The sequence below is a fragment of the Polyodon spathula genome, chromosome 18 (assembly GCF_017654505.1).
Source record: "Polyodon spathula isolate WHYD16114869_AA chromosome 18, ASM1765450v1, whole genome shotgun sequence".
NCBI lineage: Eukaryota > Metazoa > Chordata > Actinopteri > Acipenseriformes > Polyodontidae > Polyodon > Polyodon spathula.
In genome coordinates, this window is record NC_054551.1 from 17,827,631 (window position 1) to 17,899,719 (window position 72,089).

Genomic DNA, 72,089 nt, shown 5'->3' on the forward strand with positions numbered 1-72,089 from the left:
CATTGTTATTAACACTGTTTTTGAATGCAAACATATTTTGATGAACTCAGTTTAGTACAGTTTATTTACATTTGACACTTACCTCAGCACCAAAGTTTACCTCGGCACCAAAAAATATGGAACTTTGGACACCTTACCTAATTTGCAGAATATACTTCTCTGATTAATGTTTACTCTGGGAATAGTAACACATCTGTAAATCCACTCTGGTGCAACCCAGTTTTACTCTCGGAATAGCTACTTCTGGAGTCCATGTAGAAATAACTAATCCACTTTTATGCCTGGTGGATCTGCTGATGCATTACACGTCTCTCACAGGTATTCTCAATGAACCACAGTATTGTTAGGAATACATCCTGTCAATAAGAAGTCTATGGCAGACCTGTCAAACAGATGGTTCTTGAGCCATATATGACTCATTGAGCTCCACAATAAGGCTCCTTTGAAGTATCTATTTTAATGTGTTTGAAAATACTGTAGTCTTAGGTAGCAGTAAGTATAGTCACAATCATGTGGTTTAACATGTGACACAATTTCTGGCCTGAAATGGGCAAATTACATTTTATGTTCAATATAATGTCATCAAATGTTACATGTCGGTCACAAGAATGCAGGATCCAAATACCAAATGGGTGGTACATAGGCCCACCAAGAGAAAGGACTAGGTGTTGTAATAGATTCATCGCTGTCAGCAACCACACAGTGCTAGACGCAACCAAAAAGTAAAACAGAATGTTTGGGTACAACCAAGCTAAAACGGTGGGATGTTTTGGTTGTATCTATGTATCATTTTAAAGAATGATTTTAAAGAATGATATTTGGTATTACACTAGGTTATATACACCTCTGTTTGCAAACCATGCTTTCAGTCATGTATTATCATGGTAATTTCACCAGGAGACTGAAATTGTCTCCATCCATTCAAGTTCTTCTTTCCTGTCAGCAACCAATCAACTGCTTCCCCTAATGACTGACATACTTTGCAGCCATTAAGATGCTTGAACCCAAAGGCAGTGCTGAGGTGAAATGAGCAAGAAGTGCAAGTGTAGCAGATTTCCTGGAAAGCAACGCAGGCAACCAAAGAACCTAATTGAATCTAACGTATTACCAGATGTCATGTTTTAAAATGAAAATATATCTTTGCAATACCATATTTTCTTTCTAAACTGCACATTTGACAGCTGTATAGTGAATAGGAGTGCACATGGGTAGAGTTTATGAATGCTTTAGCAGTGTTGAAAATATACAACTAACAGATTTTAAAACAAAACAAGATTCTAGAAAAATAAAATAATTGATACCTCTTGTCCTTTGTTTCCACGAACACCGGTCATTCCAAGGTTCCCAGAATCCCCCTTGACAAAAACATAAAATATAAATGTTAATTACACAGGCCTCTGCAAATCAATATACTGTCCATACTACAATTGTGAATGTGACAAGCTTTTCATATCAAATCCTCGAAAACTGTATCACAGTTATTAAAGTCTTCTTACTGTTGAGAATCACAATGTATCATTTCTTCAGTCGTCAGTTTACTCTTCAGTGCTCTAAACTACAGTTTTAAAAAGCCACCAGGATGTGATGACTGAAAATGACACAAAGCAAATCTAAAAAAACAAGTAGATATTTGTAGCAATGTTGCCCGCCCCTGTGTGTATTTCAGTGTTATATGTTGCGTGTTGTGTGTTAATGTTGGTGTATAGCCATTGGTACACGAGATATAAATGGGTTTGTGGAACAAGTGTTATTTAAAATGTATATTTGTATTTAGGCACGAGGATTGCACAGCACTTCATGTGCAGGTAAAATGTAATAATATGCGAGCACGGGGAATTGCACTTATTAATTCATGTGCAGTTGTACCAAGACTCCAATTGAACGATTGATTACCAATTGAGTCTTGGCACAGCTGCACAAAAGCAGCATGTTTTCACTCACTCGGGGTTGTGTGTTCGGTGAGTGGAGAACGGGATTGGGGACGGAGGTAATAAGCATAAATAATAGTTAAAATATCAGCTGACTGTGTTTGTCTGTGAGGTCCATTTTGTTTGTCTCTTTATTTTGGCGAAAGTGCCGTGTCCTGTGTTTTGTTTGTCTTTTACAACCTTTTATTTTCTGTCTGTTTCGTTATTAAATACTGAGCGAGAACAATCGCTCAGCTTCATCAAACCCCACCTCTCTGTTGTTTATTTCTTGGTTCCTGGTTTCTGGTCTGACGTCACCCACTGCAGCCGTCTTTGTGACAATATGTTATGCCTATACCAAGGTGCTCTTGAATGTACAGCAGTATCACTGCATTTCATGTTACCCTTCGTGGAATGAATTACATTACATATTTCCTTGCTTGTGTACAAGCATTTTAACCATAGTTGATAGGCCTCCTAGTTTAAATCAAGGACAATTTAGTAAAACTATAAAGTCACAGGTAAAAGGTGACTATTGAGAAGAGAAAAACTGCAGTGCGAAGGCTGAATTTGTCCCCACTGTAGAAAAGGTTGTACCTTTTTTCCTTGATGTCCATCCTTCCCAGCAGGCCCACGCTTTCCACTCAGACCCTGCAATTCAGAGCAGAGTCAGGAGGCTGGGAATGTCTGCTTATCTCCACTCTGTTCTGGAGAACAGGCAATTCCCCTTCCCAGTGTTGTATGAGCAACTCACAGCTGGGGTCTCTCTCTCTCTCTTTCTCTCTCTCTCTCTCTCTCTCTCTATGGTTGATGGGACTAAGCCTGTACATATGCTTGTTCTGTGCAGTCTATCTGCATGTTAGTCTGCTGAGCTATACTGGTCTGTATACCAGTATTAGTGTAAGCTGGCTCTGGTATGATGTTAGATGTGTGGTAGAGGCCTCATGTACACATTAGACAGGATTGCAGTGACTCACTGTTTTTCCTGGTGAACCCACCCGGCCGGCTGGCCCTGGTCTCCCCACTTCTCCCTGAAACACACAGATTCATCTGATAGCATCAGATCAACAGTCTGCTGCACCCGCTCTGCCCATTATCTTAACACAGTCGCAAACACTGTATGCACCACTAACATATATGAATAATGTACATATCTCTACTACTTGTATTATCTCTGGTACATGACTAATTTAACTTTCCTTCTCAGCACTGTATCAACTTGCTACTTTCATTGTGTTTTTAACATCTCTGCATTCCTTTATGCAGCCTCTCAAAGTGGACAGGTAGCAATGAAACATCTTCGTTTGATCGGTGTATTTTATTAATTAATAGTATGAAAAAATATAATTTAAACAATACATGTTAACATGACCATATTTTACACAGGAAAATATGAGAGCTAATAGTCTGACACTAGTAAATGTTTGGTAAGAGTTGAAGTTGTCTTGTGTTTTCAGGGGGTGCAATGTAAGAATGCATGGTCAGTGTGAATGCTCTGGTACTCACAGTCCTGCCTGGGGCGCCACGCTCCCCCTTGCTCCCGCTCCTCCCTGGTTTCCCCACAGTGCCGTACCTCCCTGCCTGTCCCGTGGAGCCTCTCTGGCCAGCATTGCCCTGCAGGAGGCACAGAGTCACAGGCACATTTCAGAGACACCTGCAGGCATGGTGTGCACATGGTGATGAGAATTTTCAGAGGATACAATCTGAGACAGAGTGGAGGATGTTATAATGTATGAGGGAAACTACCTCCACATACTCTCAAGGACTCCTAGTTGGAGATATAGGAGAAGTGCTTTGTGTTTCTTGTTTTTAACAAAGAAGTCAGTTAAGTGTTTCAGCTCAGATTTTGACTGCAGCTGAATCATAGGGCTCGGTGACAGGCTGGCGCTGCTGTTGTGTCACTGGCCTCTGTTAACATTTGTTTATCCAAACTGTATTGAGTCCTTTAGAATCCCAATAAAAGTGAACAGCACAGAGATTCCACTTTTCCTACACTGCATTGCATGTATGCAGGTTTGGATGTTATGTGCTTGTTTTTTACCATGACTAATAATAAACTAGATCAATATCGTAAAAATGAAAGTACAGCCAATTACCATGTACAAATCAAAGTGTCACTTCTGTACACAGACACGCGCCTCTTTATACCCCCAAGCTGTGACACTCTCTATAACTCACACTACAGACAGTCGTCACAAAGCATCAACACAATTAGATATGTGATCTTCTCGCTATGTGCAAAAATTGAAGCTCCGTCCAGGCTACTCCACTGCCGACTGTGGACGTGAGTTCCCAGGGGGCACCGCACCATTGCCAGGGTGTCCTCGGCTCACTGCGCACCAGCGACCCATGCAGACTGGCTGGGCGCCTGCGGGCTGGCCTGTATATTGCCCAGACCTGTGTGGTCCTCTGATGCTGTAGCTCTGAGGTGGCTGCATGGCAGGTCTGCAGAGTGAAAAGAAGCGGATGGCTGACTGCACACTTTTCGGATGTGTCTTTGTCTCTCCAGAGTCAGCACAGGGGAGGCAGCGGTGAGCTGGCTTGAAATAAAAAAAATTATTGGACTTTCCAAATCGGGGAGAAAATGAGAAAAAAGAATTGGCGATTCTAAACTAAAAAAAAGAAAAATGAAAGCTCTGTGTGTGTTCACTATAATCCTGTCACACATGTGGGTATGGGTGTGTTATAGTCCTGTCACATGTGGGTATGGGTGTGTGATATTCCTGTCACACATGTGGGTATGGGTGTGTGATATTCCTGTCACATGTGGGTATGGGTGTGTGATATTCCTGTCACACGTGGGTATGGGTGTTATATTCCTGTCACACGTGGGTATGGGTGTATGATATTCCTGTCACACATGTGGGTATGGGTGTGTGATATTCCTGTCACACATGTGGTATGGGTAAATTCACTATATTCTTGTCACCGGTTTACTAACGAAAAACAATATTGATTTTGCCAGGACCTATACAGTATTTATCAATCCAACGCACACAAGTATTCCCTTCTGAACCCTGCGTGCTCACATTCAAACAAAGTTTGCGTGAGAATGTTTGTAGAATCACGCACCCTGGACCAGAACGATCGTTTCTTTGTGTTAGAATGCTGGTGCTACAAGAGCAAACTCCTATTAAATCGGCTAAATCAATCAGTGTAACATGTAAAATGAAAACATTCACATTAGGTTGATGTTATTGGATTATTGCTGAAATTGCAATGTTTGTCACATATAATTCTTTCATAAATTATTGCTTATAAATTATAATAATATTTAGGCAGTAGTATGATATAAATGTTGGTTTCCACCACCATGATTGTTACTCAATAAGCAGAAGGTCATGTTTTTGTGACTCCCTTGTTTTAGCTGTGCTGGTAATTACAGAAGACATTAGTATGATAAGTTGTAGCTAGTGTGTAGGCTATTAAGAAACAACATTTTTCTATAAATTTGCATACGGTAATACGTCAAAACATAATTTGAAAATGGCTGATCTTGCACTTCTGGAAGACTTTGCTAACAGTGCTTTTCGGTAAGAGATGGTATTTCTGGTTCGATATGACATTCACAGCAAGTACAGAAGAACTTTTCACAAGATACGGCTTTCCAGAGGCAGTCCTGATGTAATGGAATTGTGGGAGATGTTGGGTCCTAGGTTGCACAGACCCACCAAGCGCACACTCCCTATTCCTGCACATATTCAAGTTCTGTCTGCTACTATTGGCTTCTTGGTCACTGGTAGCTTTCAAAAGCAGATCAGAGACATTACTGACAATTCACAAGCTTCTTTTAGTTTTAGCATTATGGAAGCACAGGTTTTTTGTCCTGATCATTTCACTCGGTCCTCAGTACTTTCCTAGCAGGGAGGAACAGCAGGTTGATTGCTATAGACTGTACTCATGGAGCAATTAAAACACTAAAAGTGAATGAATGTAACAGTTACATTCCCATCTCTGTCTACTAATGTTATGGCTAAATAGCCAGACGGAACCCACGATTAATTTATTCTTCAAAACAGCAATGTGGGCACTCACTTGGAAATGCAAATTTCCACGTGCGAACAACTTTAGTGACATTGACATTCATTAACACATATTACTTACAAATGTGAGTGAACCAGGATTTCATTATTATTAGTTTATTTGGCAGATGCCTTTACCCAAGGCATGTGTGCGACAATTCTAAACTTTATGTGTACAAACAAATCATGCCATTTACTCAGGCACAAATAACAAATATAGGCCCTGGTATGAGAAAATGCCTTTCATTGCAGCAGGAATTTCCTATGACAAGAGCTGTTTTTTTGGGCAGAATTATTTTCCTTTTGAGAAAGAAAAGTTTTTTTAGTACAAGATATTTTCAACTTTTGAAATAAACATAACTCATAACTCGGAATTATAAAGCCAACACAAACCCACTACAGAACAATTCTCATTTAGAGAATACTTATGATACAAATACTGTGCTACTATTATTTAGGGTAAATGATTTTCATGTATATACTGTACATACAACATTAGGTTAAAAAACCTGAATATGTGTTTATTAGTCAGGAATAATCATTGTATCCAAGCGCTCACTTTGAGACCAGGCAGGCCATGCTTCCCCCTCTCCCCCACTGCCCCAGTGAAGCCCTGGAACACACAAGAAAACACAAACACTCATCTTTATAACTAATCAGTGTTATTGTTTTATAACTGTGTTTTATAAGGAAGGCACTCGGCAAAATGTCTGTCTGCTTGACTTTCTTATAAGTTTCTAGTTAGTGTCAAGATATTATACCCCGGAGTGTATCAAATCAGGATGTCACTGTGCTTACAAACCACTGAACTAAATAACCACTAATAAATACAAATGCTAATAAACAGTCTACTGGTTTTTACACCTTATAAGATAGATCTGGAAGCCATATTCAGTATTTTCATATAAATGTGTGTAGATAACATTTTTCATATAATTTAAAAAACAGTTCCAAGTTTCTTGATCTTTATCGACATTGAGAACATAAATACCAAGATGACCTGTAATATAGTTTCTTTGTAGGATGATGAATTCCACACACAAACTGAACTCCATGTTGGTTGGGTCAGGAGAAACAAACTGATCTGTTACCCAGAGACCATTGTGATATTATCCTTAATACTACTACTATGATTACTACTACTACTACTAATAACAACATTATCCTTTTTGTAGCCAAATTTAGTGTACCTTCTCCATAATATCCCACGTCATTCAGTATCATTGCCCCCATTTTGAAAATAAGACAGTAAAGGAAAAAGGGGGAAAGAGATTTTATTTTTATTTTACAACCATAAACAGAAACTCAGAAACGTGAGCTCCTGTGCTGAGTCCCCACACAAGTGAACGCAGGAGAGATTTGGACAATGATACTGGAAATGATGTCAGGTTTTAAGGAGGATATACACAGACTTTGGTGCCAAAAAAGGATTCTGTCACAATGATCTCTGGGTAAGAGATCAGTTTGTTTCTCCTGACCAAGCAACGTGGAGACTGGTAGTTCACTTTGCTTGTGGGGTTCATTATAAGAGGGAAGAAGCAATTTGTCTGTTCTTTAATCTCTTTTTAAGATGTACTGCCCACCTCTTTCCCTGGCGGTCCTGAATGTCCCAGCTCCCCTTGGTTTCCTCTTTCTCCTACATTGCCCTTTGACCCCTCTGGACCTGGCAACCCTCGATGCCCTTTGTCTCCCTGGCAAAAAAGGAAGTGACATCGGCTTCCTGTTAGAACACTGACAGCCAGGCTGGCAATCAGCAGGAGCTCAGGGCGACAAAAAGATCCTCGTTACCCTGGGCAACCGGGCTGAAAACTAGTGAAACAAGTATGTCAGTAACATCCATCCCAGCTGTGACTGAACATTCAAACTCATAGATGTTAGTATAATGAAAGGTTGATGGCTATGAGGCATATCAGCAGTATGTACAGAATAGTATAGAAGTGGCATTGAACTGTTTAATCACAATTTGAAAATATGTTCTGCAGATATACTGTATGCAGATATACTGTAGGCATACAGATGAATGGATGTGCAGACGGATAGCCCCTCCCCCCGCCATCCTCAGAATCTGATAGTCTCAATAACCTAACATACATAATGTTAATACCAAGTTTCATGTATGTGTGATTGTAACACACACCACCTTCACTGTATGCGTGATTGTAACACACACTACCTTCACTGTGTGATTGTAACACACACCTTCACTGTATGTGTGATTGTAACACACACCACCTTCACTGTATGTGATTGTAACACACAACACCTTCACTGTATGTAATTGTAACACACAACACCTTCACTGTATGCCGTTCGTAAGGGATTTAATTCCCAGTGAGAAATAATTAGTGGCGCTAGATTCAGTTCAGTTTCTGAAATGTTTAATCTTCTCAATTTTAACACTTTCAGCACTAAATATGTTTGTAAAAAGTCAACCCTATAACTAATTCTATGGATTCTTTGTGTCTTATTTGACTTTTTGTAAGTGCCCCAAATAGCTTGTGGGTTTTGCTCACGGCCGCTGTTGTGTAGGTTACAGTGAAACAAGGAATTAATCAAAAACTGTCACTTGAGTTACACACTTAAAATATGATATTGATATTGCTCTGAAAAAACTAGGGAGGTGTGATGCTCAGAAAGTTTCAAACCTGAACTGGGGAAACTAGGCTGTTATCTGGTTATAGGTTTGCAGAGGTGAAAGAGTTAATATACTTTATTTGGTGTTGTTTCACAACATCTGAGGGTAAAATTGGGTAATATGTATATTTGTTTTATCAGACATTGAAATATCTTTAAAGCTGGTTTATCTTTTCAGTAGGAGAACAACCTGTGTTTATCAGATTTTACCGTTGAAATTCATGCCCTCAACATAAACAGCGTTGATATTTTAGGGAGAAGCTGAAACACATACTTACAGGTTGTCCCTTCCGTCCTGCTGGCCCAGGAGGTCCCATTGGTCCAGTTTGGCCCTGAAACACAACAAACTGCCTGAAGAGCACGCCACAACACTCAGTGGCTTTCTGCATTGCTAGCAAACGGAGTTGGGGAACTTATGAGAATGCTGCATTCATAGTAGACCAAAAAAAAAGACCAAAGCTGTCGCAGAGACCACCTCTGGAGCAGGACAGTTTTAAGAAGGCTGGACCTGGGACATCTGCTTTTACACTTAAAGAAAAAGGACTAAACCGTCTCAGAGTCGATTTAAAAGTGGCTAGTGTAAATGGGGTATTAGTGTAATCCACATCACAAAACAAACACCACAAAAAATGTATTCTTTCTTTACATTCTTGCAGCTTCCCTGCTGCTTCCTGTTACCTGATCACTTCCTGTTCTTCCTGACAATCCACCAACAATCCAAAATGGTGTTTTAAAGACTTGGTTAAATGGGGACCTGTGACCATTTGCTAGTGCTAATAACAGGCAAGATAACTGATTTAAAGAAACCTGGATTAGCACTTTTTAAAGGGGTAATGCTGCTAGTGCTAACAGGCGGTAAGGAAATTGATCTGAATGCCTAGGTTAGCACTCCTTTAAAAGGAGACCAGTGATAATGTTGGTACACATAGTACTGAGAGGTAAGGCAATAGATTTTAAAGCTATGTTATCACTTCTATAATGTGATAAGAAATGCAGGCAGTTTTTGTTTTTCTCTCTTTGAGTGTATAGCTAGCCCAGTGTAACCCACCCCCCGTCCCCACTCTGGATTGTTGGTGGGTATTAGTTTATCAGTAGTGGTGGCTGCCGTTGGCCAGGCTGGCTTCCAGTAGGAACAGTGCATTGGGAGCAGTTGCTAATGTAATAGTGTATAATCAATATACCTCCTCACCATCGAGACCAGCAGCTCCCTTCTCTCCGATGGACCCTCTCACTCCCTGCACACAGACAGAGACATACTTGTATTCAATATCAGGCAACACAAGAAAACGCATATGTGGTTGTGCAGAGCGGTGCTCATATACAAGAGAAAATAGGTGGGTGGAGTCAACACTGAGGCTGACAATCAACTAATCCATGTTTACAGGGTTTTCAGTGGGAGTGTTACAGGTTCAATACAGTCTGCGTTGCCTTTTATTCACACCGTTCAGTTAAGGTACACAGTGCTAACAAAATAATTCCAGTCAATCTTCCTTAATGCTGCATACTTGCCAACATTTGGAAACTGTTCAGCAGGACGCTTGTCTCCGGGGAGGGGGGTCATACGCATCATATACATGGAAGAAGTCATACTCATTATCATATAATAGATGTATCCCCCCAGCTCAACACGACACGAACATCATGACCGTAAAAACAGACATAATGAAGCATTCTTACCTTTGTATAAGGTAGTGATCAGCAGATGTGTCAGCCGCACGAAGAGCACAGCGTGTGGTTTTCACTAACTCTACTGTGCAGAATAAATGATTTTTTTTCTATGGGTAAATATCAGGACTTTCTTCCTATGCATCAGGATGCGGGGCATTTGCTAGGAAATATAGGGACTGTTGGCATGTATGATACTGTATGCACTGCCTTCATTTCATAGATCTCACATGTTACTCTATGAAAATACAAACATTATGGGAAAAGTGAATTTGATTTTTTAATGGTCATGTATTTCTCAGCTCCTACCATAATTAGTTAGTGAAGAAAATACATCAATCACTACTTACAGATACTTCACTGCTACACTTTTGTTCAACTTTGAGAGGCTGCATGTAGGAACTTGACATTGAGAACATGACAGATAAGAAAAAAAAAAAAAAAACCTGAAACACTCTATAAGAACTCGATCTCCCAGAAGCAAGTGGCCTGTGTCAGCTGGTTCCTTCAACAGGAAGTGCCGCAAGAAAGAGGGCAAAGGACATTCACCAGGTTTTTTTTTTTGTTTATAAATACAATGAAAAAAAAATACCTTTCAAAATAAAATACACAATTTTATAATTAAAACCACATTTTCTGTCGCTTTTTTAAATTCAGTTTTACTAAATTGTGTATTATACTGTTGTTTTTTGTATAATTTTTTTTTTTTGTATGAAGCTTTTTGGGATCCTTGGGATGTTAAACACTATATAAATGGGAATTGTACTGTATTGTATATGACAAAAAATGTGTTGGTAATATTAAACCAGTTTGCTGGAAGTGACTTTGGCATATATAGAGTTGCTAAGGTAATGACCCACTTTGCCTAAGGCTTACAATGATAAGGGGAGGCAGGTGTGGAAAAGGAAGCATGGCAAACAATTAACCACAGTAACCCTGTAAAAGAGAGCAGTCAATGGTTGGTTGCACTTGAATGGAGTAACAGCTGAAGAACTAATTTCTATTATAATGAGTCAGAGAACAGAAACAAAATGTAGTCACACATGTTCTGAGCTACTACAGTATAAATACCAGGCTAGAGATGACACAGACAAAGAAGCTGTTAATGCTTCCACATCATCGTGGTTTATCAACGTAGCATTGGAGGCTATCTCTCCAGCGGTGAGGTAATCAATCAATTGCCTATCTCCGTTAATACTAGTGGCACGTGTTGTATTTACACAATAACGTTTAATGTAGAATGTAATGTGGGTATTTGGAAATAATAAATGGAAAATGGTTTGGTCTTTCATAAACCCAAAGGGAAAAGTTATGGTTTCAACTTTGTTTCCATGTTAAATTTTTAACCATTAATATACAAGTCATTTCAGCAAAAGTTCTATTTTAGTGTCATTTGACCAGAGAATTTTGTTGAAGAATGCTTCAGATTCCAGTTCATATGTCTTGGCAAAGTTTAGACAGTTTGTTTTATGAATCTTTGGTTTGCAGCGAGGTCTACATGCATACAGATCTTCTGTGTTCAGCTGCCTTTGTACAGTTCTATTGTGCACTGTTATGCCTGATGCTTCTAAATCTTTCTTTAAATCCTTTGCTATTAATCTTGAAATTTTTTGAGCAGCTTGTATGATTCTCATACTTGCTGTACCCATAATTTTCTTTGTACGTTGAATTTGTTCTGTAGTAACCCTTGATTATTGGTCTGATTGTGGTATTCCATATTTCTTTAGTACATGGTAGGGTATCTCTTGTTTCACTCAGGCTGTAGTCACAGTCTTCCTGTAGTTGAGTGGTAGCACCTCTGGGATTTCGATGGTTGAGGGTGATGTGCTACTTTTAGGAGTCTTTGATGCACTTCCCATATAAGGCAATAACTCCTGTCATGATGATGCTTTTGTAATTATAACGGCCTTCCTTAGATGTAGTTTGTTTGTGCTGAAGTCCTTAGCAGAGTTTCAAAAAGGAGAAGGCCTGTTCCATTCTAATCTTTGTTGCTACAACTTTGCTTTCTGGACGTTTCCTGACTGCTGTTGTTCTTTCCTGTGGACCTCTTTACTTGCAGCAAACAACATTTGAATGGTGCACTATTAACACGTGTGTTGCCCTTAATTTTACATTTATTCATTTATATTTTATTCAAGTAGTCAGATTGTTGTCAATAATTGATCAGTTTACTGGGAATGCCTCCTACAAAACAAACATAAAGGTGTCTCCCCTGGGGAGAAGTGTAAATGGGAATGTACTGATGCTAATGAGTTTGAAACCACCCTTAATAAAACACATTAACAACACTCAACATCAGGGGAATTGTGAAAGTGAATATTTTCACTGCTCTCATCAGCGTTTAGTGGATTTTTTCCCTTGTTAAAGGTGTTGTTGCTTAATTAAATTTTCTTACGTCACCCCTTACTTAATTTAACTGTCAATTTTTTGACTTTTGTGGCTTCAAGCTTAAACCATAACTATGTTTTAACAAAGGCTTTTTGTAATGAATCACAATGCGTATCAATGGTAACAAGTGATGTTTCTTTTTCTCCACAGCTGGTTGATACCATGATACATCACACACGCTGTTTAGCCAGACCGGCTGTATTGTTATGTAGTGCTCAGACACTCTCCGGTGTCAGTAATATTACCTTCTCTCCTTTCTCTCCCCTCGACCCTGCATATCCAGACTGGCCATCTTTACCCTGAGTAAAAAAGAAGGAGAACTATTCAAACTAAACTTTCATCCCTGTTAGAAATTGATTTTTGCACTGGGGGTCACTTCTAAGTTGGAGGGCCTTCTTAAATTGTAATGTAGCGTCAAATACAATCACTACTATTAATTATATGTACCAATTATATTCCGCAATGTTCAGCAGTTTTGGGGGAAATTTCTGAAAATCTTGTAACAATTTAGGTCATTGATTTGAATGGGATTTATCCTGGATTACGTCACTGCCAGAGGACCACAAGACAGACTCACCGGATATCCTGGTGGCCCCCGCAGCCCTCTCTGCCCCATTGCCCCCTTGCTTCCTGGGGCCCCCAGAGGCCCCTGGTCCCCTCCTTGGCCTTGATTCCCCTGGGGACCCTGTGCAAACACACATTCAGAGTGTTATTGATTTACCATCAAAATATCAGTCTAGCTATTTCTAAGGCAAAGGAGAAACTGTCAACATGAAGTAGTCAATAATGAAGGAATTTCTATGAAGAGTAGAATGCATATTAGACTAAACTGACCAAATGAAAACTAGTCATGTATGCTTTTTCAAATGCCCGTTATTCAGATCAAGTTGTCCGATATGATTTTTGAAATACGGATACTTAAAACACGCAAGATAATGGCAGAGACCAGGTTCAAACAAAGGAAGCAGGCAATTTAATACCAGATGCATAGTACCAGTTGTATTGAGCAAATAGTATATGTCCATAGCACTGAACTGGGGAGAGCGAGAGAGAGAGAGTTCTGAAATTTGGTAGCTAGAACTGCCACATGATGATGCTCCACACTGTCACGATTTCTCCTGTAGCTACTCTGTACAATCCAGGGCAGTATACACAGTACTGTGACTCATTGTGCATTGTCCAGCATTAAAGGGACACTTTACATGTACATTTCTGCAGGGTTTCAGAGAGAGACTTCTTACAGTCACAGCACCCCTTCACACTCATGAGCTGCTGATTTCACCAGGAGGTCTCCAATCTCAATACAGACCAGCCCCAACATTGCTGAGCTGCTTTCACCAGGATGTCCTCCATCTCAATACAGACCAGCCCCAATCTTGCTGAGCTGCTGACCAGACCAGGCTTGACTCTGCACTTTTCATTTGGGCCCCTGTACAACAGATTAACTCACAGGGATTCCTTGGAAACCTTTAGCTCCAGGCATGCCTCGTCTGCCCTGAAAAGCAACGAAACACAACTCAGGTTTAAGTGCAGCGCCAAGGAGAAAATGTGCAGGAATTAGCTTATCGAAAAATAATGTTGGCCACGGCTGTGATTAAATATGTTTGGCAAAAAAAAAAAAAATTTTATTCATGATGCTTCCAAATGAACCAAGAATGGTAGCTACAGTATCTAAAACATTATTGGCATAGTATAAATTACATTTTTCTAATACCCAAATAGTCATTTTACCTTTATTTTATGTACAGAAACACAATAATGGAACATGCACTAGTGGATGATTGACTTTCATGAACCTGGTACACAAACGGTGCTATTTAATAGTCTAAAAAGTGTCTGCATTTAGATCTGTCGTCTATAATTGTTCGGAAGTCATAAAGTATGTTATTATTTTCTATTATTATTATTATTTAAAGGTATTGTTTGTTGTTTAAAAACACATTTTGTTTTGTTATTGTTTTATAGCATGGATGGGGTTAAAAGCTAACACTCATGCACAATGTGGCCATCTCCCAATTAATCAAGTAATTACCAATTGGGAGATGGTCACATAGATATAAAAGCGAAGCAGCCGCCCCAGGAGGGTTGATGAGAGTTGGAGTTTGAAGAAAGGAGACAGTGATAGTAAGAGCTTTAAAATAACAATGGCTACTCGTGCTGGCTTTAAACCAGCATGATACTTGTTTTAATTACGGCCTGTTTTCTTTTGGCCACCGCGCCTTTTTTCTTTCATGAAAAGTGTTTTGTTTTGTTCAAATCTTTTATTTGTTATTAAAAACGAGCACATTTGCGACTCACCCCTGCAGTCCTTGTGTGTGCTTGTATTTCTCGGTGTGACCCACAAGGCATCCTTGCCACTGCTAAGTTTATGTTTTGATTCTTTTTTAGTTTGTTTGGTTTAAATGTGCATAGAGAACCACTTACCCGGCTCCCAGGCTTCCCATCTGCTCCGGGTGGGCCCTTCTCTCCCTGTGGACACAAAAGGGTCAATACCAAACCCTCAAATATTCTCCTTTTATAGCCTCTATAAAGCACGGTGTCACCAAGCTACTGGACCCTGGAGACGAGGCCCAGTCTGGGAAGTCTCTGTCTGGCCAATAGGGGTTCCAGAATGTGCTTGTTCCGGTGATTTACCTCCCTAACCTGCAGGAGCACACAAGCCAATACAACACTGTCCTAGGGTCCCCGGCCATGATCGTCAACTCTGCGTTGGAACCATGCTTGCATGACTCAGTCTGCAATCCACATATGGATCCACACGCACTTCACTAAAAAGAATTTCTCAAAATTAAAAAGCTTCATATAAGGAACTATTTTCAACTTGCCCCATCCCATATATTGATGATTTCTTGGTTCTTTTTTTTTTTTTTTTTTTTTTTTTTTAGTCATAGCCATGGTTTTTACTCCAGTTTTCTCCCCAGTTTGGAATGCACAATTATTATTTCTCTGTACACCACTGCAACTCCCAGCAACTCGGGGAACGGAGGCTGAAACACACGTCCTACAAAACGTGCTCCTGCCAATCCATCATTTTACACACTGTGGATCCACAGCGAAGCCACCAGACCTATAGTACCAGTGGACAACACAGATCTGAATGGCTCCACTGCAGACCTGCAGGCGCCCAATCAGCCACGGGGATCGCTGGTGCTCAGTGAACCGTGGATTGCCCTGCCGACCTAAGCCCTCCCTACCCGGGCGGCGCTTGGCCAATTGTGCGCCAATTGTGCAATGACAGCCTGGATCTCCAGGCTATGGGGCGCATCCTGCACTCCACGCGGAGTGCATTTACTGGATGCACCACTCGGGATCCCTGATGATTTCCTGGTTCTGTAATCATGAGAGAATGACAGAAACAAAGGAATCATAAGAGACGGGTTAGACCAACAAAGCCTTTTACTACAAATAATTTTTAGCACATTTAAAAAAAAAAAAGGAAAAACATAAATTAAAATACTTAAACTAACATGAAAAATTGTCTGCCTACTTCCAAGCACCTTAAGGTATATTTCTGATTTGTGCTAATGAGCTTTGAGTATCTACTGTGGTGTAGCGGCAGGTGGTCAAGGCTGGTCATCGGCAGGAATAGCAAACCCAGACTCAGAAACTGCAGTTTAAATACTTAATAATTCACAAACAAACAAACCCCAAAACACCCAAACTACAGCTATCCTGGTGGGATCAGTTTCAATTAATAAACAACTACAGTATAAAACACAGCCAAACACTTTCTCTAGCACTGTTTCATTTTTAATTTTTTTTTTTTTTTTTTACCTCAATAACACTGTTGAAGACATTAGTAAAATTTTACCTTTGCACCAGGATTCGCAGGAAATCCACTCAGACCAGCTTTACCTTTGAGTCCCTGGAAATTGACAAGAAAATGCAACTCTATCCAGTCTTGTAAACAGATTATCAGACATGTGCTGTTAATGATGACTCTTACTATTCCAATTACTGTATCTGCACACAGGTTGTCTTCCTTTTTACCAGGTGCTTATCACAAATTAGATTGTTTTGTTGACTTTCACAAACTCATTTTACTACGGAACATTTTTTTATAGTACTTTAGCTGCAGCAATACCAAATCTAGCAGCTGAAAGGGTTGGAGTGACAATTGAAATAGTGGTTTGTGGTGCTTGCAATGCAAATGAGTTCCCTGATCGGTCACATCCTGTTGCTTTGCATTGGCAGTAAATATATAACAATTTATGGGACACCTTTATTATTTAAACCTAAAGAGGGGACAGATATTTAGTATCTGAGGGGGAGGGGAACGGCGACTAAGGCACAGTGCAGAGCATTCATTTAAAATCACTAAACTCACCTTCGCGCCTGTCTTTCCTAAAGGACCCCGGATCCCTCTGCTTCCAGAGGCACCCTGATGAGAAATGAAATCCACTGTGAACCTCCGCCCTGTCCTGAACATGCTGGTTAGCAGTAGCAGCCTCTGGAATTGCTCTTACCTGAATCCCAACACGTCCCTGCCGCCCTGGCAGTCCCACCTTCCCAGCAAAACCCTAAAGGGCAAACACAAACGCGAGCGCATCATAGTACACAGACTATGTTTTAAGAATAGGTCCCTGTGAACTGACTGCATTATCCTAGCCTAAAAGCTACAGGACGATGCATTTGCTTTGGATACCAAAGCATCAAAATATCTGTACCTCTTATTAGCATTAGTACCATCATTACTGATAGAGAATAATTAGTTTCTTTGCTTGTTTCTTCTACTTACATTTACTATATGAGATTTTACATAGTGTTGTACTGTAGACAATGGCCTGCAGGTCACGTGATCTGTGCAGCAAAACCATTAGAGTGAGACTAACCTACAGCACAGGAAGTTATTAAGTACATAGGAATAGCAGTACCTTTGACTCTTAAAGCTGTATTGCTTCTTTTTTCTTCCCTATCAATGCAGATCTGCTTAGGAAGAGGGCTCTCTCTGATGAAGGAGTGCCTATATATTTACAATACAGTGATTCTTTGATAAATAAATGACTTGCCTTTGGTCCTTGAGGTCCAGGATTGCCAACAGGTCCTGTCTTACCAGGAGGGCCCTAGAACAAAGAAAACGACTCGGTTACTTCCACCAGATTGCTTACATACAGATTATCTAAAGCAGCTACACAGGGCATCCTACCAATTCAATCATAATCTCAATTTCAATTCGCTTTTCATTGTTTTCACAAGTTTATTGAAACCCCTTAAAGACTAAAGTCTTATTAGTTATATACAAAGCTTCACCTGAAAAAAAAATATAGATGAAAGTATGAACAACCCAAAAATGTACTTTTTTGTTTGTATGATAAATATGCTATCAGATTTTACCTATATTTCCCAGCCAATTTGAAATTCCTAATTTGAATGCTTACTTTTGCAACCCACTTACTGATCAGGCGGACTGAAGATCCCTAGATGGCGCTGTCAAGTCAATCACCTCTTTTCACTACTGAACCAAGGGAACTGGTGTTACCAAGCTACTGAACCCTGGAGACGAGGTCAGCTTGGGACATCTCTTCCTGACCAGTAGGGGGTCAATAAAGCGCAATGATTGGGTGAAATATTATTTTGCCCAAGCAGTTTTCCAAGTAAAAAGAAACTTAAAGAATGTTTTGTTGAGAAGTCCTTTTCAATGTCTTTGTGTGTTTTGTACAAAAATGTATTTTGCTTACAGTATGTGACCAAACAACACATGTCAATAACACAAATGCCCTTACCATGGCTGTAGATTAAAAATTAGAGCTATCTGTATGATAAAAAATGAGATGACCATGAAGCACAGAATAGTAATTTCTCCTACAAAGCACACATTGTAACAGATCAAGAAGTCTCATGGAAACCTCAGGTATACTCACTGGAGCTCCGTGTGTCCCGTCTAACCCACGAGGACCAGGGAGACCTCTCGACCCCTGGAGTAAGAGAGGAAGGTCAACACACAGAACACACCCAGCAGCCAGCCACGATTCAACATTTTGAAAACTGAGATAAACGAATAACCCCTCACTAAAACATGAACTACAAACTCTATTTAACCAAAATGGACAGCCTTTAACAAAACATTCCTTAAAACAACCCTTAAAACAGTCCTAAAGTGAATAGTTACCTTTTATTAAGTTTATTTTTTCAAATTGCTAAAGCCAAGGTCTTCCTCTCAGCAGAACACTATCATTTAGTTCTTTATTTTCACTTGGACCCAGGCCATGTCAATTCATCCTGCCACCACATTACTGATTCACTTCTTGTGCAGCAGGTGAGTCACATGTTTAGCCTCACACTCACAGTATGCAGGGTCTTGAGCCACAGTTCCATTACTTCATTACACCACTCGATAAAAATCTATCTCAACTTGTTCTAATATCAAAACTCTCACAGCATTCATGTTCATGTTACATAGATTTTTTTCTACAGTCAGAGATTTAAAACCTGCTGTTTCTCGCAATATACATTGCCCTGCCATATTAAAATGAGCAGTCTTGAAACAGAGGTGACATGGGACAGGGCTGTGCAGTCATGGAATCAATGAGATTCTGTATTACACTCTGGTCCAGATTTTGCCAGTTTGGTGTTCCAGACATGTTCGATAGGGTTCATGTCGGGACTCTGAGGAGTCCAGGGAAGAAGCTGCAGCCCCTCTTGTCTCTTCCAGGCAGTGATGACTACTGATGTATGGCATGGTGTGATGCAGACTGCAAAACTCCTGGGCAGATGTAATGTGCTGAATTGAGACATCACTCAATAAACAACAACTCGGTCTTTCCACTGAACCAAATCGCAACCCAGACCACGACGATGCTGCCACCATGCTTTACCGTTCAGCAACCATTCCGCAGTTCATCCCCAGCTCTCCTCCATTCCCAAATGCGCCTATTCAAATTTAATTGTTTGAAGTCGGACTCATCTGATATTAGAATGGTCTATAGAGTGCTGTCTGCGCTGTACATCTGCATGGGCGAGCAGCGGTTTCTGTCAGGCACTCTCACTGTAGCCCAGTCTATGCAGAACCCGTTGTGCTGTACTTTGGCTCATGTTCGCGAAGCTGGCGATGCCTGCATGGCTTTGTCATGCAAGTGCTCATTGTGCTTGGTTTGTGACTGTCAATAGCCAACATCATGCAGCTAGCAGACGTTCCTGTTAACATGTCACAATAATGTTATGCACACACCCATTTGAAAGTCCAACATCTGAATTCCGCGATATTGTGTAAAAGGTAAAATATCACACACACCTACTCTCTGAAGCATATTGCACTCCTTCTGAGCTCCACAATGCAGACGGCTGATATTTTACCATGGCAGCGGAGGTATTGTGGGAATTCTGGATGACACCACAATTTTTGGGGGCACACATTTTAATATGGCGAGGCACTGTATTCTTTAGGCAACTACCACTCTCAAGTGATGGAAATGAACAAGTCTGGTTTCAAACTGTTTTCAGTTTAATCCCAGTGGCTGAAACGTAGCACACATCTAGAGTTTGGCAAGATGTGGGTTTGACCAGAGTCACTGGAAATCAGACTGGGGAAAAAAAAGCTGTAGTCCCTCACCTTGACCCCCCGTAGTCCTGTCACCCCTGGTCTCCCTGCCCTGCCCTGTGGGAAACAAACATGGGGCTTTAGTCTGGAGAGAATACACTAAAACCTGGCTTAATATCAATATCACCTCATCTGGAGTATCATAGGTTCTAGTACTGTGTAGGAATGACCTTACTCACCCAGCTAGAGTGGGAGGTTTAAAGTGTAATAGAGAGAAAGCATCACTGTAGTCCCCTGGAAGTATTTTCTCTGTTTCTGTACCAATGATCTAATTTGTTGGTAATGGTTTACTCTAGAGTGTACGTTATGGCTCTAGTTGTTTTTCTGATGATCTATAAAGCCTTGTGTATTGTTACCACTTTAAGCCAGACTTGATATTTAACTCACTAACACTTAACCCTGCATACCCAGACCCAGCAGTAAATTAATGAAAATCTGAAGTACACAGGAACCTTAATACCAGGGGCTCCTTGCAGACCAGGTGCTCCAGGCTTTCCCACTTCCCCCTGCAGATCAAAGATACAGTGACAACATTAGAAGGCTTTTCCTCCTATCAATCCCTTGCATAATATAATAATGTGTTTATCTTTATATAGCACCTTTCAAAGTGGACCACCATCACAAAGCACTTTACAGAGGTAGGTTGTGAACTGTGCATTATATGCACTTACAATAGGACATTGATTTAACATCTCATCCGCAGGATGGAGCACAAGGAGGTTAAGAGACTTGCTCAGGGTCACACAATGAGTCAGTCACTGTCAGATGTGGGGTTTGAACTGGTGACCTTACAAGCCCCTAAACTTTAACCACTGGACCACACTGCATACAAATACAATAGGACTAAAGAGGCTTCATATTACTGTCATTGTTTTTTTTCCTAATGTCATCTTAACCTTTTTTTTTTAGATATTTACAATTACTGAAATGTAATGGCTCTAATTGCAATTTTACTTTTAAAAAATGGATATATGGTAAATTGTGTTAAGTACTTCAGTTCAGGAGAGGCTCTTCAATTCAGTTGCTGGCTATAGACATATGGATGAATGTAGTCTAGATCTGCCACAGTGGCAGTAGTAATACTAAACTTGATCCAAAGTGGCAGATCACTGGTATTGGCTTTTACTTCTATAGAGACACTTTGCTGGTCCAGCCTCTGTTACACATGGCAATGGCAGGCAACTGGAACAGAAAAGCAGCTCCTGGATTCCTTTACACAATAAACACAACAACATCTGAGTGACTGCAATGAGAACCACTCCAAATGACTGTTGAAATAATGAAGATTATAGATTAAGAGAAATAGGAAGTCAGGCGGTGAGGGGAATATTTTGCTTGCAGAAGAAGCAAACGTATAGGAAGTGTTTTTCCGTAGCCCTTTTTTTTTTTTTTAACGATTTCCCCATTTTTAGATGTTTGAATGTGACACTGGGTCACTAGGGGCACAATGAGTATCTCAAGTTAGGGCTGTGATGTCATCTTTATTAGGAATGCATGGAGTTGGGGGAAGAGAGGGGCCAGCACAGTCTTACCATCATTCCTGGCAGCCCAGAAAAGCCTCTACGCCCCATCCGGCTGAGATGAAAACATTTATACTGTATGTAGTTACATTTATACTGTATGTATATATATATATATATATATATATATATATATATATATATAATATATATATATATACACACACACACACACACACACACACACACACACACACACAGGGGGACAAAACATACAATATGCAGCACACACATGTGTGAAAATGCCCCTGTTAAGCATAACATTGCTGACATTTATTCTGTTATATTCCTAGTTTCTGTCATTTAAAGGCTGGTTATCCTGGAGGGAAGGTCCTGTATCCCTATAGAACAAACACCTTGCAGACTGACTGTCATGTCCAATCAGTGCTGTCTTGGCTGCCTTAACCTCACACTGGTACTGCAGTTTCTGTGCTGTAAAAAGTCATGCTCTCAAAGTGATGCTACAAAAACCTGATGTGTTTTTTGGAAAGAGGGGATCATGTTTGCATCAGTGAAATGTATCACAGCATATTATCACAGCTACATTAATGTAATAGCTGTACCCGTGTATAATTGCTCAGGCCTGAATGGACTGATCAAACTTTCTGTGCACCTGGTCATGCTACTAAGCTCTACAACAAACATCATCTCTGCTGTAAATTTGTCCTAATGAGTGTTGACTGTTTAAAACCATACGTTCATTTCCTAAGAGAATTGTAACTTACAGGAAACATGTAATGCTCAATAGTGGTAATAAAACAGCATATTACCTTCTCTCCCCGAGGTCCAGGCAATCCTTTCACCCCAGTAGGACCTCTAAAGCCCTGCAGAAAAGGAAGACATTTTGTGTGAATCCCCCACTGCTGTAATAGGCAGAGCCAGGTAATGTTTCACAACTGTGAGGGGGCACTAATACGTGCGGACCAACATGGAGGAGAGTTGAAATGCACCTCTGATTAGCGTGAGCACCCTTATCATTGCAGTGAAAACCTTTGTTTTTGTTTGCTTTTTCCCCTTAAAGAGCCAGTATCACATTCTGATATATCAACACCTGCAAGATGTATTGGACCTTGCTGTGCTGTTTGTTCCCAGATCACTTAAAATAATGTTCAGTCTTTTTTTGGCATTATGAACTGCTTTGGGCAACTCTGAACTATCCTGAAGATTTGTGGTATGTTTACATTTTGAGTGGATGCACTGATTATTCTCAGACTGTAGCTGCTCAGGTTGCTAGGATACGGTCTGCCTGGCAGCACGTGCAGCAGTGTCACATAGGATAAATGAACACAATGGCCTATGAGTTTAAGACATGTTCTATTTTTGCCATTAAAATGTTATTTTAAACTTTTCATAAAATGCCAACTGCAACAGTTTTTGTAATTAGTAAATTAAAAACCAGTACATGTCCTTTGTGTTGGGTATTTAGTAATTATTATTCATTAATGTTCTCTATATTGTGGCAGCAAGAAATAAAATGGAACAGCACTTCACTTTTCTTTTTTTATTCATAAATGTACTCTATATTGTTAGGACTATTAATTTTATTACTATTAAATTAAATTATTATTACTAAGAGCTACATTTTAATAACTATCTTTTATTATTTTGCCCATATTATACCATACTATAAAAAGCTGACTCAAGTGTTGTCTTCCTCTACTGACAAGGTGGCAGTATTTGAACGACAGGTTATTTCTATTTCAGTGAGCAGGTACATCTTAATTCCTGCAGTCTGTTTAAAACAACTCTGTTATTTCAAAGAGCACTTCGATGACTGGAATTGTGGTCTGACTACAGCTGGACCACTGGAGTGAAACTGAACTGTAGCCCAGGAATTAACTAAGAGCCAGGGAGCAAATAAAAATATTAAAAGAAAAGCAGGAACATAGAAATGAAGAAGGAAGCCACTAACCTTGGGACCATCTCTACCCAGTTTGCCAGGTTCTCCCATTGCGCCTTCATAACCCTGAGCAAATATAGACAGAGCTCAGACCAATGCATTTGTATTGTTTCCACTGTCTGGTGCTACAGGCTTTGGCTGCCCATGGCTAGCCGCTGAAATCAAACAAGTGCTTCAGTGCTTTATTCCAAACCTGACCAATCTCAGAAATTCAAAGGGCACTGGGGAAGTGTGCTTTGTTTTAAAGACCCTGCCGGTAATCCTGTGTTCAGAGCAAAGCAGTCTGAGCAATGGAAGCTGAAACTGAAAGAATGTTCATTGTTATTTTCATTACGGCACTACACACCATTGTAGACAACCTTCTCAAGACCCAACTGAATGAACCTCTAAAAGAAGATGGATGGAAAGTGAAACGTAAAACAATAACATCATAAAGAAATGCCTTAATAACACAGAACATCTCCTGGCATGTAGGGCTAACGTCGCTGTGACAGAGAGTGAAGGTGTGTAAAAGAGGTGAAGTTTGGCCTCCTGACAGACAGGGATGCAAACAAGACCAATCTATCTACACTTATCAAGATGGAGCTACACAGGTGCTCCAGGATTTCTCATCATCAAGTCCATGGCTAAGCAATTAACCAATTGGTTAAGGAATGGCTAAGAGAGGATCTATGTCGTGGAGCCTGGAGTATATAGAGAGCTGTGGTAGGCACTTTTTAACATTTGAGGTCAGGTGAACTGGAAGTGGGTGGGCATTTGTGTGTACAGAAACAGCGCATGACTTGTTGGACATACTGAATGGGAAGATTAAAGAGCTCAGCAGTTGTCTCTCATTTATCTTTTGTTTTGTATTTTCACCTTTTGGTTTTGTTAAATTTCACTCTCCACTAGGAGAGAAACTTGTAAATAAATACATAGTGAACTTATACCTGGACTCTGTGCTGGCTTTTTCCAGTCACTCAGCATTGCCACCCGTGTCACCTACAGTCGCTTAGATTTAATAAATCAAGTTCCACATGTTTCATCATAGCCATAAACAAAGAAGTCCAGTTTATCATGGCAGAGATTTATGAAATTGAATCGTTTTTTGTTTTGGGCAGCACAACAATCGTTGAAGTAATGAACTGTCCTCAGATGGGGAAGTTTTTCCTTCACTGGGGCGAGGAGTTTGGATTGAAAGAATTCCTGGCACCTATTATACTCAATGGGAAGTTCTAAAATTCAGAAGTGAGTTCAAAACCTTGATTAACATCTTCCATACTTTACTTCATTACTATGATAGCAGTGCGAGTAATATATCCATGTCACATAAAAGTCATTGTTCACCTAGAATGAAAGATGCTGACTTTTTTTTTTTTTTTTAATACAGACGAAGCTGACACCTTAAACTTTTCTTTGTAATTTTTTTTATTTTTGGGGTTTCACCCAAGGTCAAAGGTCAAAAACACTGTAAGATGTAACTTCCTTTTGTTTTATTCAAATGTATGTTTGAATTTGCCATGTGATTTCCAATAAAATGACACCTCACACAAGTAAAAGGTTGGTTAACGTTAAGGGGGGCAGGGGTCCTCTCTATAACTTTTGACCCATTGACCTGATCAGTCTAAAAATGTATATTTTATCTTGTTTGCCTGTAACAACCCTAAGAACCAAGTCTGGTGTAATTCGGAGACGGTACGGTTTAAAACCCAACTTTTTTTTTTTTTTTTAATCATGGAATGACCCATTAGATATTTGTAGGCACATAAGCAACTCCAGAAACAACCACTCCTGAATCAATAGGCTTAAACAAAGACTTGAATAGATAAATGTGAAGTTGTAATTGTATAGAGGTCCACCAGGGGGCAGTGTTTAATAAACTCACCGGTATCCCTGGGAGGCCTGGGGCACCATTCACTCCCATAACTCCAGGAAAGCCTGAAGGGCCGGTCCTTCCTTTGAACCCCTTCCTGCCCCGTGGCCCTGGAGGGCCCTGCAACGAAACAAAGAGCCAACATCGAAACAAGGGTAACAACTCAGGTAAGATAGCCATTAAATATATTTATCTAAATGCTAAAAGTATCAAAATGTTAGAACTTGAAGTTACTGCACTAACAAGTAACTACAATGTGATAGGTGTTACGGAAACTTGGTTATCTGAGAGTGAGGGGGACGAATATAATATTAGTAGGTATATACTGTATAGGAAAGACAGGCAGGACAAAAGAGGTGGAGGGGTAGCGCTATACATCAAAAATAGTCTTGAAGCCCAGGTGTTAAATCTGGAATTAAAAAACAACGCTGAAATATGGGTAAGAATAATGGACACAAATTCAAAGGGCATAATAATAGGGGCATACTATAGACCGCCAAATTCAGACACCGAGCAAAATAATCTGTTATACAATGATTTCAGAAATGCATGCAGCAAAGGAGAAGCCATATTATATGGGGGATTTCAACATTCCCCATATAAAATGGGAAAACCCAGTGGGGAGCACGACAGACGAAACTGAAATGGTGGCAATAATAAATGACTGCTTCCTAATGCAATTTGTCAAGGCACCGACAAGAGGGGAGGCATGCCTTGATTTCGTCTTTTCAAGTAACAAAGACAGAATAACTAAACCAGGTCAGAGAATCATTGACAAACACAGAACACTACACGGTCTCATTTGAAGTGTTTTTTAAAACCACAAAAGTAATGACTAAAGCTAAAGTTTACAACTTTAGGGGCAAACTATGAAGGAACGAAACAGAGACTAACAGAAGTAGATTGGAGTAAAATAGAGAAAAGATCCACAGAAAAAGGATGGCTGTATACTAGAGGCGCAAAACAGTTCCATCCCAAAAGTAGACAAATTTAAATTTAAAACAAAATAGACAATAGATCAATTTAATAGATCAGTTAAAAAATATATTATGTGAAAAAAGGCACTTTACAGAATGTTCAAAAGGGACAAAAAACAAAGTACACAGAAAAAGAACTTCGAACTGCAAATGCAAGTCAAAAAGAAAGTTAGAAAGCTCAAGAGAGAGATAGAAATTAACATTGCTAAGGGGGCGAAAACCAATTCCAAAAATAGGAGGTTAAATGTCTAACAGATAAAAAAATAGCAAATATATTAAGTAGAATGGCTCTCAAAAGTATTCAACCCCTTGGACTTTTCCACATTTTATTGTGTCACAAGATGGAATCAGAATGGATTTATTTATGAGTTTATGCCACTGATCAACACAAAGTCCATATGTCAAAGTGAAAAATAAAATCTACAAATTGTTCTAAATTAATTACAAATACAAAACAGAAAATAACTGATTGCATAAGTATTCACCCCCTTGAGTCAATATTTGGTAGAGGCACCTTTGGCAGCAATTATAGCCATGAGTCTATTTAGATAAGTCTCAAACAGCTTTGCACATCAGGACACTACAATTTTTGCCCATTCTTCTTTGCAAAATTGCTCAAGCTCCGTTGGATGGGGACCTTTGGTGAACAGCAATTTTCAAGTCTTTCCACATATTCTCAATTGGATTGAGGTCCGTGCTTTGACTGGGCCTTTTTATTTTTAAGCCACTCCAGTGTATCTTTGGCTGTATGTTTGGGGTCATTGTCCTGCTGGAAGATGAATTTTCTCCCAAGTCCCAGGTCTCTTGTAGACTTCAGCAGGTTTACCTCCAGGATTTCTCTGTACTTTGCTGCATCCATTTTGCCCTCTATCTTCACAAGCTTTCCAGGCCCTGATGCAGAGAAGCATTCCCATAACATGATGCTGCCACCACCCTGCTTCACGGTAGGTATGGTGTTCTCAGGATGATGGGCGGTGTTAGGCTTGCGCCAAACATAGCGCTGAGCGTTGAGGCCATAAAGTTCTATTTTGGTCTCATCAGACCATAGAATCTTCTTCCACTTGGTCTCAGAGTCTCCCACATGCCTTCTGGCAAACTCTAGCCATGATCTGATGTGAGTTATTTTCAACAATGACTTTCTTTTTGCCACTCTCCTATAAAGGCCAGTTTTGTGAAGCTATTGTTGCCACATGCACAGTGTCTCCCAGCTCAGCCGTGGAAGATTGTAATTCCTTTAGAGTTGCCATAGGCCTCTTGGTGGCCTCCCTGACTAGTGCCCTTCTTGCCCGGATTCTCAGTTTTTGAGGACGGCCTGTTCTAGACAGATTCACAGTTGTGCCATATTCTCTCCATTTCTTAATAATGGACTTTACTGTGCTCCGGGGGATATTCAGTGCCTTGGAAATGTTCTTATATCCTAACCCTGATTGGTGCTTTTGAAGAACCTTATTCCGGATTTGCTTTGAATGTTCCTTCATCTTCATGATGTACTTTTCGTTAGGAAATGTACTAACCAACTGTGGGACCTCCCAGAGACAGGTGTATTTAACCTGAAATCATGTGAAACACCTTAATTGAACTCCATTCAACTAACTATGTGACTTCTAAAGACAATTGGTTGCACCAGAGCTTATTTAGGTGTGTCATAGCGAAGGGGATGAATACTTATGCAACAATTATTTTCTGTTTTATATTTGTAATTAATTTAGAACAATTTCTAGATTTTATTTTTCATTTTGACATTATGGACTCTTTTTGAGTTGATCAGTGGCAAAAACTCCTAATTAAATCCACTTTGATTCCATGTTGTAACACAATATAATGTGGAAAAGTCCAAGGGGGGTGAATACGTGTTTCTATCCTGTTTTAAATAACTTTAGCATAACTGAGGCAGACATGCTAAAAGGACTAGGAGCTTAAAATAAACAAATCCCCTCGGCTGGATGAGATCCTCCCAACAGTACTCAAAGAAATTAAAGAAGTTATTTACAAACCGCTAACCAAGATCATGCAACAGTCTCTTGACGCAGGAGTTGTACCGACAGACTGGAAAATTGCAAACGTAATACCGATCCACAAAAAGGGAAACAAAACTGAACCAGGTAACTATAGACCAATAAGTCTGACTTCTATTATACGTAAACTTATGGAAACTATAATAAGATCCAAAACGGAAAATTACCTATATGGTAACAGTATCCTAGGAGACAGTCAGAATGGTTTTAGGATGGGGAGATCGTGTCTAACTAACTAACTAATCTGCTTGATTGAACCATTCAAAATCCTAAAAGGTATTGACAATGTCGACCCAAGGGACTTTTTCAACGTAAAAAAAGAGACAAGAACCAGGGGTCACAAATGGAGATTAGATAAAGGGGCATTCAGAACAGAAAATAGGAGGCACTTTTTTACACAGAGAATCGTGGGAATCTGGAACCAACTCCCCAGTAATGCTGTTGAAGCTGACACCCTGGGATCTTTCAAGAAGCTGCTTGATGAGATTCTGAGATCAATAAGCTACTAACAACCAAATGAGCAACAGTCACACTGGCCAGCTCAAAACACTGCCCTAACATTGAATCCACAGTGTTACAGAAAAGACCACAGAATTACATTTTAATCATGCCGTTGCTAGCATTGCAGCGGCTTTTAAAAAGTACCGAAAAACTAAAACTATGATAATAAATTATTTAAAGCTAGCATTGCGTTCTATGGGGAAAAAAACTAAACATCAGTTATTTTTTTTATCACCATTGTTGTTTTGGTACTTTCATAAAGATGGCAGTACCATAATTAAAATTCTAGAGTAAATAACACAAATAACATAATAACTTAACATAATAGAAAAGGTAATATCGAAGTACATATGTTACATGCTTATTAATTCCATGTAAGTATGTGTTCTAATGACATTAGTCACTTGACTTGGTTAAGATTGAATGTTTTAAGTAATGGATGAATTATCTTCAGTGTCAAGATACACTCATCACAGGCTACCTGCTATACATAATATTGTAGTAATCCTGGGGGTAGCTTCTAAATAACTACTTGGGTCATTTTTGTACTCAGTACTCAGCACACTAATTGTATCCCTGAATAGATAAACATCTGCTATTTTTAATGTCTAATCATTATTTTATGAGACAGGCATCTCACAAGAACAGTGGTACTGGGTTTCTGCAATAGTACTGGCTTCTGCAGTGGTTCTTGGTTTCTGCAGTGGTTCTTGTTTTCTGCAGTGGTTCTTGGTTTCTGCAGTGGTTCTTGGTTTCTGCAGTGGTTCTTGGTTTCTGCAGTGGTTCTTGGTTTCTGCAGTGGTACTGGGTTTCTGCAGTGGTTCTTGGTTTCTGCAGTGGTTCTTGGTTTCTGCAGTGGTTCTTGGTTTCTGCAGTGGTACTGGGTTTATCAGTACCACTTGGTTTCTGCAGTGATTCTTGGTTTATCAGTACCATTTGGTTTCTGCAGCGGTTCTTGGTTTCTGCAGGTGGTTCTTGGTTTCTGCAGTGGTACTGGGTTTCTGCAGTGGTACTGGGTTTCTGCAGTACCACTTGGTTTCTGCAGTGGTGGTACTTTTCTGGTTTCTGCAGTAGTACTGGGTTTCTGCAGTGTTACTTGGTTTCTCCAGTGGCTCTTGGTTTCTCCAGTGGTACTGAGTTTCTGCAGTGGTTCTTGGTTTCTACTGTGGTACTGGGTTTCTGCAGTGGCTCTTTGTTTCTGCAGTCATAACTGCCAAGTGTGATTCCAGTTCTTGTCAGTTACCATTCGGACAAACCCATTCATTGTTAGAAAATGGACACATTAAAATAATTTTCATATATCTGAAAAGGGGGTGATTATCTATATAAACCATAACACTAAGACAGGCTTCACTGTATAAACCATGACACCAAGACAGGCTTCACTATATAAACCATGACCCAAGACAGGCTTCACTGTATAAACCATGACCCAAGACAGGCTTCAATGTATAAACCATGACACCAACACATGCTTCAATGTATAAACCATGCCCCAAGACAGGCTTCACCATGTAAACCACGAGACCAAGACAGGTTTCACTATATAAACCATGACACCAAGACAGGCTTCACCATGTAAACCATGAGACCAAGACAGGCTTCACTGTATAAACCATGACCCAAGACAGGCTTCACTGTATAAACCATGACACCAACATAGGCTTCACTGTATAAACCATGCCCCAAGACAGGCTTCACCATGTAAACCATGACACCAAGACAGGCTTCACTGTATAAACCATGACCCAAGACAGGCTTCACTATATAAACCATGCTGATTCACATGCACTGTTCTCATGTTTCCTGTTACTTACTGGGTCTCCCTTGAATCCTGGATCTCCTTTCTCCCCTTTTGATGCTTTCAGCCCCTGAAACAGAAGGACACGCACAGACACACTCATGGCTTCTTGTTAATACAGAGGACAGCAACGTGTGCTGGAAACAAAAAATGTAGTCATTCCATACAGCATTCCTTTGGATCATTTTTATGTTGGATTAATAATAAAGTTTGGTTTCCAAATTCCAAATTCTCTCCCCATTGTGGTGAGATTGTGACACAGCAGCATACATATCACACACATTTTATAAGAAGTGCACGGCCAAACCATGGTACAGCTTCAAATGGGGGGTAAATCACTACTAGTTAACATTTACAAGGAGGTTAGAGATTTAGAAAATAAAAACCGAAAAGTTCAAGCCCTACTTTTGTTCAAGGATCAGAATTACTGTAGCTCTATGTATAATAAGTTTATAATAAATACATATGCAGTCAAAAATGTTTAGCAAATAATACAAGGTTAGTACACAATGCTTTCCTATGGAATGTTTTTTTAATTTTATTGATTTTCATATGTGTGTAACACTATGTCTGGGTTTTTGTTTTGTTTCCCTTGCTTTCTTAATTGTATTATTATTTTGGTGACCAGGTGGGCTGGTCTGAACCTGCGGTTCTTCAAAATGACCTAAAAGTTTCTTGTAAATCCAGTAAAAGCATTTACAGTGCAGGCTATGTATTTATAATAACTGCCAAATACAAAGTGAATATGTGTGTTTCCAAAGAGATTACCAAATACTGACCTTTGATTCTGTGCATACAAAGAGACTTGTAAATTAAAGAGCTGAATAATTACTATTTGGTATTATATCCAGCAGTTTCTCAGTTCCAAACGGTTGTGACATAAATTAGATATTAAATAAACAGGATTTTTTTTTTTTAAATCAAGGGTATCAGGTGCATTCTGTTAATGGCAGGTGCAGCATGGAAAAGACTGCAGTTTTATTAAAATTGACACACAGCTTTAAAATCAAATACACGTTTAACATAATAGGTGCATCTTTCATATTGAAAATGTGAGCTCTACAAAGTGATGATAATACATACTAGATACGATTTACTGGAATTATTTTGTTGGCTCTGTGTAACTTAAAACGCTTTAAAATGCATGCTCCTGTCTTATGAACATTACTATAACTGGTACCTTTTTCCGTAGTGAGTTTGAACTACAAATCAAGATGTGATTGGAAACTTTTAATCTATAAGGTTGTATCTGAAATACCCACGTATCCAAAGTTAACAAACTGAATGACAAATGTTTCCACTGGAAGTATTTTTCAATAGCTTTAAAAACACATTGAATACGTTTTTTGTTTTTCAGGCAATTTGTCCACTTGAACTATAAAAAATAAGCAAAACATCTTCAACGCATAAAAAAACAAGAGAGCGCTGGTTTGCAACAGGTAAGAATTGCAAATAGGGGCAAAACAAATGAGAGGACCTAAAGTTACAGGGACAAACAGCCCCAAAAACCACGTCCGTTTAGTACAGTCCTGCTGAAGCATGCGTTGCAACAAATTATCAAGCAGCGATGAAGGAATTGCATTTAGGAATCTTACTGGATCACCTGATGGACCAGTCTTTCCAGCTTTTCCGGGGGTGCCCTGTAAGAGAAACAGACAAGATTACAGTTGGCACTGACTACAGAAGAGGTGCCTTCTACTCTGTGCACATACAAACAGGTCATCTCAATTTAAACTCAAGCTACTAAGATTCCAATCAGTCTATAGATGGTGGTAGTAAAACATTTAAACACAGCTCACCATGCTCTTGTTTACTGAAACACAAGACTGAAGACTCACCTTTTCAAGCCACTAGCGGGCAATGTGAGAGCATTTCTGAGGTCTATATAGAAAATATATTGTTTTGCTTTATTGCATTCTGTACTGTATTATGTTGTGTCTTTAAAAGACAAACTAACACCTGTTGCATCACATCATTGTGCTGAAACATCGTAAAGCATTCAAAACAATACACTACTGCTATGGATTAACACATTTAAGACTAGTGCTCCCACTACATTCCCCATGAGATTGTAAATATGGGGTTCTCCTAGACATAAGATTGCGTTTCATTTCCTATTAGATCACACATACATTTCAAAATATCACCAGCTAGAACAACTTTCCAATGTTCTTGTCATCACACCTGTGCAGCAACTACAGTGCTGAGAAAAAGTTTGTGAACCCCTTAGGATTTTCACATCTTTCACATATTTCAAACCTAAAATTTTATTAGATCTTAATCTAAGTCCTAATAATAACCTGATTAAACAAATTACACAAAAACATGGTACTTCTTCAACATTTATTTATCCACAAATGATTCAACATTCAATATCCATGTGTGAAAAAGTATGTGAACCTTTAGATTCAGTAACCAGTGGCACCCCCCCTTAAGCAGCAATGACTTCAACTAAGCTTTTCCTGTAACTGTGGGTCAGTCTCTCACATCGGTTTTGAGGGATTTTGGCCCATTCCTCCTTACAAAACTGCTTCAACTCTGTGACATTTGAGGGCTTCCTTATATGGACATCTCGCTTCAGGTCCTGCCACAACATTTCAATGGGGTTTAGGTCTGGACTTTGACTAGGCCATTCTAAAACACAGCATTTCTTCTTCTGCAGTCATTCTATTGTAGATCTGCTTGTATGTTTAGGATCATTGTCTTGCTGCATGACCCACTTTCGGTTCAGCTTCAGCTCATGGACGGATGGCCTGACAATCTCCTCTCACAATGCAGAATTCATGGTTGTGTCAATGATGGCAAGCCATCCAGGTCCTGAGGCAGTAAAGGTGCCCCAAACTATCACACTCCCACCACCATGCTTGACGGTTGGGATGAGGTTCTTCTGTTTGAACGCAGTGTTTGGTTTTCGCCAAACATAACATTTCTCATTGAGGCCAAAAAGTTCTACCTTTGACTCATCTGTCCAGAGAACATTGCTCCAGAAGTCTTGTGGATCATCTATGTGCTCTTTTGCGAACTTCAGATGGGTAGCAATGTTCTTTTTAGAGAGCAGTGGTTTCCTCCTGGCTATCCTTCTTGTTCAGTCTTTTTCTGATAGTTGAGTCATGAACACTCACATTAGTGGCGAGAGTGGCCTGCAGATCCTTGGATGTTACTCTGGGGTTCTTTGTGACTTCCTTGATGATTTTCCGGTTTGCTCTTGGAGAGATTTTGGTAGGACGACCGCTCCTGGGTAGAGTGTCTGTGGTCTTGAACTTTCTACATTTGTAGACTATCTGTCTGACAGTGGATTGGTGGAGCCCCAAATACTTAGAAATGGTTTTGTAACCCATTCTAGACTAAAGAGCATCAATAACGGTCCTCAGAGATTTATTTTGATTGTGGCATGACATGTTTCCACACACCTGTATGGTGAAGACCAAACTCACAAAGTTTCTGATCTTTATATAGGGTGGGGCCTCCCAAACTCACCCCTGAAGATCTACCTAATTATTTAAACATCTGATCCTAATTAGCCTCTTCATTGAGCTGATAAAACCAGGGGTTCACTTACTTTTTCACATGAAAAATCTTAATCTTAATTACTCATTGTTTGTCTAATTCATTTTTCTCGGAACTGTATTACCTAATACACTGCACATGAAGGAAGACAAACCTGTACCCAACACAGTGCTCTAATCAATCAATCAATCAATCAATCAATGACGAAGACAGACAGATAGATAGACAGCAGACACAGAGTGAGCGAGCGAGGGAGCATGCTCCTTACCGTGGCTCCACTACCTCCAGGGTCCCCAATCACACCAGCTTCCCCGGGCTCTCCCTGCGATTTACAAGAGAACACATCATGTGATCATACCTTCATCGTTTGAAGCAGCTCATTCAATTCAGATGCAATTAGCATCAGTGTACCCATGATCTACATAAGTGTTATCGCATACCACCAGATTCTCTCAAGAAATTTTCACCACATTTAGGTAAATGTGCTTCTATAGCCACAGATCTTGATGCTCTGAGCAGAATCTTTTTAGCAAGTTTTTTTTAATCACAATTGGATAAAAGGTTCTCTAGATATACAGTATGGAAAATGTACATACAGGTGGCACTGGTAAAGTAATTGGATAAGAGGTGCTAGTACTGGCCAACAATTATTAATTATTAGGTTCCTGAAATTATGTTTGTTACACAGTAATAACTGTTAATAATGATTTGGTTAAGATTAGGGTTAAGTTTGACATACAGACAGATGGACAACTACCTCCTCCATATCCCCCAGATTATGATCCTCTCAATAACTTGTTTTAAGAAATGTCCTTAACAAGTTTGATTACTATTAGACAGACAGGCAGGCAGACTTCCTGTACCCCGAGATTATTATTATGTTATGCATGATAATAAAACAATGGTAATATCGTATGACAGTGAAAATTACTGGTAATTATTAACAGGTTAATATAAACTGTTTTTGTACATAGCTTTAGATTTTAATGCAAGGTCTATGGCAACAGGCTTTAGTCAGCTTTTCCAACATCTATGATGTTTTTTAATTGACTTGACTGTCTTGTAGGAACTGCTGTACTTACTGTGTCCCCCTTCTGCCCCCGGGGGCCCTCCCTCCCTGGTTTCCCCTGCAGAGAAACACAGGCATGTCAGAAGCACACACATCCCCTCCCCATGCTGCATGTTATTTAGTTTCCCCATTCTTATCATCACAGCATTGTTTGTTTTTTGTAAGTTTAAGCTCAAAAGGGATCACAGCCACACACCCAGCTTGTGAAGACTATTCCAGATAGGCTGGGTTCAGTATCCCACAAGGGCTTTTTACATCAAGTGACACTAAAGGTTTAAGCTCAGCAAGGTCCATATCCTAAAGTGATACAGTTTGGTGTCTTTATTAATATTAACTACAGCAGTTTAAGTATAAATAATTATACCTCGACAGCCAACAATACTGCCTTTTATGATAGCTCTTTTCTTTTGTAAAATATCTCTATTTTGTAGTCTCCTGTATTAATTAAATTAAATATATTGTATTAATTAAATATAGTTGTAATACGTACAATAGTGCATTCCAACAGCCTCTGTTACACATACTGTGGCTACATTATTGGTATCTCCCTGCAAATTTAATAACACTTGTTTGTTTATGTCAGGAGCAGTAGTAATTTAGAGCCCATAAAAATAAATAATTATTTCATATTCATTTATAGTAAAACATCCAGTGCCATCTTTTATCATCTTGTTCACATATTTGTTATTGGGGCCTGTTTTTGACATGTTTTCTTTTTGTTTGTTTTGTTTTTAATAAAACTTTAGATTGACCAATTATTTATTTTTTTAAATTAATTTTCTCCCCAGTTTGGAAAGTCCAATTGTGTTTTTTATCCTCACCACAGCACAGACGTTCTGAGGCGTGTGAGCATCCCTTGATCTCACAAGCCTAAAGCCAGAATCGCTTTTACACCTGGAGAACAGAGACCAGTCTGCCTCTTATCCACTCTGAATGTGCTCGGTGACTGGCCAGTAGGGTTTGTTGTTGAGCGATGAGGAGAAGGAATGCCTGCCGGTTTCCCCATCCCCCACCCCGACAGTGTCAGAGCCAATGTGACGTCCCCTTCAGAGTCCCCAGCAAAGTTCGGCCTCTTTCCACAGCCCGGACTAAAAATGGCGCCATCCAAGCTGTATGACTCATCCTGTGCTCCCCGCGGCAGAGCTTTAACTCGATGAGGCACTTGTGGACTAACATGTATTGTTAAGCATGGAGTCGATGTATATTTGTTTTTCTTCAATTGTAAACAACCAGCCAATGCTTAAAAAATCAAGGACTGTAAACAGGAGAGGTTTTCCTAAATGATTATGTTGAATTATTTACATGTCGCTCCAAAAATAGTGGCGTGATTCAAAAATAAATAAATAAATACAAAGTTCCCTGCTTGTTCTACCTGAGGTCCAGGCCCTCCGACAAGGCCCTGCATGCCATTGCTCCCAGCCTCTCCCTGCAAACACACACAGAATCACACAGGACGATACAGTGCATTACTATCAGCAACATCGAAGCAGACAGCAGCACTACAATGCCAACGGTTTTGTACAGAGAGTCAGTGGTAGCACAAGGCTGGTATTAGTGGAACGGTACCACTGTCTGCTATACTCTTCCCAAATGGTCTTCAATGGCAATGTAGATATTACAGAGGTATCCGTTCTGTACTGAGGGGCAATGGATGCACAAGTATAGGGCAGCCGCAATGGGAAGAGGCTGCCATTGGTGGAATGGGAACACAGTATGCTAACTATACCCTTCCCAAATGATCTTCAATGACAATGCAGACAGTGTTACTACAGTGGAATTGGAATGGTTCTGTGCTGAGGGGCAATGGTAGCACAGGTATCAGGTAGCTGCAATGGGACAAGGCAGTTATTGGTGGAAAGAAGAATGCCACAGTATGCTAACCCTACCCTTTTCAAATGGTCTTCACTATAGTACTGTACATGTACACTTGGACTCTGTGACACAGAGCCTGCTCTTGTGTATTTGTTGAAGGATCATGTGATCATTCACAGTATGCTGTGTCACCGGGAGATCATCCAAGTACACAACAAAAAGTCACATGACCACAACATGGCAGCCATATTAGGGTCACAGGCCAATGTGATGGGTACCATTAGATTTTGCCTGATAATTTTTCTCGAATGTATCATGCTGGCCACTGCAGGTTTAGCACTTGCTCTGTATTACCAGAGTGCTAACAAAAAATCAAAACAAACGACTGCTGATCAGATACTCACTGGCAGCCCCCTTGGTCCGCGTGGACCCATGGCTCCTGGCTGACCCTGGAATTGACAGCAAAATACAAACTGGGGTGAGCTACTGTTTGTTTCATTTTCATTGTGTAACTTGGCGTTACTTATAAATCACATATTTATATTCTATTCTAACTTGCATGTGTTATTTTTGTTGATTTGAGGGAGATAAAAATATTTTGTTATTTTGCATGTTTTAAAAATGTTTAAGAAGAAGAAGCCCACCAGCCCATGCTTACACACGGACAAATCACTACCATGGCCTGTTACTCCTTGTGTCACTAGTGGTCATTGAAGTAATTCAACATTACAAACATGTGGAAGAATTCATATTGCTTCTACATTCGTATGAAATTCTAAAACTTGTTATGAACAACAACTTTTGTTTTCCTGATTTCAAGTTTCATTTTTGCTGGCTATCATCTTTACACTTTTTAATGGACAGATGTGTTTACTTACACTGAACAGATCATTCCATCTGCTAGAGGAGTATAGCAGAGGCCATGGGCTTACGGCATTCTTGAATTTTGAATAGATAAAAATCTTCAAATCAATTACAGCATTAATTGCACAAGTTAACTGGGATTCCACCTGTTCCATTTTGGTAAAATTCCTACTTATAGATGCCTTTAATAACCTCTAATGTTTCCCTGAGAGGACAATGAACAGACTGATGGAAGAGCGTCATACTGGCCTCAGTATCTGCCCTCACTGGTCCTACCTGAGCTCCATTCACCCCCGGCACGCCTTTCATTCCCCTCGGCCCAGAGGCACCCTGCACACAAGAGATCATAGGCAATGTTTTATCATTAAACAGACAATAGATATATAAACTAATACTGCTATTATAGGCAATGGTTTAAAATTTAAATTAATGTTTTAATAATATGAATTACTATTTTTCATAACTAATACCTGGGCTCAGAACTACATCTGTTGAAAATAGTCCATGAGAATTGCACTGGTGCATATCAGCTGGTGCTGAGAAACTGCCTCTCAGTGGCCAGTTCCAGTTACGCACCCTGGACTGTACAAACACAGTGTCCAATTTAAACTAGACTGATAAAACCAGTGCTTTCATTCAACCTTATGAGTACATACCAAAACTCTGCTGTGTGAACCAGAGAGAGAGGAGAAGTGAGCCGAATTTCTTACCAATGGTCCAGGAGGCCCTGAAAAGCCTGCCTCGCCAGCTTCACCCTGAATTAATAAACACATAAGGATCAGAAACGTGAGACAATAGAATATTAAACCTTCTCTGTATAACAACAAATTTAAATTTAACTCAAGGGAAGTAATGTTAAAACTGCACAATGCATTAGTAAGACCTCATCTAGTATACTGTGTTCAGTTCTGGTCATCTCACTACAAAAAGAATATTGCTGCTCTAGAAAGAGTGCAAAGAAGAGCGACCAGAATTATTCGTGGTTTAAAAGGCATGTCACATGCAGACAGGCTAAAATAATTGAATCTATTCAGTCTTGAACAAAGAAGATTACGCAACGTTAAAAAAGAAGCAAGGACCAGGGGCCACAAATGGAGATTAGATAAAGGGGCATTCAGAACACAAAATAGGGGGCACTTTTTACACAGAGAATTATGGGAGTCTGGAACCAACTCCCCAGTAATTTTATTGAAGCTGACACCCTGGGATCCTTCAAGAAGCTGCTTGATGAGATTCTGGAATCAATAAGCTACTAACAACCAAACGAGCAAGATGGGCCGAATGTAACAGTAGTGAGTGGGTTTTCTAGTCTTGATCAGTTCATACACAATCGCTCCTTGTTGCTTTCTCAAACAGTCCAAAAGTCACAGTGCAGTAAAATAAATAATTTGCGTACACACTGAATATTGTATCTGACAGCACATTATATTCCATCTAATCTGCATATGAGTAGAAATACCAGAAACCCAGTGGCATGGAGTGGGTGTTTAAACAGTACATAAGGAATGTGCAAAGCGTTTTTTTTGTGTGTAAATCTAAAGCAATTTTATTGCCATATTAGAAAATGGATCAGGGATGTCCAGAAAATCTCTGTTCAAGTACACGCCCTCTGAATGCTGTCTGTCAAAGTAGACCTAGTCTGCTTCTTGCTGTCCTATGCATTCAATGCCTGTGCTAAGTACTACTATGGCTTCTGGTAGACTTTTGCTGTATATTTTTGTAGCTTTGATTACATAATGTTAAATAAAAGCGTTATGTTCAATCCTAAAATTCTACGGTGATGCAAAACTTTTGGCCATTCCGATACACTCTGGCCCATGGTAAAAAAAAAAAAAGTTGTATTGCACTTTAGCTCGAGCAAAAAAGACACCAGTAAATATGACCCTGTCACAATACGGTCTGTTTAAGCACTGGCAACTTTGCTTTATCTCATCTCAGGGTTCTGCGCTCTCGTGATTTATGGTGATTTATGGTTTCTCATAATGCACTGCAGCCAATATATTACTCTATATTTATTTTCATTCTTAGTTTGCTTGTGTAAGTTATATGTTGAAACTTAACTGGCTGCTGGCGTGTGCTTAAGATTGTGCTTCAAGTTAATTAGTTAGTAAATTAGGTTTTCCAAATGCTCTGTACTCCACCACAGAAGCACATGCATACAACATTTCCTAAATCATTAGATTTTTTTTTTTTACCTTACTAGAAAAGTGTATTGTGCACTGCTTTGTACTGTAGTAAATGCCCAATTGAAAGGTCATGTTTTTTTCTTTTTTTATATACATTTATACCAATATTTTTGTATAACTCCTCTCCATGAGTCACTGTCCAGACTGTTGATCTTGCTGTCTCTCTACACTTCCACTGGTCGCTGTCTGCAGTGCTGATCTTCTTGTCTCTCCCGACACTTCCACTGGTTGCTGTCCGGAGTGCTGATCTTGCTATCCCTACAGGTCCAATGGTCGCTGTTCAGATTGCTGATCTTGCTGATTCTCTACACTTCCACTGGTCGCTGTCTGGAGTGCTGATCTTGCTGTCTGCTTGCTGGTCTCTATTCAAAGGATCTGCTTCCCCTGAGAACCCTGGCTGGGCTGGAATACTACTCCTTTCAAGGTACCTTTTGCCCACTCTCTTACAAGGGTTATAGCTCATAAAATATTCCAAAAACCTGTCATGCACTTCCATTCGCCATATATATCTCAGATGTGGTGTTTGAAAGAAGCAGATGTAACAGCAAACACTGATTTAATTTTTTAATGTATATGTGGTACCATATTAGGATAGAGAAATCTATGAGTTATACTTTCACAGTTTTCTATATTTGCACTTCCTTGGTCATTTCACCTAAGGTATACTTTAAGAATGGAAGTACAAAGCAGGTGAGATTTAAGTACTATTTCATTAGCTAGAACCCTCTTTTCCTCTGTATTTGTTCCAGATAATTGTGTTGCCAATACTGGTAAAGCTGTGTTCTGTTGATGATTCTGCAAGCTTCAGTTTCTTCATGGTAATGTTTATGATTGTAATGGATCCCAGTGGGTTTCCACACATTTGTACTTACACGAGGTCCAGTCGGTCCATAGAATCCTCTGGGTCCTCTGGGTCCTATTAAACCCTGAAGGAAGAGAAGAGTAAAGTTCAAGTGTGTGTATCCTTCATTGGACCACACTGTCCCTTCAAACTGTTTGAATATTATGGTTTGAATACCATGAAGAGGGTGTTGGGATTGATTTAATAGCTGGCAAAATGGCATTTCATTATAACTGACCCTCTTTTTAGAAAACTATCATTTGTACTGACTAACAATAGTTCACTGGTAAAAACAACTGTATAATACCCCCAGCCTGCATCGTATCACATAATTCCCACTGAGAAGTTGAATTGAGTATCATTACATAAATCACAGATATAGAGGCTCCCTACTAACAGCTGACATTGCACAGGACGTCACTGTTATAGTTGGGTATGATTGTGTTCTTCGTCCCTAGTCCCCCCAGTACACAGTCCATAGAGCCCTGATAATGTTCTGATTACTTACAAGATACCCTGGTCCACCAACAAGTCCCCGTTCTCCTTTATCACCCTGCAGACAGGAAAAACGTTGTTAGCAATTTCTGCGGGACTGAAGAAGTGAAGGTTAGGTTTGGTTCTGCTGTCTTAGGATCTTATAGAGCACTGAAGATTGATTCTTCCACTACAGACACAAACAACTGTATTTACAATGTAATATTCATATTCATCTGCTCTGAAAAAAACAGCAGCTTTGCTGGTGTGATCTAATGGGTCACTATTGAAAGAAAGAGGGGTTTCTGCAAGCGCACATTTTAGAGCAAGTGCAAACCTGCAAAATGACCCAAACACTCGCTGAAATGCAACCACATAAATAAATACAGAAATGTCTGATTCAAAACGGTGCCCTAAACATTAAGAACATTCATGGTGAAGTTTCAGAGCCTGCCCTTTCTATAACCCTTGTGCGGAGCTCCATTCTGTTTCAATCTTGAAAGAATACTAGTAATACTATATAAGATCCACTTTATAATCATAGTAATGGACTCCTGTTCTTCTGCTAAGGCTTCCATCTTTAAACGTGTAAATGCCTATATTTAGTTTACTGGTTATAAGCATATAGAAAATTCATTAACTAAAAACTAACATCAAGCAGCAATTCTCAGAGACTGGAGTTCAAGTAAGAGTTGTTGTTTTCAGTGACTATACTGTATATAACTGATCTCAGATACAATCACTAACAATTAAAAGAAAATAAAGTACGCACATTTATCTAAAGTGGTTTTATTGTCAAAATAATATTTGAATTTATTTGTATTCTTAGTTTGCTTGTGTAAGTTATCTGTCAAAGTGCTTTATGTTAATTAGAATGCTCTGTATTCATCCACAGAGTGGAGTGTCACATTTTTTTCGACCTTTCAAAAAATTGTATTGTGTGCTACTTAGTACTGTTGTAAATGTGAAGTATCGTTTAATTGTAGGTTGACTTTATATATGATATATATATATATATATATATATATATATATATATATATATATATATATATATATATATATACACACACACACACACATATGTGTGTGTGTGTGCATATATATATATATATATATATATATATATATATATATATATATACACACACACACACACACACACACGCATACAGTGCCTATAGAAAGTCTACACCCCCTTTCAAAATGTTCACCTTTGGTTGACTTATAGCCTGGAATTAAAATGCATTAAAATAGTGTTTTTTTTCATTTATCTACACATCCTACCCCACAACTTCCAATTGAAAAAAAAAATATTCTAGAAATTTGTAGAAAATGAATTAAAAATAAAAACTAAAATAGCTTGGTTGGATAAGCGTCCACCCCCCTTGTAATAGCAATCCTAAATAAGCTCAGGTGTAACCAATCGTCTTCAAAATCACACACCAAGTTAAGTGGCCTCCACCTGTGTTAAATTGTAGTGATTCACATGATTTCAGGATAAATTCAGCAGTTCCCTCTGCTGGGTAGTGCATTTCAAAGCAAAGAAGGAGACTGATCAGAGAGGCTACCAAGAGGCCAATGGCAACTTTGCAAGAGCTACAGGCTTTTCTGGCCATGACTGGTCAAAGTGTGCATGTGACAACAATATCCTAAGCATTCCACAAATCTGGCCTGTATGGTAGGGTGGCAAGAAAGCTCACTTTGAAACCCGTTTTGAAATATGCAAAAAAACACTCAGGGGATTCTGTAGCCATGTGGCAAAAAGTTTTGTGGTCTGTCGAAACTAAAATGGAACTTTTTGGCCTAAATGCAAAGCGTTACGTTTGGCGCAAACCTAACATAGCGCATCACCCAAAGAACACCATCCCTACTGTGAAGCACGGTGGTGGCAGCATCATGTTATGGGGGATGTTTCTCATTGTCAGGGACTGGGGCACTTGTCAGGATAGAAGGGAAAATGAATGGAATAAGGTACAGAGAAGTCCTTGAGGAAAACCTGCTGCCCTCTGCAAGAAAGCTGAAACTGGGACGGAAGTTCACCTTTAAGCATGACAACGACCCAAAGCACACAGCCAAAGCTACACTGGAGTGTCTAAGGAACAAAATGGTAAATGTCCTTATATATATTTTTAATGGTTTTTAAATTAATTGAATACACCAATATTTTTTGGTTTTCACAAGGCCCCGTCCAAATGTGAACATGGTAGCCTTATCCTCTACTATGAGTGATTCTCAGTCTGAAGAATAGATTCTCTATCTCTACTCCGTTCATGTATATTTTTGAAAACCCTGTTAATACTACTCAAGTTACGGCAGAGCTCCCAGCTGATGTTCTTTTGATTTGACCCCTGAAACAGCTCTGCATTGCCGTACAGGTCAGTGTTTGTGGTTAAAAATGTAACTTACCATTATGCCTTTTCTGCCTTTCTGCCCCTGTGGCCCGGGTTCCCCTTCGTATCCCTAAAAACACACATGTTCCTTCATTTCAACTTATAAGGAACTATGAAGTAGACAAATGGTAGCATTGAACTAATTGCAACATCTGCCTATTTGATTCAGTTTATTACAGGTTCACAATGTTTACCCAGAATCCATGTATTCCTTCTACTCAGACACTGTTCCGTTTACATCTTTCCAAAGTTGGCCAATTAGACAGAATTCCAGTCTTTTTTTATAAAGCACATATTGCCATTTATATACAGTACGTGTAGTTTACTGTCAACACCTAAGCGTGAATGAACTGGATTCATGAAATATAGTGCTATGAAATAATTAAGGAGCTCTGATGTCAGGAACATATGATTGAAAATACCAAATTAGAGTGGTCAGTATCATGAAAAAGCAGCTGGGCTTGGTCATGCTAATGGGTACAAATAGGGGTCTAGTATTCAAAGTACTATTTGAAAACTGCTCTTGCGATTTAGACTGGCTCCTTTTCAAACTGTATTGTTTAGGGGCTCACGCAATACTGTAATAAATCACTCACCTTATAGAGCAACCTCTTCATTGTGCAACTGTTACAAAGGCTGTGCTACTTAATGTGATCATTTTCTGTTTATTCTGTGCTTAAGAGCAGCATCCGAACAAATGCAGCCTGGGCAGAAATATCCAAGCTCAGCTGGACAGGAATGACTGATAACTGAAAGATGTGAAACCTATTGTATAATGAACAGGTTTTATGGTGTATTGATGAAGAACGCTAGTCAAATATGTTACTCTAAAAGGCAAGTGATTTATTAAAGATTTTTGTGAGACCAAGAAAAATAAAATCTGAAACATAGATTGCATCAAGATATACTGTTCACTGTTCAATACAAAAACAGCATTAGGGAATTGGGGCTAGATAGGTACACTTTATCTGGGGATTGTTTATCAACTTTAAAATGCGTCTAGAAAAATGTCTTAACTAGTATATCTAACCAAATGAACTGCTGTAATCTTTAAATCACAGCCTTGCCCTACAATTTGAACACCTGCGTTGGCTGCTTAATAAGAAAAGCCATGACTCATTTTTGCTAAACAGACATCAACTGTCTTTCAGCTCCAGTTATTATAGTGATAGGACTTTTAAATGGACAATAACCTTTCTTAACACTTATTTTCTGACATGTGGGTCCTATTATTTATCCCCATTAGCGTGACCAAGTCCAGATCACCATGCCCTGCATCCACAGGACTGACATGTGATAAAGTAATTATTCTCCTGTGCAGATCCACTCAATAACGACTGTGATAAAGACTGTCATTACCAAATGTTATCACAGCTGGATAGGCGACTGTCTAAATAAATGCAGTAATGCAATATCGAAATATGTATGACACACACACACGTGTCTATACAGTCTCAGATTCTCATACCTATCCTACCAAAATTCTTCACAAACAGGTAAATGCTTCATGCTGTACATATGTATGGACACCTCCATCACTGGGGACATGAAACCCCAATGGGTAGTAAAAAGGCAGTAAGAAACTGGATTTTAAAACCTTGGCTACAACTTCTTTGAATGGGACCCATTGATAATTCTGCTAGTGCTAATAAGAGTGAAGGAAGTTGATTTTAAAACATTGGTTAGAACTCAGTTAGAATGGATTTTAAAGAAACATTCATTAAATATCAGCATTCCTTACCGGCTCGCCCATCTCTCCAGGAATTCCTCGCTCCCCTTTATATCCCTTTGGACCCTGAAACACAACAGCAGCTGTAATGCCATGACTCACAACCACAACCATCACACAATGAGAACTGTTGAGATACAGCAATGCCTCACACACAATGAGCACTCTTGAGATACAGCACTGCCCCTCACAATGACAACTGTAGAGATACAGCACTGTCTTACACATAATGAAAACTCCAAAGATACAGCACTGCCTCACACACAATGAGCACTCCAGTGATTCAGCACTGCCTCTCACACAAGGAGCACAACAGAGATACAGCACTGCCTCTCACACAATGAGCACTCCTCAGATACAGCAATGCCTCACACACAATGAGGACAGAGATACAGCACTGTCTCTCACACAATGAGAATAGATACAACACTGTCTCTCACACAATGAGAACCAAATACAACACTGTCTCTGACACAATTAGCACTCCAGAGATACAGCACTGCCTCTCACACAATTAGCACTCCAGAGATACAACACTGCCTCACACACAATGAGAACAGAGATACAGCACTGTCTCTCACACAGTGAGAACAGAGATACAACATTGCCTTTCAAACAATGAGAACCACAGATACAGCACTGCCTCACAGACAATGAGATCAGAGATACAGCACTGCCTCTCACACAATGAGTACTCCTGGGATACAGCATTGCCTCTCACACAATGAGAACCACAGAGATACATCACTGCTTCACACAGTGAGAACCAGAGATACAGCACTGCTTCTCACACAATGAGTAACCCAGAGTTACAGCACTGCCTCTCACACAATGACAACAGAGATACAGCACTGCCTCTCACACAACGACAACAGAGATACAGCACTGCCTCTCACATAATGAGTAATCCAGAGATACAGCATTGCCTCTCACAATGACAACAGAGATACAGAACTGCCTCTCACACAATGACAACAGAGATACGGCACTGCCTCTCACACAATGAGTAACCCAGAGATATAGCACTGCCTCTCATTGTCAATGAAATTCATGGTTAAATTCATTTTAATATAAGCATTTCCCAGATATTTAATTCAGACTATTGTCTGTGGCATGCTGTCTGATTGGGTTGTTAACACCAATTCCAGAACATTCTTAACCAGAACTACTTCAAAGCTAGAAGATAAGGCACAGGCCAAACATAGTGCTAACTCTTTGAAGCTCGCCTTACAAAATGCTATCTGATTGTCTGGCCTCCTAAGGTGTCATAAAACATACCAAGGGAAGCTACAGTGACTGTGCAGTTGTACCATTATTGTGTTAAAAGTTACTTAAAATGCTTTAAGAATAATTTTTATTACATAACTTGTAGACACAGGTTTAATAGTTATTTTAAGCAAGTTTTCCAATAAACCTGAAGGGTTTATTGTGTTTTAAATGAATATTATAAACTAATTTTTAAATATTCTTAAATATTATCCTTTAATTGCATTATGATGTGTTTTATATTTTATATGTTTTTGTAATCATTACTTTGTATAGAGAATGTAACTGAAATGTATATGCTTCTCTAATGAATGTAACTAAAGTTATGTTAATAGGAGGTTTAAATGATCAATGTAAAATCTTTGGATAACGAAATAGGTGGATACATTCAATTTCTAACACACCCTTTTTGTGTGAGACGCAACTGTCTATCAAATACTATGACCCAATGGAAGGACCGACACGGGCTTGTTTACAGTACAAGGAAACCCATATACATTGTGTTATTTAGGATTTTCGATGCTCTTCGGATTCGCACTTTCTTCAAAACATCTCATCGCTCTCAACTCATCAAACTCCGAAGTTCTTCAACGAAGGCGCAATGATGTAATCTTCAAAGCTGTCCCGGAGAAGATGTGCTCCCTTCGGAACGACGAAAGCTTTTGCCTACACACTTCATGCCCATATTATGTGGAGCACTGAAAGGATTTGTTCTTTCTAGGTATGTCCTTTGGTGGTTGTTCTTATTATCATCTCAGTTAAAACTGAGCATTTCATCATAATTTTTTTTTTAATTCTTCAAAATGATTTTTTTAAATGCAATAAATATAAAGTGGAGAGTTTACTGTATATATACCGGTATGTCTCCCCTTCAGGTGAGAAGGTGTACTTGTACACATGTAAGATACTTGTAAATAGTCCTTAGTGTGCAGTTACCTGTGCCACCTTTTAGCTTGCATGACAATGTGATCCCAGTGAATACACACACCTACTGTAACAATGAGAATTTTTGAAAATGCTAAAAAATTTGGTTTATGGTTTAAAATGAATATTTCTTACCGTGCACTGCAATAACCTATTGTATCTTTTCGATTATGCTGAATCAGTCATCTGTATGTTCAGGAAAGTTGTACGTTGTGTTAACACTTCAAGTCTGTTTCATTGTTTTGACTTGACTTGTTTAGTCAGAGCTCCCTCTTGTGGTCACAGCTAACACAGCAGTGATTGGCTGGGAGTGACCTGTTAGATGTCTTCCTAACATGCATAGAGGAAGCGCGGGTAAAGGGTGACCCCAGCTGTCTGTTAGTCTGCTGATATACTGTACACTGCTAAATCTCTCTCTCTCTCTCTTGGATCCATTGCTACACTAAACATTATTTTTAACCCTTTGACAGGTGGGTATTTTTGGTCCATTGCTAAAGCCTCACTATAGTGGCAAATACTGTAACATCTCTTGAGTTCTGTTTATTATGTACTTGTGGTTCTTTTAAATGGAAATTATGTATATTTGGAGTGTAATTGCTCCAAATTGGTGTACCTGACCCCACATCTTCAGCTTTTAAATCTGAGCTTTTCAAACTGGATGATGGCTACAGAGAATACAGATTGTTTGGGTTAAACAAAAAAAAAGATTTTCAAGTTAATATGTTACTTTCATAGAATAATCATTAGTAACACATACTTTTTCTCCAGGGAACCCTGGCGGTCCTGGCTCTGCGTCTGTTAAGGGAAGCCCATCTCTCCCTGGCCGGCCTGGGGGTCCAGGCAAACCCGGGGGTCCTGGGTAACCCTGCACGACAAGCACAGAGAAAACAACAGACCATTATTAGCCTGTGTAGATGACCAATACTGTGTGAGGATTGAGTATATAGTCTGTGTAGATGATGCACATTGTGTGGGGAGTGTGCAGTTTGTGTAGCTGACTATGGATTATTGATTATTGACTATTTGATTTTGAAAGAATATCTTATATTTAATAATATAGAAGTTGCTTTGACTGATTACCGGAATGATTATTATTATTATTATTATTGGTTGTTTTGTAATGTCGTGCGAATAAATCATAATTGTTTAAACAAACTGAATAGTCTGCAAGCTACAATAACTACAATAGCAATCCTAAATTAGCTCAGGTGTAACCAATCGCCTTCAAAATCACACACCAAGTTCAAAAGAACTCTGGGACAAAGTTGTTGAAAGGCACAGATCAGGGGATGGGTATCAAAAGCCTTGAATATCCCTTGGAGCATGGTCAAGACGATCATTAAGAAGTGGAAGGTGTATGGCACCTCCAAACTGGATGACCAAGCAAGAAGGAGACTGATCAGACAGGCTACCAAGAGGCCAATGGCAACTTTGCAAGAGCTACAGGCTTTTCTGGCCAAGACTGGTCAAAGTGTGCATGTGACAAAAATATCTCAAGCACTCCACAAATCTGGTCTGTATGGTAGGGTGGCAAGAAGGAAGCCATTACTCGAGATCCCACCTTGAATCCCATTTTGAAGTATGGAAAAAAACACTCAGGAGATTCTGTAGCCATGTGGCAAAAAGTTTTGTGGTCTGATGAAACTAAAATGGAACTTTTTGGCCTAAATGCAAAGCGTTATGTTTGGCGCAAACCCAACACAGCGCATCACCCAAAGAACACCATCCCTACTGTGAAGCATGGTGGTGGCAACATCATGTTATGGGGATGTTTCTCATTGGCAGGGACTGGGGCACTTGTCAGGATAGAAGGGAAAATGAATGGAGCAAAGTACAGAGAAGTCCTTGAGGAAAACCTGCTGTTTTTGTATTTTTTATACATAATTTTTTTCTCAATAAAAAACTTTTTTCCCCTTAACAGTGTGGAGTATGGTGTATAGATAAGTGGGGAAAAAAATCCTCATTTAAATGGATGAAACTCTGAGTCACTGACACAATAAAGTGTGAAAAAAAGTTCAAGGGGGTGTAGACTTTCTATAGGCAACATCTGATGTTATTTTCAGAGGATAGATCACAAAGAATTTGTGTACCGAAATAAATATTACTTGATAAATTACTTGATTAGAATATAGATTTAGATATAGCTCTTACAAAGTGCTTGAGAAGTTCACAGTTCAAAGTGGATACTTACGATTTTCCCTCGTTCCCCTTTCGGCCCTTGCTTGCCAGGAATGCCAGGAGAGCCCTGTAGAGAGAACTCTGTTATTAATGTAATTACATTTCACAAAACAAAGGTGTGGTTCCCTTAAGAAACAACAAGCATCAGTTTGCTTTACATGTGTACAGCAACAGCCCTGCATGAAGACTAGTTTGTCAAAATGACCATTTCTAAAAGCACCAAAACTTCAGAAATTCAAATTATTCGAGTCTTTTCAGAAGTAACCCCCTTGGTAAAAGTGATACAATTCGTAACTATTCTTAACTTTTTCCACAATAGGATCCTATGAAGTGAGATACCTTAAGTATGCAGAGGGTATGAAGCACTCATGATATTGTTCAGTTCTTACCGGGGGTCCGGGCTCCCCTTGAGGTCCATATGGCCCTGGGGGTCCCTTCTGTTTCTAAAGAACGAAAAGAAACAAACAAAACAGTGACGCAAGAAAGGAGCTGGGCTTGTGAGCGCGCTGGAATGAGCTTTCCCTCACATGATTCAAATCTCTTCTTAACATCACATTACAGTGAAACTCACTGTACAACTCTGTGTGTTCCGTATATAAACAATGCTAGTTTAGAGAAGCTGGCTATGTTACAGTTCAGAAAAGAAGTTAATTAAACGACTGGAATGCAAAAAATGTTGTGTAAATTTGAAGCAGAATTTAAAAGTATGCAATTTGGAATCAACAATAAAAGATGGATTTATGAGTAAGTTTATTATTATTATTATTATTATTATTATTATTATTATTATTATTATTATTATTATTAGAATATTAAAGTAAGTAATCAGTAATAGGCTACATCTTAAAGAAATAAGTCAGTAATATTTAACAAACTTTTTGGAGTCAATAATCAGTAATCAGTAATCAAAGTAATATTAAAGTATAAGGTGATAACAAAATAATTACAGTAAATGCATGCATTATGGTAAAGGTGAATTTTATTTTTTTAATAGTAATTTATTTGAACCTGGAGAAGAAGGTACAGCATTTCAGTGCTGTACTTCCGGACAACTTCCTAATGTCTCATATCCGCTCTCTTCCTGCAGCCATTTTGAACTCTGACCAACTCCACCAGCAGGGCAAAGCAGCTTTTGGTATTAGCTACAGAGATGCCAAGGGTTGACTATCCCAAAGAGTGACTCCCAGCCCCAAAGACTGAGCTTTCCAGCTGGTTTACTATGTCGGTGCTTAAGACAGGGACTCCCATCCAATCCAACCAGCACTTAATAGTTTATTTTAAAATGTACACTGCTTAATACTGCATATGAATCACTTAATGTACTGTAATAATACTTCCACATGCATGTTATTAATATGATACAAAGAACTACTACTACTACAAATCATAATCATAATAATAATATGAGGTTCCGGGTGTATATATATACAGTGGCTTGCAAAAGTATTCAGACCCCTGACCAATTCTCTCAGATTACCAAATTACAAATGGTACATTGAAATTTTGTTCTGTTTGATATTTTATTTTTAAACACTGAAACTCAGAATCAATTATTGTAAGGTGACATTGGTTTTATGTTGGGAAATATTTTTAAGAAAAATAAAAAACTGAAATATCTTGCTTGCCTATGTATTCAACCCCCGTGCTGTGGAAGCTCCCAGTTTGCACCGATGAAAGAAATTGCCCTAATGAGGACACAGCTACCTTACCATTGGCCTCCACCTGTGAACCATTAAAGTTGCTGTCACATTTTCTGGATAAAAACCCCACTGTTGAAGGATCATTGGTAAGGCTGTGAATCTGAAGGAAAATGAAGACCAAAGAGCATTCTACAGAAGTTAGAGATAAAGTAATACAAATGCATAGATTAGGGAAAGGGTACAAAATAATATCCAAGTGTTTGGATATCCCAGTGAGCAGAGTTGGATCAATAATCAGGAAGTGGAAGCTGCATCACACCACCCAGGCACTGCCAAGAAAAGGACATCCCTCAAAACTCTGCGCTCAAACAAGAAGGAGACTTGTGAGAGAAGCCACAGAGAGGCCAACAATCACTTTGAAGGAGCTACAGAGTTCAGTGGCTGGGAGTGGAGTAATGGTGCACCAGTCAACCATATCAAGAGCTCTGCATAACACTGGCCTGAATGGGAGGGTGGCAAGAAAGAAGCCGTTTATCAAAAAGTACCATCTGAAAGCACGTCTGGAGTTTGCCAGAAAGCATGAGAGTGATCCGGCTGCGATGTGGGAAAAGGTTTTGTGGTCAGATAAGACCAATATAGAGCTTTTTGGCCAAAACTCAAAGCGCTATGTGTGGCGCAAACCTAACACTGCCCATGCCTCAAGACACACCATCCCTACAGTGAAGTATGGTGGTGGCAGCATCATGCTGTGGGGATGCTTCTCATCAGCAGGGACTGGGCATCTCATTACAATTGAAGGAAGAATGGATGGAGCAAAATACAGGAAAATACTGCAAGAGAATCTGCTTCGGTCTGCTAAAAAACTGAAGCTTGGGAGGAAATTCACCTTTCAGCAGGACAGTGATCCCAAGAACAAGGCCAAAGCAACATTGGAGTGGCTCAAGAACAAAAAGGTGAATGCCCTACAATGGCCCAGTCAAAGTCCTGATCTCAATCCCATCGAGACTCTGTGGCACTATTTGACAATTGCGGTTCACAAGCGTTGTCCAACCAACTTGAACAACCTGGAGCAAATCTGCCAAGAAGAATGGGCTAAAATCACTCCGACACTGTGTGCAAAGCTGGTACATACTTACCCCAAAAGACTTAAAGCTGTTATTGCAGCGAAAGGTGGCTCTACCAAATATTAATGTGTGGGGGTTGAATACTTATGCAAGCAAGATATTTCAGTTTTTTATTTTTCTTTAAAATATTTCCTAACATAAAACCAATGTCACCTTACAATAATTGATTTTGAGTTTAATTGTTTTAAAATAAAATATTGAACAGAATGAAATTTCAATGTACCATTTGTAATTCGGTAATATGAGAGAATATATATATATATATATAGGTAGGTGTGCGTTTTGCTAACACAGTCTCTGATCCCTCTTCCAAAGTTAGGTCCGTCTTCTAAGCAAATATTCAAAGACGAAAAGTTCAAAGCAGGACAAGGGATACAAATTTTTCTTTGAGGAGTATCTTTTTAACTACAAAGGTGAGTGTCAATGAAGGTTGTATATTTTAAAAGTACCATTTTACAAACCTATATATTAACTGGTGTTTTACATAGATAAAAATATCGAATATCACCATAATTTCGGGCCATGTTATTAATTTAGTTTGCTTCTAGTGTTAGTCTAGCTGTCCTGAGCTTCACTAAACTATGCAGGGTATGTTTCTAGTGTTAGTCTAGCTGTCCTGAGCTTCACTAAACTATGCAGGGTATGTTTCTAGTGTTAATTGTGTAGCTGTCCTGAGCTTCACCAAACTATGCAGGGGATGTTTCTAGTGTTAGTCTAGCTGTCCTGAGCTTCACTAACCTATGCAGGGTATGTTTCTAGTGTTAGTCTAGCTGTCCTGTGCTTCACTAAACTATGCAGGGTAAGTTTCTAGTGTTAGTCTAGCTGTCCTGTGCTTCACTAAACTATGCAGGGTATGTTTCTAGTGTTAGTCGTGTAGCTGTCCTGAGCGTCACTAAACTATGCAGGGTATGTTTCTAGTTTTAGACTAGCTGCCCTGAGCTTCACTAAACTATGCAGGGTATGTTTCTAGTGTTAGTCTAGCTGCCCTGAGCTTCACTAAACTATGCAGGGTATGTTTCTAGTGTTAATTGTGTAGCTGTCCTGAGCTTCACTAAACTATGCAGGGGATGTTTCTAGTGTTAGTCTAGCTGTCCTGAGCTTCACTAACCTATGCAGGGTATGTTTCTAGTGTTAGTCTAGCTGTCCTGTGCTTCACTAAACTATGCAGGGTATGTTTCTAGTGTTAGTCTAGCTGTCCTGTGCTTCACTAAACTATGCAGGGTATGTTTCTAGTGTTAGTCGTGTAGCTGTCCTGAGCGTCACTAAACTATGCAGGGTATGTTTCTAGTGTTAGACTAGCTGCCCTGAGCTTCACTAAACTATGCAGGGTATGTTTCTAGTGTTAGTCTAGCCACCCTGAGCTTCACTAAACTATGCAGGGTATGTTTCTAGTGTTAGTCTAGCCACCCTGAGCTTCACTAAACTATGCAGGGTATGTTTCTAGTGTTAGTCTAGCTGCCCTGAGCTTCACTAAACTATGCAGGGTATGTTTCTAGTGTTAGTCTAGCCTCCCTGAGCTTCACTAAACTATGCAGGGTATGTTTCTAGTGTTAGTCTAGCTGCCCTGAGATTCACTAAACTATGCAGGGGATGTTTCTAGTGTTAGTCTAGCTGTCCTGTGCTTCACTAAACTATGCAGGTTCAACAGCTCATAAAGCATACCATCCTTCATTTTTGGAAACATGACTTTCCTTTACATTTTCAAGAGATGTTTGCACTGTAAGAGAGTCACGCTATTTATATGGTTTTCTGTATTTTCCTTTGCTTGTGTAAGTGTAGTCTCAAACATTGTGAACCCATATGTGGCAGTGAGAGCTCGGTGCTACAGGGGAATGAGCAGCCCTACACACATGAGATTGCGTAGATCAGTGACAAAGTCTGTTCATGATAACTGTCTGCGTGACCTTAGAAGGGTCATACAGGTACCTGCGCAGACTGAGTAGCTACAGAAAGTGCAGAGAACAGACGTGAATGCAAACAACAAATTAGTGCTGAAAAACCGAGAGAGGCATCTAAAAAACAAGGTAGTTCAGTTTAAACCCGCTACTGACACCTAACTAGTGGAGGGTAACAATCGGTTGACTGTATTGATTGTAGTTACATTTTCTTTGCATTTAATAAAATAAGTGTTGTATTTTCTAACCTGATATTTATCCTACAGTGTTGATGGAATACTTGAAATTCCTTGTTACAATAATTGACGAATCTTTCTGTTTGAAAATGGCCATTTATACAGGAATGTTACTATTTAAGAGGAATGTTTTTTTAAATAGATTTACTGATAATGTAAAAGAAACAGTGTTAGCAACAGTTTAATTGGCAAATAAAACAGAAAACCCTGAGTAAAGACACTTTTACTGTCATGACAATTAATTTATTTAAGTAGATTAAATATACTGACAACTAGTGCATAACATATACCACTGTAAAAAGTGCCTTATGAGAGGAATATGTGAAAAACAAATTGCGAGAGGAAAGGGAGGGGTAAACTGGGTGTATGGCGGCTGTGCTTAAACACGTAGAGTACAGAGAGACGAAAAGAAGCAGGTCACATGAGCCGCATATCAACACAGCCGGTGCATCCACAGAAACAGATTCACACTGTAGCATAAGCTGCCCACATTTTCCCCCACACAAATATGGCACAAATAACAACAAAGGTAAGTCATTTCAAATGATTTACAATTATATTAAAACACATTTAACTGCACGTTTCAACTAGCATACAAACCAGCTATGTTTGCAAGACTTCACGTTCGTGCTGTTAATATTTCCACATTTCAGGTTTTTAATATCTAGCACCGTTAGCGTGTCTTCCATGAATACAGAGAGACCTCACTGGGGTGTTAAGCCCACAAATGAATAGGATTTAGACCCTTCTGTCTACCTGTTTTCATCAAGGCTTTGGATCCCAGTGACTCCACCCCACTCAATCGTGGCATCGGCTCCTTTGGTCAGAAAGGCCTCATAAACTGAGTATGGCGAAACCTGATGTATAACACTATGTAACACAATTTTTGTTCCTGGGTAGTAAGTGTTATTTCCTAATTGCTTATGCCTCAATAGTATAGAAAATGGCTATTATTCCCCACAAACTTTGCTTTTGTGACCAGGACAGTGATATTTCAAAATATCACTATTTCCAATGGGAAAATGGGCAAATGTGTGTCTTTTCGTTCACATAAAGTCAGAAAAAAACAACATATGAATCCAAATTAACATGCATTTATAATAAAGTAATACAAAGATGACTACAAAAGATTTAGAAGTGAGTAGTTTTTCGAGATTTACAATTATACTGTATTTACAGTATAATTGTAAATCTCGAAAAACTACTCACTTCTAAACTGTCTCACTGTCCTGGTCACAAAAGCAAAGTTTGTGGGGAATAATAGCCATGTTCTATACTTTTGAGGCATAAGCAATTAGGAAATAACACTTACTACCCAGGAACAAAACATTTTTTTTTTTTGTTACACAGTGTAATTAACAAGTTTCATGGTGTCCTACTGAAGAACCTCATCACAAGTTTATTATGATTTGTCACAGTAACTTATGAGCCCCTGAAGAATAAATATTCAAAAAGAGCAAGCATACTACAACATTTTTAAGTTACTCCTTTTTTTTTACCTTTGTCTGAAATACTGATCGTAATCCACTGAAAGAGGCTCGAGCATCCATGTGAAGCCATACTAGATTAAAGAAAGCTCTCACTTTCAGGTAGTGGCTTACTATTTCACTTTGTACACTAATTGTTTAGAAAGGCAAAAGTCACACCCAAACACAATAAACAGTTGGGAAAGGACTAAGGAATAAGTAAAGCTTGTCGTTGTATACTACCAAACATGCATATCAAATATGGTAGTGAAGATTATACTTACGGGCCAATTTGCAATGAGATTTTTGTAAAATTTTCTTTTCTACAAAACAGAAAAAAAAAACCCAAAAGAAATGTTTAGTATACAGCATGTATATCCTGTAAAACAAGGCTAACCATTTCCGTGTTGCAGCATTGCAATATTAGTTGTTATATTAGTTCTGCTTCTCAGTGCTGGGCGAATATGAATTTCAATATTTCAGATTTAAAAGAATATTCAAATATTCTTTAATTTTGAAGTAGCTGGTAGACAAAAGTATAATTTATATTGTGGAACAGTAAAACAATATCTCAAGACTAAAAAAATCTGGTGCCCCATCAAAATAATGATTGGAGAAACACTACAGCAGAATGAGTGTTATTTATTGCAGACCTCATTTATGAATTGGTGTGACATGTTTTTTGACAGTAATTTACAGATTTTGTTACATGAACAAATACAAACATATTTCCTACCAAAAAATTACAAACAGTGTTTGTTCAAATAGCACTATTTGAAACTCCACCGGACTGACAGTAGGGGTCACAGTTCTTTCACGTACTTTGAAAGCCTGCCACTCCTCCTCGGAGGTCTTCCACACCAAGATGGCTGGCATCCCTGGAGGGCCGATGGGGCCGCGGTCGCCCGTCCTGCCAGTCCGTCCCATCACACCACGATAGCCCTGCAGTGAGAAGTACATTGGAGCCATCAGAGGGTGTGCTCATACACAGATTTGATGTTCTGAATGCTTTACAGTATCTATTATTTTCATAGAAATAGCAAACATCTTTCTTATCTTGTATAATGAACTCCACAAAATGAACTCCCGGTCTCCATGTTGCTTGGGTCAGGAGAAACAAACCAATTTCTTATCCAGAGATCATTGTTTGCTTAGTTATAGACTCAGCCTCCCCCTGCAGCATATGCATTAATAACTATCAGGTGTACGCAGCTAAATATCAACACAAGCTGTGGAGCAGTTGTCTACTGCCCTGCAGACACCTACCCGGAGAATGTAGGACTGGCCATGGCTAGCAGAGGAGGGCAGTATGTCACCAGGATCCACCTGCAGTCTGCATGTGATACCATTGATACCAACACCAGGGCTGTGGGGAATACTGTTGCTGCGAGGAGGTGCTTTGAAATGAACATATCTACGCTCACAGCAGACACACCAGCCAGGCTGCTGAGGCACATCCCCCAGCAGGAGGTTTTAGAGCAGGCAGATGTCTTTAAGACTCGAATTATTTTTTTTGAAAGGCAGGTCTGTTTTCAATATAGATCCTCCCGTGGCCATAATAAGGAAGAAGAGAAGCTCTCGACTTCCTCTTGACATCTCCTACCACCAGCTCATGTCTCCACTCTCCTCACATCTGCTGGTAGGGGGGCAGGGTTTCTCATTTTCTGCCACGCTGGCAGAATATAACATCAGATCCTTCAGGTTCTGGGCTCATACTGTAATTGTCATATTGCTACCTGGCTGGGAAGGTCACCCTGTAGGTTCCCACCCCATGGTGTAGAAATTCGTTAGATGGCTTAACCACCTAAGGTTCCAAGGAAACACGTTGTCTCTCGATGGAGCCTCAGCCTGGTACTCAATAAACTAATAAACTCTGTTCAAACCCATGGCTATATGGGAAGAGAAATTCTTCACTTGGAAAACAGTATTTTTGTGGCAATGACCTCAACAAGACAGCTTACAAACCCTGGGCAAATCTATCTCCCAACAGACCATTTCAAATGGGATCACATCCTGCATCGAGTTCAGTTTCAAACTCGAAAAGAAACCGCCTCCAGGATCCATCAAAGCCCACTGGGTAGGGGAATGGCAACTACATGGGCAATTTGTGTAATTTGTGACTTCCTCTACTGATGTCTACCCTTCCTCCCTCAGAAATGACAACACTGAATCTTGCAGAACAGATGTTATGATGTTAAAGAAATATGATATATCCCTTTAACTGAGAATTTAACAAAGTTATTAAAACATTGACTTTATTAACATTCTGGTACCTACTTTGTCTCCCTTCGGTCCCGGTGGCCCTGGGGGTCCATAGGGCCCCGGTAGTCCCTGCAGAAGAAACAAGGGAAGATTAATAAGTTCTCCTTTAATATTACAGGTACACTCCACTTATAACGAACTCCAAGGGACAATGGAAATCAGTACTTTATAAACGAAGTATATAGTAAATGCAAATATATACATCAATAATACTCAGTTTGTTTAATAGTGTATAAGAAATAAAATATTTTTGACTTTAACTTAAGATTATTATGTTACTTACAAGTCAAAAATATTTTATTTGGGGGACATTTTGGAGAGCGTGGGCTCTTACCCTTTAGTCAATAAAACTGGGCACTAATATAAATAAGAGCGGACAGTGGAGACTGGATGATATTTTGGGCATATACGGCAAGCACAGTATGTATGTATGCAGGCCTGTAACAAAATACGTATTCACAATGGTGGTGGAACAAAACATGCATTAAACACAATAGCATTTATGTACAGAGGTTTTAAGTTGTTACACAACACATCTGTCCACTTTCTATCAATAGATCTTTGAGCAGAATCATTTGTAAGTGACTAATTAACTGAGCTGTTCAGTAAAGTGTCCAGCCACTCTCTGCAGCGTGGTCCCCTTGTGGATGTCTTACCGGTGGCCCTGGACGGGGAGATTGCTGGGGCAGCCTCCACACCTTGACAGTGCCTCTCCTAGTGGGGGGTTTGAAGAGGTCAACTGAAATGACAGGAATGAACATGGTTTTCATCCCTATGCTGTACGAACTCCTGTGAGTTGTTAGCACTCCCAATGTCTGGGCCTGAAGCTTTCTGAAAGGCCCCAAAGTCAAATCAACAGCTTGGCTGCCTTTGTTGCCCCCAGTTCCTTCCCTATAATCCTGTCGGAGTCTAAGCAGCAGAAAATCTGAGAGACTGGGTTTGAAGCGGCTATAGAGCCTTGCGCCTCGCTCAGACTCCGTTGCCAAGCCCAACTCTGAGCCTCCATGTGTGTTGGCCTGTGAATGTGAAGGGACCCAGGAGGGACTCTGTACTTTACCTGTGGAGTTGCTGTCTGAGCAGCCGGTACTGTTGAGCACTAAAAGACAAAACTCCATCCCTTCTCTGTGAAGCTCTGAATCAGAAGATGAAAACACAGAGCTGGCATTCCCTGTTGGTGAAGAGGTCTGCTCTTCTGTCTCATTCAACGCTTTCATATCAGTTGATAATTGTGTCTCACTTGAAGCTTTCATATCAGCTGGTGATTGTGTCTCACTTGGTTCAGTCTCACTAATCAATTTCATATCAGTTGGTGATTGTGTCTCAGTTGGTTCAGTCTCACTAGTCAATTTCATATCGGTTGGCACCTTTGTTTCAGGTGATTCTGTCTCAATTGGCTGGCTTGGTGCTGTCTTGTTGGTTTCTGCTGTCTCCATTGGTGCAATCGCCTTACTTGACACTTTCCTATCTGCTGGTATGTTCGTCTTACTAGGTTTGATCTCACTTGCTGCTCTTATCTCACTGGATTCTTTCATATCAGGTATCGTTTTTGTTTCATTTGATTCTATCTCACTGGGCACTTTCATATCAGGTATCGCTGCCGTCTCACTGGATTCTATCTCAATGGGCACTTTCATATCAGGTATCGCTGTCATCTCACTGGATTCTATCTCAATGGGCACTTTCATATCAGGTATTGCTGTCGTCTCACTGGATTCTATCTCAATGGGCACTTTCATATCAGGTATTGCTGTCGTCTCACTGGATTCTATCTCACTGGGCACTTTCATATCAGGTATTGCTGTCGTCTCACTGGATTCTATCTCACTGGGCACTTTCATATCAGGTATCGCTGTCGTCTCACTGGATTCTATCTCAATGGGCACTTTCATATCAGGTATCGCTGTCGTCTCACTGGATTCTATCTCAATGGGCACTTTCATATCAGGTATCGCTGTCGTCTCACTGGATTCTATCTCAATGGGCACTTTCATATCAGGTATCGCTGTCGTCTCACTGGATTCTATCTCACTGGGCACTTTCATATCAGGTATCGCTGTCGTCTCACTGGATCCTATCTCACTGGGCACTTTCATATCAGGTATCGCTGTCGTCTCACTGGATTCTATCTCACTGGGCACTTTCATATCAGGTATCGCTGTCGTCTCACTGGATTCTATCTCACTGGGCACTTTCATATCAGGTATCGCTGTCGTCTCACTGGATCCTATCTCACTGGGCACTTTCATATCAGGTATCGCGTTCATCTCAATAGGCTCAGTCTCACTTGCAGCTTTCACATTGGTTGGTGTCTCAGGTGGCTCTGACTCCATGGGCTGGCTTGGTGCTGTCTTATTGCTTGCCACTGTATTACTAAGCACTTCCATCTCGCTTAATTCTATTTCAGTCAGCACTTTCAGGTCAGTTCTGGCTTTTGTCTTGCTTAATTCTATCTTAGTCGGGACTTTCCTCTCAGTTGGTGCTTTTGTTTCTATTGGTTCAGTTTCACCTGGAACTTTCATATTTGTTGGCACCTTTGTCTCTATTGGCTGGCTTGGTAATGTCTTACTGGTTGGCTCTACCTCACTGGGAACTTTGGTTTCTGTTGTCTCTGTATCACTTGGCACTCTCACATTGGAAGCTGCTTTAATCTTGATCGGAGCTGTCCTACTTGCAGTTTTTATTTCATTTGGTGCTATCATCAGAATTGGTGCTTTAATATCAGATGGATTCATTTCTGTTGCCGCTGTCTCAATTGCTGCTTTCATATCAGTAGGCTGTATCTCACTTGATGCTTTCATATCAGTAGGCTGTATCTCACGTGATGCTTTCATATCAGTAGGCTGTATCTCACTTGGTGCTTTTGTTTCTGTTGTCTCTGTCTCTTGTTTCACATTGGCAGTTGCTCTTGTCTCAATTGTCGCTGTCTTACTTGAGGTTTTTGTCTCACTTGTCTCTTTTTCCCTCAGAGCTGGTAATGTATTTGATACTATGGTGTCTGTAGTGTGTCCCTCTGTCTTGGTCTGTGCTGTGGGGTACTTTGGTTGGATCAATGTTGGAACTCTTTCTTGTGGTCCCGGCCTCCCTGGGCCAGAGTCTGTGACAAAACTGTTGTGAAAGGATTCAGTGTTGCGCTGCAGTCCATCCACAGAGGTATCAGCAGACATGATGGGAACCGCACTGCTTTTCAACTGAGAGACGTAAAACAAATAAGCAGATATGTATTATTACTATAGGAAAATAATATTGTCAATCTGGGTAAAGTACACCGAACCCAAACATTTTATACAGTTACCATAACTTTCAATACCCAGAGCTGTGTTGTAAATAAAATTAAAGCAGGGAGTGTCACTTCCACATTTATTACTGTAACAGATATGAAGCTGAATGCTTTCTGAAATATGGCTTGCAGCATATGTCTTAAAGTCTATGATCTTGATCAATGATGTATTCAATTTAATGTGAAGAAACTATTTCATAGTCTCTAGCAATAATGTATTACATTTAAACAATGTGGAAGTGAAGACATGTGGACATCATATTTCCCTAAATATTTTTTCTATGGATGTGGCACACAATTTTATCAGCTGAACATGAAACAATTTGAGTTTGCTGGCATTTTACATAAAGAAACTTAATACATTCAATGACAGACATTTCGATAAGCAGGTCTGTCCAGGACTTGAACTGAGATGATCTGTGAGGTTTCTGTAATAGAAATTCAAACCCGTTTTGTTAGCAGCTTGGATCTGGTCACTTTCAATCTTTGCACAGTAGAAGCTGAGAGGAGGGTCTTTGAGATCAGCAGCATGTCCCGAAGGTGAGCCAGCAGTCTTTGAAATGATGTCACTGCTGTGTGTTTGCTGCACTTCTATGTCTCAGTCTCCCCAGTCTTTATAAGGACTTTGCATTGATTCCCATATAGTGTAGATTTCCTAAATTTACATCAGCTAAAGTAAATACTTCTGTTTTTAAAGTTTTCTTTTAAAATCATTTATCTGTTTAACCATTACAGAGACATGGCCTGGAAGGTTTTCTTAACATGTGGTGACTTATTGGACCCTGAAAGCACTTAAAATGAATTCCACCCCCATACTTGAACACAGGCACACACACAAACAGAGACTCTCTCACGCACATGCACACACACACACACACACACACACACACACACACACACACACACACACACACACACACAAACAGAGACTCTCACACACAGAGACTCTCTCACAAACATGCACACACACACACACACACACACACACAAACAGAGACTCTCTCACACACAGAAACGGAGACTCACACATGCACACACACACACACACACACACACACACACACACACACACACACACACACACAAGCACCATGCACACACACACACACACACAAACAGAGACTCTCACACACACAAGCATGCACACACACACACACACACACAAACAGAGACTCTCACACACATGCACACACACATTTAAACAGAGACTCTCACACATACACACATACACACTCTCTATCTCTCTCACACACACACATTTAAGCAGACTCTTTCTCTCACAGATGTGCACACACACACACACACACACACACACACACATTGAAACAGAGACTCTCACACACACATACACACACATTCAAATAGAGACTCACTCTCGCACACACACACTCACATACACACACATTCAAACAGAGACTCACTCACACATTTAAAGAGACTCACACACACACACACACACACACACACACACACATACATACATTCAAACAGACACTCTCACACACACAGACTCTCTCACATTCAAACAGACTCTCTCACACACACACTAAAAAAAGACACAAACACTCATGCACACATTCAAACAGAGACTCTCACTGACTCATTCAAACAGAGACTCACACACACCTTCAAACAGAGACTGTCTCACACACATTCAAACAGACACACACACACACACACACACACACATTGAAACAGAGACTCACACACACCTTCAAACAGAGACTCTCTCACACACACACACACACACACACACACACACACACACACACACACACACACACACACACACACACAAACACCTTCAAACAGACTCACTCACAGATTTAAAGAGTCTCACACACACACACACACATATTCAAACAGACTCTCTCACACACACACTATAAAAAGATACAAACATACAAACACTCATGCACACCTTCAAACAAAGACTCTCACTCACACCTTCAAACAGAGACTCTCTCACACACATTGAAACAGACACACACACACACACACACACACATTAAAAACTAGACTCACACAAACACCTTCAAAGAGATACTCTCTCACTCACACATTTAAAGAGAGTCTCTCTCACACACACACACATATTCAAACAGAGACTCACACACACATACATTCAAACAGAGACTCTCTCTCTCTCTCTCTCTCTCACACACACACACACACACACACACACACACACACACACACACACACACACACACACAGACTCTGACATGCAGACTCAAACACACACAGAGTTGCAGTTTTTGGCAGACCGGGCTGTCTGCTCACATGGCTCCTGCACCTTCCTGGAATCGGGTCTAGCATCTGCCAAGCTGAAGGGTGTCAATTTTCAATATTAGTTGGGATCCACTCTTATGCTTTTTTCTATGAGAATGTTTCTCGCGTCTTTTCGTTGTTTTAAACATGTTTATATAATTTTTGCAGCATTATAGGAAGTAAGCTTACCACTTTTAAATTGATCTTAATAAATACATATATTAAGTAGCTCCACACCTCTAAAAAGCAGTCCAGTTTCCTCTGAGAGCATCTGCACTCTGAATTGAGCAGATATGGTCATTTATTTTTCTTGTTATTAATAATAATAATAAATAATAATAATAATAATAATAATAATAATAATAATAATAATAAATAACTGCCAATTTATTGACAAACTATGAGGCAGCAGGGTGGTGTCTCATGTAACCTCAAGTGAAAAGCACTGCATACGTCAGAGATAAGGAACAAAAATTAGGAGTCAAAGAATGCTAACTTTGGAGAAGCAAAAAAAATTTAAAACACAAAACACATCACAGGTTTTTCTGTAAAAGTTGAAAACAAAATGAAAATACAATGAAAAAAAACAATGATACATAGGGCCCCTAAAGCTCTCACTTGCGACACAATTGATACATGACTGTATTCTATGATTCTTTAGGTAATTCGAGGCGGTCAGGAGATATTTAAATTGTTATAAAAATAATGCATGCTAAAAGTGTTGATGACGTTTTAGAATTCTGTTGTAAGAAAGACAGTACACTGTATTTGGTAGACAGCAGTGTTTTATTCTTTCAGTCAAGTTCCATTAGCACTGTTGTCCAGTGCAAATTAACATATCACATGCTATCGACAGCTATGGCCAAAAGTTTTGCATCATATTATATAATTTTGCTTTATAAAGTTCAATGAAAGCTGCTAAATGTTACGTTAACATATTGAATTACATACTGCTTTGTAGTTTTCCATATACTTAATGAAAAACTGACATAAATTTAAAACTTTGGCTTTTTGAAATGTAACATGAAATACTGTACTACTATTATGGCTTCTAGTAGACTTTTGTGAAATCATTTGGCATTTTCTTCAATTACCTAATGTTAAATAAAATATCTATATGATGTTCATTTATTATTATTTTTTTAAAATTATGTCTCAGTCCTAAAATTCTAAGTGATAGTGCCATAGTTGTACATGTCCATAATCACTTCCTTAACATTATGCTCCCCAGAAACATATTTCTAGTTTTAATTTTGTTGCTGTACAATGTGTTTTTAAAATGCTTAGGGAGAGAATGTCTTCTCCCTTCCCAATGAGACTAAGGGTTTGGTTTTACTGACTTGGGTGTGATGATTTGGTATATCAGGCCGTTGCATTGAATGGAGTGGCAAGAGCTGGACATGAACCACTGGCCTCACGGTACAAAGACAGACATCTTACCACTGAACTGCTGAGCAAGTTCACTAACTGATAAGTACATAACTGACTAATGCTGACATCAGTGTAACTCGCCAGCAGCAAGGAGAGGTCCATCACATAGACCCTTGATTGCTTCAACCAACTCTCCATTGTTATGCCAGAATTACCACTAAAAACGAGTGCTTTGTGCAAAAACCAGTAGTGTCCCAAATTTTATCTATTTGCTATCAAAGAACTGGGTAGGATAGCACTATACTGCAGTCTAATAATGCTGCCCATAGTCAAAACTACAGTAGCTAACTAGCTGGCTCAGGCATGTCGTTTTATTATTAGCACAGCAAAATTATGACTTCCCCCACTAAAGGAGTGCTTACTGAGGCAGTTGAATTAAATATAGAACATTTTTGGAGGGCAACTGTCAAAACCCTAAATGTGAATAGTTGAAACGCTGTGTGAATTAGCTGGCTATTTTAGATTCCCACACAGCACTTTTACAAGGGCCAGTCTCTCCAGAGTAAATGTTGTAAACCTCACACCGTCCTCCAGGCTGACCCCACGGCTCCACCAGTTCATCTGCAGGGTGACTCCACAGCTACAGAGTGGGAGGCAGTGTGGCTGGAATTCAGTTACAATCATGCCGTTGATAACCTTGTTTATTAAAACAACAAACATGGTGTAGAAAATTCAATCATTTTCTCACCCATGTGTATCATTCATGGTATTTGGTTTCCAATTCTTATTTTGTTCAGTTCTTTAAATGTACTTTTTAAAAGTTCAAGCTCAGCTTTTCTAGTAAAGACCATTATAATATGCTTCTAGTTAGTTGTCCGGAAGTGCTTTTTGCATAATTAAAGTGAGACTAAAGGTTAGAGTTGGATCAACAAAGTGCCGCTTCAGATTTGACAACTGAGCCAGAATCAGAGGATACAGGTGCAGGTACGTCACCCAAAAAAGCTTAAACTTTCCAAACACTGGCCCACCTTGCAAGGTAAATGTTACATATTGTGATTAACATTTTGTTTTCTTGTGATCCTATTTTTTGTTCTGAAGAGAGTAATAAATGAAAACCAAAACAGTGAAGGGCTGATGTATTTTTCAAATGAGAAACACTTATTATAGAAATAAATGAAACACTTTAGAAGTGCATGTGTCTGTATTTGATCAGGAATCTAAAGCCAGAAGCATGCTGTCAGTTTATATTGAAGTTAAGGTAACACTGAAATCTAATTTAAGTCACAGAACATTGACAAGTATTATAAATGTTAAAGTACTGTGCATTTTATTGAAAATACGCTAGACTGTAAGTTCACTTTTAAAAAGTTTACATTGCAAATGAACTGCACTTGAAACCTGCATGTCTCATTCTGATCACATTTTAAACCACAAAAGCAAGGTGTCCTCATCATCAAGGTACTGAGCAGATCAGCATCCCCAGTTTGCTATTCATAAGCTTGTATTACTGTATCCTGTTTATTTTAGTGTTTGTGGGAACGCTGAAATCTGTAGCCAGCATCTTTCTTTCTCTTGTACGGTGGTGCATTATCCACCACTTTCAACAGCTCCACTTCCGTTTACAAGGATAGCGCTGCAAGTCTGCACTACGGCAACTCGAAATGCATCACAGGATCTGTAGTCCCCAAACAGCACTAAAATATAGAGATGCCAATGTGAATGCAAGTTAATACATTTCCCAATATTCTTTACACTCAAGTGTTCGAACTAGAGTGTTTAGTTTTATTCTCATTTTTCTTCCTTGGGATGGATATTCACACTAACGCTGCTGTGTTTAGAGGAAGCTGTATATTCAGAGCGTGCCAGTCCATTACATTTTTAAAGAAGCGTCTTTAGCTTCCTGAGGAATTCAAAGAAAAGCTTTAACAATTCAAACATTTCTAACAAACAGTATTAGCTTGGACAGAATGGAAATACTGACCACAGTTCACAAACTGAGAGAAAAACAGGTGCTAGTAATCATGACTGGAAATGAGAAGCAGCTCATAACTGTAATGCTCTGTGTGACAGCAGATTATTGCAAACTGACTCCATATGCATAACCGAGGTTGTATCTTTGTAAATGCAGATTTATTTGATGTTTTATTTTTTCCTCAAATTGAGGATGGGAAATATGGGAAATTCAAAGGAATTTGGTATTATGCTTGAATTCAGTGCTCTGCATCCTGTACGGCTCTTCTGGACAGTGCGAGTTAGAACATTTCACTACTGCATATTAAACAACAACATACCTTTCCAATGTCAGACATTTATTTTGTGAGTTCTAGTAACAGCATTGGAAATAATTATATTAACCGGAGTGTGGCAAAACCAATTTGAAATTACCCATTAACCTAACATTAAACTAAAATATTATTATAATCCTGTTCGGAGCTGCCCAGTCGTCCAACATCAACCATTTAGCATGCAGTTGTAATTCTTCATGACCAAGAGTGAAATAGCTCAGGCTCCAGTGTTGTGGGTCGTTATGACAACTAAAGGTAGACAAGTACAGGTGTGAAAGTAGACTCATGCTTTGAAGAAATGTCCTTGAATTTATAGCATACAACAAGCAGCAGGATGACATCACAAGTCTGAATTGCAACATGTTGAATACTCTCCATACTGATTATATTGGAGTATATCCTTAACATGGGAAACATGCTAACAAAAAACGAGAAAATGTTGCTTGCTTTCTTATTAAATATCTTGGTGACAAATGCAAAGATAACTTACAAGTGCCCCTTGAAATGGGAGTTAATGTGGACAGACGCAAAGCATCCCCAGAGCTTAATCTAAGGGGAATGCCATATCAGACTGAAGAGTTCACAGACAGGAAGACAATAACTCAAAGTGTACTGTTTCTGTACAGCAGAAACAAGTCATAACAACTCAATACAGTAGCCATATTAGGTCAGAGGTCAATGTCATAGTCAGCAACACATTAAACATGTATGAAGTCCCTACCTCGATTTTATGACATGAGGCTTAGACAGTGGCTATGGCAGCTTTTATAAAATAACTGCCATGCAAGGGTTTTATTTATCATATACCCACAATCGTAGTTCACAAAAAGAATCACAGAATACACTTGTGTTATGAAGCCAGCATCTCGTAGCATTAGGTCTTTATTATCCATTTTGATGGCCACAGTATACTATAATAATGATTCATATAATACCTATCAGGTTTAAATCTCCATATTTTACATACTTGTGTGTTTTGCACTTAGCCTATACATTTTATACAGTATAATACAGGGACTATTTTTACTTTCTATGGTAAACTAACTTGTAAAAATGAACTAATCTCTGCAAAGAGAAATTCTACCATAGCTGTATATCAGATTTCTATACCAGTATAAATCCAGTGCAGTATCAGTTTTAATGTGAACTGCCAGCACATCACATTTTTTGAAAAAGCTGTGTGCTTTTATTTAAAAACCAAGGGAGTTCTTCTCTATGTGAGAGGAGCCAGTCCCCTGAGTGGTTATTAAAAATATGTTTGAGTTTTACAGGAGTAAAAGCAAGTGTTGTTTTACCTCTGTGTCAGTTGTCTTGTCAGGTCCTACAGCGTCCATGCAGGAGGCATTGGGAATCATGCAGTAAGCTTTGACAGTAGCAAAATCTCCTGTGACAAAGGTAGGCTGTTGAATTGCACCCTGCACACAAGAGGGAAAAAACCCATCATTTTTTGTACCTCTCTGCCATCACTTTGAATCCAGTTTAAAATCCATTAAGATCTGGTGATTGTTTGAATCTGACCACTTTATTGAACAAAGCTACATTATTCAGTGTTTTGAAATATACTAATTGAGAAATGCGAGTGTGATGCCTTCGGCAATTTTGTGTTGCAGAATAGGTTACCTTTCACAAATACCCAAATCACACAATGGTGTTGCTTCTATTATAAATAAAAACAGGTAGAATTTGAACTGGGTGACCAGCAAGGACCTGGCTACTTCCTAAATTCCCAGTTGAACACCAACAGGTTTAAAGCATGTTATACTGTGCCACACTGGTTACACTTACACAGCGTCCTCCATAAGCATCCCAGAGCACAGTTGGTTCCTACAACACTAGATTAGACAAGCCTGCTCACAAGGAGGTGCCTTCAGCCTAACTTGCAGTGATAAATCCAAACAGGAGTTGATGACGTCACAATGCAGTGCTGAAACCCCACATTCGAGGCTGAGGACAGGAGAGATTTGGGTCAAAGCTAGTGACTCCAGACCAAGAATGGTGTTAAGAACTTATAAGATGGTTACACGGAACACAGAATTATGTTTACTAGGTTAAGTTAGGGTTAGACAGTTTTCATCAAATTCATACACGTTATCTATAACTATTATACACTCAATAGTGCTGAATGTATATTCAATTACAGACATATTAACTAGAAGTCTTGTTCACTGTCTTCAGATGTTGTAGTGGTTTGAGAGTATATATATATATATATATATATATATATATATATATATATATACACACACACACCACACACACACACACACACATATATATATACACATATACATACATATATATATATATATATATATATACACATACATATATAAATACGTAGAAATAAAGCGTGAGCATTATATTATGCTATTTATTTCTACTTATGTATTTTCTTCACTTTCCTTTGAATAACATTCATAAAAGACTGTAAATGTAAACACTTAATTCTACTACAGTTGGAAACTATTGACAAATTAAATAGGGAACATTTGGTGAAACAACAAAACAAACCTAGCTATATTGATGAGTGAAAAATTAAAGGAGACCAAGGACATCCAAGACCTGACACTAACGCTGAAATGGACTGCATGGCTGCCCGCATTGATGAGTGATATTATCGCCCCCTAGTAACACAGACTCAGAGATAACTGGAACAGATCAATTTTCCCTGCTAACAGGGGCTTTAAAGAATAAGTAGCGGAGTATGTTCAAAGCTCTTTTCAAAATGACCGCTCTAGTGCACTGGTCCTCTAAATCAATTAAAAAAACATAACAAGTGCTCTAGCTTTTTTGTTCCGTACCACACCATGAATCGTTATTGCTGTGTTTCTTGTTTGACAATGTGGGCATTAATCCTTACACGATCAGTGCACTAGAACAGACATTTTGAAAATAGCTTTGAAACAGAGTTTAAAGATATAAGCGTAAAAAATGGTCAGGATGCTAACAATGAAAAAAAAAGACAGGTACACTATTTAAACAGTTGTAGCAACACGTGGGTATGTGTAATGCTGTATTTATTGGAGCTCTGCTACTTTTTTACTCAGCTTTATACAGCACACTCCCACAGGTCATGCTGTTTGATTTAACTCAGCCTTATACAGCACACTCCCACAGGTCATGCTATCTGATTTAACTCAGGCCTGGATGCACTTCAGAAATAGCTCTATTGTTGCATTTCAAAAATGGAAAATAAAGGAACTTTGAGCTATATGGATTTGATCTAGTTTTCTCTTCACTGTGCATATAAAACAATCTTCTAAAGAGACACCTGTGCCAAGCCTACTTGCCTGAGCACACTGAAAGCAGCGAGGTTTTGACAGTTATAAATGAGCAGAATCCTGGAAAAGCAAAGCATACTGAACTGTTGTTAAAGGAGTGCTGACCAAGGGTTTAAATATATCTTCATCCTTCCTTGTTAGCATGTGCAACCTTCTGACTGGTCCCCCTTTTTAATGTGATGGCACTATTTTGGTTCTATTCTTTTTTCACACTTTAATCAAGGCTATACTGAAGTACACCACTAAAAATAAAACTACAGGGTGAATCATAATTCACAGAACATTGTCAGAGCATTGCTAAGTGGAGGATGATATGCAAAGGAAAAATGTCCATGACAGAGACACTCTCAGCATGATTTTCAAAAGGGGCAAAATAAGAACTAGGTCGCAAAGTGATTTATATAACACTGCAAATACGAAGACACTCGAAGACACTACCTCAAATGATTTCTCAGATATGAGGCATTGATATGTGGCGACAGCAGCTTTGTAAAATAACTAGCATCAGAGAGATGTTTCTTATACAATACCGAATATTGAACTTGAGCGAGAGACTCACAGAATGCAGAGTACCGAATAAGAAACCAATATCTTGAAGTGCTAGGTCTTTATCATTCGAAAACCAGAAAGTAACATGAAGCCAATATGGTGAGCGTCGTAAGTCACAGATCAAAGTGAAGGGGAGTTTCCATCACAACATTACACTGAAAATATGAAGTCTGCAGCTGAAATGGTTTATGAAATATTCCCAGATGTAGTCGTGCGGTGATGTATTTCCAAACTCCTTGAAGTTCCTCACAAGGGGGTGTTTTTTACTGCTACTACTACTACTACTACTAATAATAATAATAATAATAATAATAATAATAATAATAATAATAATAATAATAATAATAATAATAATAATGGGGGGAGAGCCCTCTTACACACGGTGTGACCAGCATGTACCAGGCCTGGCAAACACTAATACCTGCATTCAACAGTACAGCCAACTAGAACACTGCTATATCTGGCTTCTCC

At 39.3% G+C, this 72,089-nt stretch overlaps 1 protein-coding gene and 4 long non-coding RNA genes across 7 annotated transcripts; all 5 read right to left on the minus strand.

Annotated features, from left to right (window-relative positions):
- Positions 1–7,525: 7,525 nt before the first annotated feature.
- On the minus strand, positions 7,526–9,810 carry LOC121330845. 2 transcript variants are annotated; one of them, XR_005951907.1, is made up of 3 exons: positions 9,745–9,810; positions 8,842–8,895; positions 7,526–7,620 (listed from the first exon to the last, which is right to left on the minus strand). It is a non-coding gene; the product is annotated as an uncharacterized LOC121330845 (long non-coding RNA). The 2 variants fall into 2 exon arrangements; XR_005951908.1 differs by having other exon boundaries at positions 9,753–9,800.
- A 6,635-nt stretch (positions 9,811–16,445) lies between these two features.
- Positions 16,446–17,133, minus strand: LOC121330987. Its single transcript, XR_005951925.1, has 3 exons — positions 17,083–17,133; positions 16,944–16,997; positions 16,446–16,481 (listed from the first exon to the last, which is right to left on the minus strand). It is a non-coding gene; the product is annotated as an uncharacterized LOC121330987 (long non-coding RNA).
- Positions 17,134–21,987: 4,854 nt separating this feature from the next.
- Positions 21,988–37,541, minus strand: LOC121330695 (collagen alpha-2(IX) chain-like). Its single transcript, XM_041277422.1, has 10 exons — positions 37,512–37,541; positions 36,668–36,721; positions 35,309–35,353; positions 34,495–34,548; positions 32,315–32,359; positions 30,736–30,789; positions 25,438–25,545; positions 23,586–23,639; positions 22,444–22,497; positions 21,988–22,014 (listed from the first exon to the last, which is right to left on the minus strand). Exons 1-10 carry the CDS (start codon positions 37,539–37,541, stop codon positions 21,988–21,990), a joined length of 525 nt encoding a protein of 174 aa, XP_041133356.1.
- Positions 37,542–38,246: 705 nt separating this feature from the next.
- Positions 38,247–41,071, minus strand: LOC121331017. The gene is made up of 3 exons (XR_005951937.1): positions 41,030–41,071; positions 38,682–38,726; positions 38,247–38,301 (listed from the first exon to the last, which is right to left on the minus strand). It is a non-coding gene; the product is annotated as an uncharacterized LOC121331017 (long non-coding RNA).
- Positions 41,072–43,879: 2,808 nt separating this feature from the next.
- LOC121330910 lies at positions 43,880–48,626 on the minus strand. Of its 2 annotated transcripts, none has more exons than XR_005951915.1 (3): positions 48,541–48,626; positions 45,606–45,659; positions 43,880–43,934 (listed from the first exon to the last, which is right to left on the minus strand). It is a non-coding gene; the product is annotated as an uncharacterized LOC121330910 (long non-coding RNA). The 2 variants fall into 2 exon arrangements; XR_005951914.1 differs by lacking the exon at positions 48,541–48,626 and adding an exon at positions 47,919–48,003.
- Between the last annotated feature and the right edge of the window lie 23,463 nt (positions 48,627–72,089).

Bases quoted from the DNA above. Each gene is read 5' to 3' on its own strand.
- LOC121330695 (XM_041277422.1), bottom strand. From the start codon at position 37,541: ATGGGTCCACGCGGACCAAGGGGGCTGCCA. The intron at 35,354-36,667 runs GTAGAACAAGCA...GTTTCTCTGCAG, and splicing joins TCGGAGGGCCTGGACCTCAG to GGGAAACCAGGGAGGGAGGG. The intron at 34,549-35,308 runs GTAAGTACAGCA...TGTAAATCGCAG, and splicing joins GGGGGCAGAAGGGGGACACA to GGAGAGCCCGGGGAAGCTGG.